This window comes from Tachyglossus aculeatus, chromosome 21 (assembly GCF_015852505.1).
Source record: "Tachyglossus aculeatus isolate mTacAcu1 chromosome 21, mTacAcu1.pri, whole genome shotgun sequence".
NCBI lineage: Eukaryota > Metazoa > Chordata > Mammalia > Monotremata > Tachyglossidae > Tachyglossus > Tachyglossus aculeatus.
The window spans coordinates 55,084,093-55,155,765 of record NC_052086.1 but is presented as its reverse complement, the minus strand read 5'-3'; the positions used below and the strand labels follow the sequence as shown (position 1 = coordinate 55,155,765).

General features: G+C 47.2%; 2 protein-coding genes across 3 annotated transcripts; one reads left to right on the top strand and one right to left on the bottom strand.

Moving 5' to 3' along the window:
• Positions 1 to 21,859: 21,859 nt before the first annotated feature.
• MED9 (mediator complex subunit 9) lies at positions 21,860 to 60,880 on the top strand. The gene is made up of 4 exons (XM_038762791.1): positions 21,860 to 21,897; positions 26,424 to 26,440; positions 46,422 to 46,641; positions 60,382 to 60,880. Exons 1-4 carry the CDS (start codon positions 21,860 to 21,862, stop codon positions 60,596 to 60,598), a joined length of 492 nt encoding a protein of 163 aa, XP_038618719.1. The 3' UTR covers positions 60,599 to 60,880.
• Positions 60,881 to 66,106: 5,226 nt separating this feature from the next.
• On the bottom strand, positions 66,107 to 69,598 carry RASD1 (ras related dexamethasone induced 1). 2 transcript variants are annotated; one of them, XM_038763473.1, is made up of 2 exons: positions 69,214 to 69,598; positions 66,107 to 66,838 (listed from the first exon to the last, which is right to left on the bottom strand). In XM_038763473.1, exons 1-2 carry the CDS (start codon positions 69,497 to 69,499, stop codon positions 66,288 to 66,290), a joined length of 837 nt encoding a protein of 278 aa, XP_038619401.1. In that variant the 5' UTR covers positions 69,500 to 69,598; the 3' UTR covers positions 66,107 to 66,287. The 2 variants fall into 2 exon arrangements, with proteins under 2 accessions (XP_038619401.1, XP_038619402.1); XM_038763474.1 differs by having other exon boundaries at positions 66,396 to 66,764.
• Between the last annotated feature and the right edge of the window lie 2,075 nt (positions 69,599 to 71,673).

Below are 71,673 nucleotides of genomic sequence, written 5' to 3'. Positions count from 1 at the left end.
TACGGGGCTCTGAAAAGGGCAACAGGAGAATGGCAGAGAAATTATGGGAAATAAGGGGGAAACAGTAGGCTTGTATTTTAGAATATTTTAATGGTAGAAACTTTCTACTTGCTAGCTTTCTTAAAGCCAGTTAAGAAAACTCCTCTGTCAATGTCCTTTGTCCTTACTGATATTTTAAGCCACATCCTGCTGAAGAGTTTTTTCTGCTTGTATTTGGTGACCCGGGGAGAAATGGCTTTTAGGAAAAGGAGGCCCTTGGCTAGGGGGTCCGAGTGCGGATATATGTAGATTCCCTCAGGCCCGGAGGGAGGTTCCAATTATGACCTTGCTGAGTTATGGGATGCTGTGGGAAGGAAAGGCATCATGAGAATTACTCATTGCACGGGACCAAACTATCTCCCTCTGGAGAGTCACTATTGTTGTCTAATGTTGCCCTGCCGTTGGTTCCGTGGAAAGACCACTGCTCTGGGAATCAGGAGCAGTGGAGAAACTGGGGTTTTTAGCGTTGGGTCTCTTTGCGCTTAGTACAGTGCTCTGCACATAGTAAGCGCTCAATAAATACGATTGATTGATTGATTGATTTGCCGGGGCAATCAATGACTGAAGAATGTTCTGTGAGGTGGCCCGGCCCATCGAGGACAATGAAAAACAATCGGCCTCTGTGGGCAGCAAAGACCACACAGTGAATACTAAGGCCACTGCCTTCTGGGTCACGGTCCCCTGGTACAGTATCTTCACTTATGCTGTGGTCACTTTGGCGGCGATTGAGTCCTTGGCACGCACACTTCTCAATGTGCTGCACTCTTGCCCTTGTTGCCCAGTGAGACTGTGACTGGCAGAGAAAAGAGAGTGTGGGTGCCCTGTGCAAAATCACTAGCACTAAAATCAATTCCTTTAATAATATTTATTAAGTGCTTCCTAGGTACTACAGGCTGAGTGGTTATAAAATAATCAGATTAGACCAGTCTTACCCTACCTGGGACTCAGTTTAGGAGGTCAAACAGGCATACGGCAGAGCTGGGATTAGAACCAGGGTCTCCCGCCCCCGTTGTCTTTGCACATAGTAAGCGCTTAACAAATACCAACATTATTATTATTATTATTGTCGTTTCTTCTTCCCACTGGACGGCGACTCCTTCCCAAGGTCTCAGAAAAGAGGCTCAGCTGTCATCCCTAATGGCAAACTCCGTTTTCAGTGCCAAATGTCACTAAGTGTAGTAGGGAGAAAGCCTCAGAAGAACAGAGATCCTGATTATGCTCTTCTCCCTGGATTTATCTCTCTTAATGATCCAAAGTACCTGGCCTTTGAAGGTGAAAGTCCCCAAAGGCACCAGGAGGAGTTTTCCCTGCAGCACTCTCCATTTATTTCTTGGAGTTGACAGTTGAGAGAAGACCCCTAGGAAAAGATCATTTGCAGTACTTTGTGAAGAATGTAAATCTGGCTATAGATTTCCTATCTTTTTTTTTCTTCTTCCCCTCCAGAGGCCCCCTGGACTAGAGCTGCCAGGTTTCAGCTTTGTGCACTGGGATGCATGTTTACTGGGATTTTCCTGCTGTGTTCCTTGTTGAGGGGTTAGGACATGAAATATTAGTGAATATGAGGTTAACTCTGTGGATCCTCACAGCCTTTCTGCAAAAAACGGAACAAGATAATGAAATCTAACGAGAAGCAGGACGGCTTGCTGAATAGAGCCCGGGCCTAGGAGTCAAAAGGTCATGGGTTCTAATCCCACCTGCTCCACTTGACAACTGTGTGACCTTGGGCAACTCACTTCACGTCTCTGGGCCTCAGAGGCTCAGCTCAGAGGCCTCAGTTACCTCACGTGTAAAATGGGGATTGAGACTGTGAGCCCCAAGTGGGACAAGGGACTGTGTCTGACCCGATTTGCCTGGACACATCCCAGCGCTTAGTACAGTACCTGGCACATAGTAAGGGCTCAATAAATACCATAATTATTAATAAATATCACAAGTAATAAATGCCGTAATTATTCCATTACTATTATTAAGTCACAGACAGGCCCTTATACCTAGGCTCCCTATTAAGAATGAAATCTCTGCAGTATGGCCTCTTGTATGGAACAAGTGCCCCTGCTTAGATATGGGCGCTTTTTTTAGGATAAGTAGCCCCAGGGGTGGAAGGGAGAACACTTCCAGCCCTGGAGGAAACTCTCGGTTTACATAAACAGATAGGCCTTCTGACCTCCTCCCATTCCCATTTTCCAGTTCCCACAGATACGGGCTACTCCAGCTTGGCTTGGCTCTATATTCCAAGGCTCCAGTACAGACTGTGGTTTGAGGGCATGGCCCCATCCTAGGTTTGACAAACCCTATCTGGGGTGGTGTCATCCAGGCTCCGTCACAGGACCCGGTGCTGACGTCCCTGCGCTCCAAACCGCATTCCTTACTCCCCAGTCAGCCAGTTAACAATGCGTTATGGAGTCCCAGAGAGTGCAGAGGAGGAAACGCTTTTTAGGCGGCGAGAGGTTTCTGGTCTCCAGGCAGACCCCTTCCCTTCCCGTCAGCACCACATCTTCGCCCAAGAGGCCGGAAACATGGAGAGCCCAGTTTTACAGAAAGGAAATTGAAATAGAGGGTTTTCCTGATCAGAGGCCAATGAGCTGTTGGGCCAGAAAAGAACTCTATTCCCTTGCCTCCTTGTCCTTCTATTAGACCTGCAGTTCCCTCGGTCTATGGTCACAAATTGGGAAGTGAAGCGAAATCACACGTCACAAAACTTCCTGATCCCCAATTACACATACCCCAACACCTCTCCTCATTAAACTGAGATGGGGAAACTGAGGCACAGAGAAGTTATGCCCACGGTCACACAGCAAGCAAGAAACCCAGGGCTACAGAAGTGGTAAATGTCTTGGCGGTAGGAACTCGAGTCGGTCAGGTCCAGGTTGAACTTTCAATAAGGAGTACTTCTCAAGGGAATGGATCTTGCTCCAAGATGTAGGGGTTTCTTTGGAGAGAACCACATCCCGTAAGCTCCCTGTGGGCAGGGATCATGTCTACCACCTCTATTGTATTGTGCTGTCCTAAGTGCTTAGTACAGTGCTCGGCACACAGTAAGTGCCCCCCAGATGGCCCTGATGGGGGTCCTGGGCTGCATCTTTGTCGATCACTAAACGACCTACCTTCACCCGGTGCTGCTTTCAGTACAGGAAACTTACAGTTCTAGATGTTCGGTGAATATGATGATGGTGCTGGGGCCTCCCACTGAGGACACCAGATGAACCTCCATCTTGCGATTTCAGGGCGGAGAACTGAAAAGTGAAGGAATTGATTCTAGTGCTAGCGGTTTATGCAGTGCCTCTTGCACTCTCTCGTCTCTGCCTGGGGCACAAAGTGCAAGGAGCAAATAGGCAGAAAGGGGTACAACTCTTTGTAGAACTGCCAGGCTAGAAAACTGCAAAGTAAGTCAAGAAAGATTTACTCTTCAAAGCATACCTACTCCAGGATTTAGCACAATGTTTTGGCGTATAGGAAACAATGATGAGGAGAGTAATAATGGTTACCAGCCCAACAGCCCAGATCCTCCATCCTTTTTACTATCACCTTGGACAACTAGTTTCCCAGAAAAGAGCACAAAAAACAGGGAGGAAAATCCATGTAGACCGGAACTAAACATGCGAATGTCTCCGATGCCCTGGGGATTGCTCTGGGAACATGGGTCAGTGGTGCTGGAAGTTCCCACTCATTTCTGAGCAGCTCTAGAGGAGGAGGCTGAACTTGATTGGTTCCCACTTCTGATTAAAGCCAAATGCTTAAAGAAACCAAAGAGGGAGAGAAAATGCAACTTGCAAAGAGCGTATGAATTTTTTTGAACACAAGGGACCAGTTGACGACAGAAGTGATCGCAGCGTAGATATCAAGGTGGGGTGCTGGGACCCAGAGGGCAATAGCCTGGGTTGTCCTGTGGTCTTTTCTACCAATGTTGACCAGCTATTTTTCAGGATTCCTGCTGGGCCTGTCGCCTTTAGGGATTATACCCTGAGCGGTTTTTCGATCAGAAATCTCCACCACGTAAGGCCCCAGCAGGCCCAACGGGGACTACGGTGTGTCGCATAAATACAATCGACCGAGTGCCCCTGCAAAATTAACTGGGTGGCTTCTCCCTGAGCTCAGGGCTGGAGCAGAGGAAGACAGACGGGTGACCCTTTCCTCTCTGGCTGATATTGGACCACCCTGGCTGCCTCAAGTGCATGCCCCCCTGCATTAGGGTAGGAACAGCTGAGGTTGTTCTGTGCCCCTAAGCAATGGCCAGAGCAGAGCCGAGAGCAGGAGGGAGAAGCAGCCTGTCGGAGTGGACCTAGGGTCCTTTTGAGGGTTGGTGTGGCCAAAGTCTAACACCCTTTATGAACAAGCATGTTTGATCCCTTAAAGGCTCTGAATTCTTAGCCAGTTCCTGGCTTGACTGTTCGCTCGTACCTTCGGCCAGCTGCATCCGCTGTCTTTGGAGTCAGCTGTGACTGAGGTCCGGACAAAAGCCATCTCTTATTCCTCCCCCTGTGACCTGCAGAGAGCTGTGCCTGAGTCATCTACTGCCCTGTGCAGTCTACAGCCAGATAATAAGGATATTTAGTAAGTGCTCACTATGTGCCAAGCAGTGGGCCAAGTGCTATTGTATCTGAGCAACAGCTTTGATCGAGCGTTTATGGAATCCCTGAGGCTACCTCTGTCTAACTCCTTTGCAAATGAGCTTTGTCCAACCCCAACGATCAACAATGTCGATCGATTCTTCTTTGACATTCGCAAAAGCAAACCCTGTGCGCTATCCCTTCAGTCACCCACCTATTGTGAGAACATCTGCTTTGAAGATACCTACGGCAGTACTGGAGGGTGATTCTGGGAAAGTCAGTGCCAGATAATCACCCGCTGCTCATTTTTCCTCCCCAAGAAGGCTCATCCCATCCCTTCTCTGCTTAACCCTCGCCTGATTTTCTTTTCTTTCCTCCAGTGTTGGGTTGAGATGGAGGCCGCTCCGGCTCAACTGAGATGTTGATCCTGGGCCTGGGAGTTCATGGAACAGCAAGCAGCCTCTCTCTTTTTGTGCTCGCTCTCCTGTGTTCTCTTGGAGGTGGCTTGGCCCTATTGGAAATGGCTCCTTTGGCCTGCGGTTGGAGCTCCCAGGGGAGCAGTAGGTGCCAAGAAGGGATTCGTGATGTTTTGGGTGCTGTTCCTGAGGGCTGGACTGGAGATGTATCTGGAGTTAGGCTGCTCCTATGGCTCCCCTTACCCCCTAAAAAGCATCCCGATTTGACTTCAGCCTTCCCCCCCCAGGATACTGTGAATCATCCACAATAATCTGTGTGGGGAGCAGAGCCAGAGCATTCAGGAAGAGGGAGATTAACTATGCCCTTGCAATCCTTCACAGTCTGGATGTCTTGTGTTCTGGCCCCTCACTGAGCCCTGGCTGTTTTGGAGCAGGGGAGGTGAAGAAAGCAATGACGAAAGGATAGGGAGAAGCACTTAAACATTTTTTTTTTTTAAACTTGGCAAGTTTTCTACTGGAGAGAGAGGTCATTTTGGAGACTCTACTGGGCAGCTTTCTAAGGATACCACATTAGGTGGTCTCCATCATTTGGCCTAGCCTCGGTGATTTGGCAAAGACGGTTCCCCTAGGGGCTTCATCATACTGCACCTCCCCTTGCAGGACAGATGGGAGGCTGATGACTTTGTACCCTCCCCTCGCCCCCAGGCCTGGTTGAGTGGGAATCAGTGCAGTTCAGACTGAGACTCTCCCACAGCTACACTAGAGGAGGTAGTAGTGTTCGAGGGTGGAAACCACAGCCCCTGTGACTCTCCCGGGAGGCCCGTGCCCTTGCCCATTTGATTCCCAAAGTTAGACGCCACTCCTTGCCCATACTGAATTTCTTTGTTCCTGTATCCTATCAGATTCTGAAGGGTCACGAATAGCTCAGCCATTTAGGCGCAAGGCAGCTGGGAGGAGTGGAGAGCAAAGGATCCCATCCTGCATTTTTCCACATGGTCTTCCTGCCTTCAGGCTTGTCAGCACTGACACCTGCTTCACTGAGGCACCAAAGGAGAGTTTTCCCAGTAGCTTCCTTTATTTTCTGCTCATCAGGAAGACACTCCTGAAAGTTCCTTCCCTCCTTTCTGGCCTGCCCTGTAGTAACCCTCCTCCACCTCCCTTAACACGCACACATCTCTGGTCCTGGAGGGAGTCTCCCAGAAATGCTTTCCAAAATCCAGGAGAGAAATGGAAATGGGACACCTGATCCAACTCCATGTTTCCCACTCCCTTTCTCTCCCCCAAAACACATCATCTATTTTGGCCAAGCTGGGCCTGGGGTTTCCAAAACCTGTTCAGTGAGCTGAAGGTGTGATTTCCAAGGCCAGATCATCCCCTTCCTTGGAAGCTCCCAGGTCTCCAGGCGCCACCCGGAAAGTCAAAGCATATCTTCTGGGGAGTTCTTATTGATGGCCGGCCAAGCGACTGCATTCAGGGAGACATCGGTGATCTCCGAGAAGCTGCCTGGGCTCAATGGTCCCGGGTGGAGAGTGTTTCCTCTGCTTTCTCTGATGAAAACAACTTTGTTTCGGGCTGGGATTATCACCATCAATAGAGTCTGGGTTTCATCAGTAGTCTGGATCCACCACACCGTGCCTCCTCTTGTGTGAACTCCTTGGGATGCTGGCGGCTTCACACTGGCCTGGTTGGGTGGGAACCAGAGGAGCAGCCCTATGTGTTCATCGGCCTCCAACCTGGCTGTTGGTCTCTCCCAGCCAGCTGACTCAGGCCTCACTTGTGTACTGAAGGGTTAACGGCCAGGTTAGAGGGAGACTACGGCCCCTCCGGAAGGAGCTGAAATGGATCCGTGGCTTGTCATCCCAGTCGGCTTGTCGAGCCTCTCACTCACTTGTTCTTTCGTGACCCTTGCCCCCAATTCTGGGGGTTCTGCATCATTGCCCATCCGGTACCCAGAACTAGCCCCTGCCCCTTTCCCATGTGGAATCTCTTAATTCTTGTCCCGCTCAGACCATGATGGGTCAGGAATATCTGCCAGGAACCGCAGTTTGTTTATTCAGGGACAGTACAGCTGGGTTGGGGCGAGAAGAGAAGAGAGCAGGCCTAAAGGGCGGCACCATTGTCCCTTAACCTTGTTTCCATCACTGTCTCTGTCAAAGCTGTGACTCAGTTCACTCAAACCCTTAGCAGGAGTTCTTCCTCCAGTTTATCCTCCCTACTGCTCTGGTCTTCAGGAAGCAGGTCCCCCAAATTTCCCCCTTCCTTCCATCCCTTGTCTGTTGGGATCCTCTTCACCTTGGAATGCCTCTCCCAGAAATGCTTCCTAGAATCCAGGAGAGAGTCTGAGGCACGAAACCAGAACCCAAAGGCAGCTCCACGGCACCCACTCTCATCCTCTTCCCACCCACACTCCACACCAGTTCTGGATCCTCTCAATAATAATACGTTGGTTTTTGTATGACTTTTTTATTCCCCTTTGACAACCCCGTGAGAGAGGCAGAAAGGCAGGTATTTACCTCCATTTTGCAGACGAGAACACGGAGGTGCAGAGAGGTTAAGTGACTTACGGAAAGTCGCCCAGCCAGACCCGCGGCAGAGCTCGGACTCCGACCCGGGTCACCCAACTTCCAGACCGCTAAGCCAATTGAAGATACGGCTGCTGCTTGTGAGGATGTACATGCGTGTGTGCCAATTTGTAGCTCCACCAAAGCACCCTGAAAGCCCGTTAAGCCCAACAGTGAGCCTGTGCGATTAGCGGGCACATGAAAGTTGGCAGTGTGGGCCTATTTGGGTTGATGGCTCCATGTTTCATTTTTGGAACTCCCGAGCCACAGAGGCATTGCCCTGCTTTGTCACTGTCATCTTCTAAGGGGAAAAAGGGTGGGCACACCTACCGAGAGAAGCGAATCACAATCATCACCTGCCTCTAGAGTTGGCGTTTCCTAGAGTGAGCCGATCAGCCTCGCTGCCCCGACAGAAGACAGAGGACACGCTGGTTTTGATATAAAGCATCCCGTCCATCTTCTTGGTCACGACCGGCCGAGTGGGTTTCTCCGTGAGAAATGAAACGGCCCCTCTGGGGAGGGGGATATGTTTGCATGGTCACTGTGCCATGGAAATGGCCCAGGGGTTCTGTGAGGCCATCCAGGAACAGCGGGAGAGATACAGTCTTGATAGCAAGGTAGGCCCGAGAGCCTCAGGAGGGGACTTGGTGCTTGCGGGAGGTTTCAACGATTCCCTCAGTCCTACCCAACACCCTGTCTCTGTGCTGAGTGATTGAACTCCATCTGTCCAGGTGGCTTCCCCTCTCCTCAAATGCTCTGAAATGTCCGGTAGGATCTGCCCCACGGCAGCGTCCCGATCCCAGGAGCACAGGGAGGCCTCCTAAAATGAGTACCGGCAACTGCTCCAGGATTTAGTGCTCCAAAGGGGTTGCCCCCCAGGTCAAAGGGGACCCCACCCTGAGCACAGATCGTGACTCCCACCATTACTTTCTTCCTTGCTTTTTCCCTGTTTCACGATCTTAAGGATCAGAGACATCCTTAGACTGCATTGCGGAGGAGAGGCGGCCTACTCAACGGGGTAATAACTGGTTTCGTATCAACTTGATGAGTTGGAAGAAAGAGTTTGTGGCTGCCTGTCTGCTCTACCTACTATTCCCAGGTTTCTGGTCACATGGAGAGTACTGAGTTCCCTTGGCATAGAAGGGCCCAGTCATTGAAATGGAAACCAATGACAGAAACACTCGAAAGAAGCCACTTCTGTTTCTGCACATTTTCCTTCCCACGGTCCCAGGAATTCATTCTTCAATTCCATTTCCAGTGGGCAGAAAGAGCTAGAGTTTCTTCAGTGCCTTGTCCCTCAGAAGCCTTACAGGAGAGACATTTGGAACAATGCCACAGAGGTGGGCTGAATTTCTGGTTCCCAAATGCTTTTGCTCTGGAGGCCACTGAATTTGGAATTTGCCCGGTGACCTTCTCCCGCAGTGTCCATCCAACTTCAGATTCTGACTGATGGACCAATTCTGAATCTGAATTATTGCTACAGATTCCTACTGATTTTAACGAGACAGCAAAACATAGCGAAGCACTTTTCTGGTTGCCACAGAACGTTTTCAAAATGAAATTTGAATATAAAGTATTTAAACCCAAACCCAGCACCCCAAAAGCACTGATTACGAAGTCGATGTAGCAGGAACCGCTGAAAACTGGGTCTGACTTTTTTCGGTTCTTCACTGGATCATATCCTGCTCCAAAAAGAGGTCTACATGGGCCAAACTTTTAGGACCCAAAGGTTAATGGTTTTTTGGCTGCAGCCCAGCGGAGGCATCTAAGTTATCCATGCCAAGGGGTAGATTTCCCAATAGGCTCTCAAGAGCCTGACTTAGAGTGGGCAATCTTTTTTGGCTGGTGTGTGAGAAATGAGGTTTTCTGTTCCTCAGGGGTGGGGGGAAACCTATTTCTCCTTTCTTATTAATAATACAATTCATTCTTGTACATCTTCACTCATCTACTAGCTCTCTTCCTCCCTTCAAAGCCCTACTGAGAGCTCACCTCCTCCAAGAGGCCTTCCCCGACTGAGCCCCCTTTTTCCTCTCCTCCTCCCCATTCCCCCTGCCCTACCTCCTTCCCCTCCCCACAGCACCTGTATATATGTTTGTACAGATTTATTATTCTATTTATTTTACTTGTACATATTTACTATTCTATTTACTGTGTTAATGATGCGCATTTAGCTTTAATTCTATTTATTCTGACGACTTGACACCTGTCCACGTGTTTTGTTTTGTTGTATGTCTCCCCCTTCTAGACTGTGAGCCCGTTGTTGGGTAGGGACCGTCTCTATATGTCGCCAACTTGTACTTCCCAAGCGCTTAGTCCAGTGCTCTGCACACAGTAAACGCTCAATAAATATGATTGAATGAGTGAGTGAATGAATGAATGAATCTGCAGCTCTGAGCACTCTGCAGTAAAGACAACTTTACCCTGGCTGTAAAGCTATTAGGGTGATCAAGTGTCATAACTTCTCAGAGCCTCAGTTTCTCTCTCTGGCAAACTGCATTCACCCTACTTCTGTGGCACTCGACGTCCGTTTTCCAATTTCAAGGTTTTAGGGTGACCCCGCCGTGCTTTGGGAGCTGGCTCAGCTTACTCCAATCCAAACTGGTATTAGGAACCTTGTCTGAGGACTGAACTGAATTGCAAGTGAGAGCCAGGCAAAATGAAAAATGGACTCTGGTAGGTCCGAGCTATCATGCGTGCTTGCATGTGTGCGTGTGACCTTTTCACCCTTGAGCTGCTGGGACAGTTGTGCGGTTGCGAAAAGCGGCACCGGCCCAGGAAAACCCTTGGGAAGACATTGCGAAGACTAGATTGTCCCAACGATTCCAGGCCCCTCCCAGGGCCGAGGGCCCAGATAGAGATTGAACTCTGTTTCCTACCTCCTCCGGCTCCCTCACTGCTGGAACTTCCCTCTAAAACCCAAAATAAAAGAAGACAACACGTATTAATTGCGTGAGACACCCGAAATATACGGTCCGTATGTATTTTACTGAAGCAGGGTAAAAAAAAGACAGCACTGACTGATTGAAACGAGACCACTAAATCTCATAGCTGAATATGGAATACTTTTCTCCATTGCTGCTGGAATGATACCTTTTTTTTTTCCCACACCGTGCGCACACGCACACCCCACAGTCTGCTTGCCTAACGCCTTGACCTCGTGAAAGGGGAAATTGCCCGGCAAGGACAAAGGTTTGGGCGACAAGTGGAAGCTCGGTGTCTGCACCGGTCTTTCGATACGAGGCTAGCACCGGCATGACGGAAGCCCTCTGTCCTGCTCCTAAACCCTACCTTCAGTCTGACCCCGATCCCCAGCCGAATCAATCAGCCCAGCCTGTTTGGTGGAAGTGACCTGAGCCTGCTTCTAAGTCCCTGTTTTGAGAGCTGAGATGGACATTATTGTCCACTATTCCCCCGATAGGAGCAAGAAAGCCCCATCTAAGTGGAGTGGACCACTTCCCAGCAGTTGCGTTACAGGGCTGTACACCAAAGCAAAGCAGTTTGGTCACAGAGTCCCTACTTCCCTCTACTCTGTCCTTCCTCTCCTCTGCCAGATCACGGGCTATGGCTTCGGCCCTGCCTCAGCCTGCTAATGGTTTCCTGCCTAATCCTGATCTCAAACGGGTCAGATTGAGTTTGGAACTTCCATGATCCTCCCCCCCTCCCCTTAACAGTTGGTTCAAAGCTTGGGGCCAAGAAGGGGGTGGTCACAGTCCCAACTCTGCCATCTAGCAGTTTTGGGGATTTGGGATGAAGCGGGGTGGAAGGGAACAGTGTGATGGGGAAAGGGAGGGAGGGCAAGGATGGGAAGTGGTTCAGGGGAACCACCGGGACAGAGGTTTAAAAGGCTATGGGGTGAGAGGGAATGGGAAAGCAGGGTTGGAGTGGAACAATGGGTAAAGAAAAAATGATTTCAATGGCTTCCTTCCAGGGCGACAGGGTGACTGTTGTTGGACTGGGCAGCGACAGCTAGCTAAGATACCCCTCTGCAACAGTCTTTTTCTAATTTGTCATCTAGGGTGGGATGAATGTGCTGCCTTGCCCATGTCGGTGACAAACTCAAAGGGATGGGACAGCGCTGCTACTTGGAAACATTTTTATTTGAGTCTCAGGATCGCCCCGTCTGCCCTATTATTCAAAATTGTGGTTTCCCGCCACCGGAGTATGTCATGAGAAGCAGCATGATGGCCACGCCTCGCCCTCTCACAACCCCTTTTTTCCCCCGGCCACACTTCCAGCCAACAGTAGCCCTCAGGGCCCCGTACAGCCCCCGGAAGGAGCGAGTTCCTTCTCCCACAAGGGTTGGGACTTGGGCTAGGGGGGATATCAAGTGTTGCAGGCGGCAGACTCAGTGGGAATATCTGCTAGCCACAGCCTAGGAGATATCCACTCACCAGCTCACCGGGGGCGATGAGGAAAGTCTTCTGATGTCGTTCATTCGACCCCCACATCCCTTCCCTGGGGAGAGCAGACAGAAGAGAAAGTTAGGGATGGTTTGTCAGTTTCACGCGCTTATTCCCGCTGCGTGGCCTAAAGGGTACAGGCTTGGGAATTAGCGGATCTGGATTCTGATCTCAGCTCTGACATTTGCTTGCTGTGGGACCTTGGGCAAGTTACTTAACTTGTCTGGGTCTCAGTCTCCTCATCTTCTAAAATGAAACTAAGATACGTGTTCCCTCTCCCCCATAGACTTAGTGGAGAGAGCCAGAAGGACTTGGATTCTAATCCCGCTCCACCACGTATCTATTGTGTGATGTTGGGCGAGCCACTTCCCTTCCCTGGGCCTCAGTTACCTCATCTGTAAAATGGGGAATAAGGGTAGGAGAGGGACTGTGTCCAACCCGATTAACTTGTATCTACCCCAGTGCTTAGAACAGTGCTTGGCACATAGTAAGCACTTAATAAGTACCATAATTAATTGTTATTATGTGGAGCAGAGACGGTGCTCAATCTCTACTTATATTGTTTCTACCCCAGCAATTAGCAGTCTGCTTGGCACGTAAGAAAGCGGTCAATAAATGCCACACTTATTATTGCTATTATGAGTGCATGTATGTAGGTGACATTCTTACGGAAAGAATTTACTGTTTTTGAGAAAACAGCATTAGGAAGAATGACTTGAACTTTTGAACTTGAAAAATGTAAGCTCCATGTGGGCATGAAATGTGACTCCCAACTCTACTGTACTCTCCCAAGAGCTCAGTGCAGTGCTCTGCACACAGTAAGAGCTCAATAGATATCACTGATGGACTGAAGGAGAGGGAAACCAAATTTTGGACCGTACAGTCTTCAACAAAAGGTTATCCACCGCAAAGCAGGTAGCACAAAGCCTTGTCAGCTGTATATATAGTGAGGATAACAGGGACTGAATCAGAGCTTTGTTCTGGTGGAACAGTGGATGACTCAGAGAAAGCCACATATTTTGCTGTACTGGGAGACTGTGTTCTGCTCAGACTGTTGATCACCCAAGAGACTGGTGAAATTTAGACAGCAAAAAGCAAGAACAAAAAGTTTTATATAAGTGAATATAAGCACTTGGGATTCACCAAGCCATCTATCTCCACTTCTGAAGTCCTGGAGCTCACTGTTCTCTGCCCTCAGTATGTCTTCCACAATAAACCTTCAGCAAGATTTTATTTTTGTAGACGAGAGGGCTAAAGCAATTCAGTGCAATGTGTTTATTCAGTGGTGTTCATTTTAATCTAATGAAGAGAGAATCTAGAGAGGCGCAGTTCCCCAAAGATCTCGTTTGCTGCCATCAAATTTCCGAACTCTTGGAATTGATAATGCTGGTTTATATATGTTGGGATGGACTACAAGGGTATTGCTAGTCATATTACTAAAAAAAAGGGGTTGTTTCCTGATCTTTCAATACGTGTGCGCACGTATGTGTGTGATAGAGGTAAAAGTTGGGGTGTGGACTAAGGGTTGTGAAGAATGGTTAACTCATGATACGCACTGGTTTGAGAGAAAAGGCCTGGTCTCGTGGAAAGAGTCTAGTCAGGAGATCTGGGTTCTAATCCCAGCATCGCCACTGGCCTGCTGTGTGTCCTTGGCCCAGTCACTTAACCGCTCCAGGACTCAGTTTCCTCATCTGAAAATGGGAATGAGATAACTGCTCTCCCAACCTCTGAAGATTGTGAGCCCCAGTTGAGTCAGGGACTGTGAGCAATCCAATAATCTTGTATCTACCTCAGGCTTAGCACCTAATAAATAAGATAAAAAAGGATAACTGTAGAGGCCCTAAGATAAAAAAAAAAAGGTCACCAAATGTTACTGCCTCTAAAAAAATCAAAACATTTAATCAGAGCCTAAGGAGTCATTTTAACCACAGTCCGACTGGGTTCCAGCTACTGGGCCATGGGGGACAAGTCTGTACCGGCTGGCCAGAGGACACGAGTGAGATGGGGATTGATGATAACTTGGCAGTTCATGTGTATTTTCAGTTATTCAAGTTCCCAAGCGACTGAAAAACCGTATCTGATGGTGGAGTTTGTTTTTGTTGTGAGTAGCTGGCACGTGACACTGTTATCCCCTCTCCACCATGGTCAAGCGAAGTAACCCGTAACTGCCACCTTCCCTCCATCATCATCATCATCATCAATCGTATTTATTGAGCGCTTACTATGTGCAGAGCACTGTACTGAGCGCTTGGGAAGTACAAATTGGCAACATATAGAGACAGTCCCCACCCAACAGTGGGCTCACAGTCTAAAAGGGGGAGACAGAGAACGAAATCAAACATACTAACAAAATAAAATAAATGGAATAGATAGGTACAAGTAAAATAAATAAATAGAGTAATAGATATGTACCTATAAATATGTAATAAATATGCCATCCAGTCCCCTGTGCCCAACCTCCTCTGTGCATAATGGGCCAAGGGGATTTAAAGTGGAGCTGAACATCCGTGGCGTCCCCCCCAAACCATACCAGACAGCCCGCCATGCTGCTTTCTCGGAAACCCAACCCCGGCTCTCCTCCGCACCTTCAAAGAGACTCGCCCGCATCCTGTCTCTAGCTTGGAGCACCCTCCCTCTTCCTATCCGACACACAATTACTCTCCCCCCTCTTCAAAGTCTTATTGAAGGCACGTCTCCTCCAAGAGGGCTTCCCTGATTCAGCCCTTTTCCTTTTCTTCCACTCCCTTCTGCGTCAGCCTGCCTTACCCCTTTTAGACTGTGAGCCCACTATTGGGTAGGGACCGTCTCTATATGTTGCCAACTTGTACTTCCCAAGCGCTTAGTACAGTGCTCTGCACACAGTAAGCGCTCAATAAATACGATTGATGATGATGATTCATCCCCCCCCTCCCAGCCCCAGAGCACCTTATGTACGGATCCATCATTTATGGATAATTTACTTAGACTGCAAGCTCGTTGTGGTCAGAGAATGCCTGTTGTTATATGGCTCTGTAAGTTTGGGAGTACAGTTCTGGTGAATTAGAGGGGACCAAGACAGAAGACTGTGAGCCCGTTGTTGGGTAGGGATTGTCTCTGTTGCCGAATTGTACTTTCCAAGTGCTTAGTACAGTGCTCTGCACACAGTAAGCACTCAATAAATGCGATTGAATGAATGAACGAATGAATGAATGAATTGTACTCTTGGCTGAGCCCACTGTTGTGTAGGGACTGTCTCTATATATTGCCAGCTTGTACTTTCCAAGTGCTTAGTACAGTGTTCTGCACACAGTAAGCACTCAATAAATGCGATTGAATGAATGAATGAATGAATGAATGAATTGTACTCTCGGCTGAGCCCACTGTTGGGTAGGGACTGTCTCTATATGTTGCCAGCTTGTACTTCCCAAGCGCTCAGTACAGTGCTCTGCACACAGTAAGCGCTCAATAAATACGATTGATTGATTAGTACAGCGCTCTGCACACAGTAAATGCTCAGTAAATTACAATTGATTGATTAATCGATTGGCCCCATTCCGGCCTACCTTCCGCCTTCCCCACCGTGGGAAAGGGAAAAGCAGCTTCAGCATGAGGCTGTTTCCATACCCGAACAAGTGAATGTTCAACAGGAGGGCAATCTGAGGAGCAACACTTTAAAGAATTGCCAGCAACTAGTCTTGAATGCAAAAAGTACCCAGAAATACTCTAAAGCATCAGGATTTGAACCCTCAACCCATCAATCGATCTATTGTAATTAGTGAGAGTTTATTGTTTGCAGAGCCACTGAACCAGGCACCCGGGAGGTACAGTAGAGTAAGGACTTTGGGCAAGTCACTTAACTTCTCTGTGCCTCAGTTCCCTCATCTGTAAAATGGGGATTAAGACTGTGAGCCCCACGTGGGACACCCTGATCATCTTGTATCCCCCCCAAGGCTTAGAACAGTGCTTTGCACATAGTGAGCGCTTAACAAATCCTATCGTTATTATTAAGGAGACACGATGCCTGCCCTCAAAGAGCTTACCCAGGGAGATAGACATTAAAATCAATTTTACAGGTAGGGGAAGCAACTGAGCGTAAGGGGGTGTCTGGGGTCATTCATTCATTCATTCAATCGTATTTATTGAGCGCTTACTGTGTGCAGAGCACTGGACTAAGCGCTTGGGAAGTACAAGTTGGCAACATATAAAGACGGTCCCTACCCAACAGCGGGCTCACAGTCTAGAAGGGGGATATGGGGATATGGACTCCAGTGACATGGGAGGGAGGGAAAATAGGGTAGGGGGATAAAATTGGTTAGGGAGGCCTTCTTGGAGGAGATGTGATTTTAGTAAGGCTCTGGGAGTCGGGAGAGTGCCGGTCTGTTAGATATGAGGGAAGGATTTCCAGCCAGGAAGGAGGGCGTAAGCAGGCAGTCGATGGTAAGAGGGAAGAGAGAGGGGCACAGTGGTTTTGGTACTGAAGGAACAAAGTGTGTGGACTGAGTTGTGGTTTTGGAGAAGCAGCGTGGCTCCGTGGCTAGAGCACGGGCCCCGGAGGGGCAGAAGGACCACCGCATGACTGCTGCGTGACCTTGGGCAAGTCACTCAAGTTTCTCTGGGCCTCAGTTACCTCATCTGTAAAACGGGGATTAAGAGAATGAGCCCCATGTGGGATAGGGACTGTGTCCAAACTGATTAACCATCATCATCATCAATCGTATTTATTGAGCGCTTACTGTGTGCAGGGCACTGTACTAAGCTCTTGGGAAGTACAAGTTGGCAACATATAGAGGCGGTCCCTACCCAACAGTGGGCTCACAGTCTAAAAGGGGGAGACAGAGAACAAAACCAAACATACTAACAAAATAAAATAAATAGAATAGATGTGTACAAGTAAAATAAATAGAGTAACAAATATGTACAAACATATACATCTATACAGGTGCTGTGGGGAAGGGAAGGAGGTAAGATGGGGGGGATGGAGAGGGGGACGAGGGGGAGAGGAAGGAAGGGGCTCAGTCTGGGAAGGCCTCCTGGAGGCCTTGTGTCTTCCCCAGCGTTTAGAACAGTGTCTGGCAACTATTAAGCACTTAACAAGTACCGTTATTATTAGTAGGAGAGGAGTGAAGATAAGTATGGGGTGCGGGCAGGGGATAGACCTAGATGTAGAATACACTTTTCTGAATCCTGCTCTAACCCTCCCCGTAAGCTTCCCTATAAAACCATTAGTCCATCTCTTTCCTTTGGACAGTGGATGTTGCTCGTGGTTAACACTGTGGGCAGGGAATATGTCTGTTGTTATATTGTACTCTTGCGCTTAGTACAGTGTTCCGCACACAGGAAACGCTCAGTGGATGTTGCTAGTGTTTAACATTGCATGTGTGGCCCACCTAATTTTCTGGCTGTACTGATTCCTGGTTGGTTTGCTGATTGCGCCGATTTGTTGGGAGACAACTTGAGCCCATTTCCCCCAAAATTTCAAAATGTGACCATGTAATGAGGAAGAGCCCAGTGCTTAATTCAGTGCCTGGCACACAGTAGACACTTGAATGAATGCCAGTCTCTAGGGGAAAACGATTCATCTATCTGCAAAAAGACAAATTTAACAACTCAGGGACTCTTGAAAACCTCCCCCTGGGACAGGAAAAGTGAAAAATAACAATTGAAAAATTGGTGTTATTGTATCTCGAGGAACTGAAGAACTAAGAGAGATTGACCCTTCTACAGATATTTCTTCCCCTTGGTCAGAGTCCTAGGTGATAAGGAAAAATGGGCGAATACTACATCTTCTGTAGAAAGTAAGACTCTGCAAAGTGCAACCCCCTTTAAATTTAAATAATTTTAGAGTCTGTCTCCCCCACAGACTGTAAACTCCTTGCAGGCAGGGATTGTGTCTTCCAACTCTGTGTACTGTACTTTCCCAAGCACTTAGGAGCAGCGTGGCTCAGTGGAAACAGTACGGGCTTTGGAGTCAGAGATCATGGGTTTGAATCCCAACTCTGCCACATGTCTGCTGTGTGACCTTGGGCAAGTCACTTAACTTCTCTGAGCCTCAGTTACCTCATCTGTAAAATGGGGATTAAGACTGTGAGCCCCACATGGGGCAACTTGATCACCTTGTATCCCCCCCAGCGCTTAGAACAGTGCTCTGCACATAGTAAGCCCTTCCCCAAAGCACCTGTATATATGTTTGTACATATTTTTTACTCTATTTATTTATTTATTTTATTTGTACATATCTATTCTATTTTATTTTGTTAGTATGTTTGGTTTTGTTCTCTGTCTCCCCCTTTTAGACTGTGAGCCCACTGTTGGGTAAGGACTGTCTCTATATGTTGCCAATTTGTACTTCCCAAGCGCTTAGTACAGTGCTCTGCACATAGTAAGTGCTCAATAAATACGATTGATGATGATGATGATAGTAAGCGCTTAACAAATGCCATTATTATTATTATTATTACTTAGTACAGTGCTCTGCACATAGTAAGTGCTCAGCAAATACCATTGATTGACCAATTGATTAAAGAATTCACTCACTATGCATTTCCCTAACAGAAACCTGCAGCATTCAGCTCTCCAAAATAACATCTTGAATAATGCTCTCACGAGCTCCTGGTAAACACGCAAAACTCTCATGTCATAGGGAACACAATTAGACATGCACAAGTGACCTGTGAAATACCATTTGGTCCGGTGAGCAGCCGGGCCTTTGACAATCTCCCTAACAGGTTTCAGGAAAACATTGTTTGAGCTCATTAAGAGTCCTAATGGCTAATAGCGTAGTTAAGGTACATGGTGTTGGATACAGCCTCTTTGGGGCCCAGTCAAAGTGTGTTTTTTAGTTTTTCCAAGAAAAAAGCTCCAGTGTATACAGAACAAAGCCCTGCCGGAGGTCTGCCTCTTATCAGCACCTCAGTTTCCTCATCTGAGAAGCAGCGTGGCTCAGTGGAAAGAGCCCGGGCTTTGGAGTCAGAGGTCACGGGTTCAAATCCTGGCTTCGCCAATTGTCAGCTGGGTGACTTTGGGCAAATCACTTCACTTCTCTGGGCCTCAGTTACCTCATCTGTAAAATGGGGAGTAAGACTGTGAGCCCCCCGTGGGACAACCTGATCACCTTGTAACCTCCCCAGCGCTTAGAACAGTGCTTGGCACATAGTAAGTGCTTAATAAATGCCATTATTATTATTATAGTAAGTGCTTAATAAATGCTATCATTATTATTATTATTGTCATTATCTGCAAAATGGGGGCTTCAGTGCCTGTTTTCCCTCCCCATTAGACTCTGAGCCCCAGGTAGAACAGGGACTGGTACTGATCTGATTATCTTGCATCAGTTCCAGTGCTTAGCACAGTGTTTGGCAGCTAGTATACAAAATGAGATTTCTGGTGGAAGAATCAAGAAGAAACAGACATGGCTTTTCAGAACAATTCAAGAGATAGCTTCACTGCTCTCAGAGGCAGAACTGGGGGTGATTATAGGGCTCTCAGGCCTTCAGTGCTAATCCCTTTTTTTGCCCTAACAAGAATAATAATTGTGATATTTGTTGTTTCTTCTTGACTCTTCCACCAGAAATCTCATTTTGTCATCAATGATCAAGGCAGGGTACATACGGAGCCTTGTGGTTCGGGTTACTCAAGCAGACCCCTTGTCCACCCGAATCCAAGATGCACGGAGCTCTCAAGCCGCCCACAAGGGCAACGGTGGTGTGGCCTAGTAGAAAGGGCACAGCCTGGAGAGTCAGAGGACCTGGGTTCTAATTCTGGTTTCGCCACTTGTCTACTCTGTGACCGTGGGCATGTCACCTCTCTGTGTCTCAGTTACCTCATCTGTAAAATGGGGATTAAGACTAAGTCCTGTGTGGGACAGGGACTAGTCTTGTATCTTAGTGCAGTGCTTGGCACATAGTAAGCGCTTAACAAATTCCATAAAAAGAACATCGCAGCCTCAGTTTCACGTTCCCTGAAATAGCCTTTTCTGCTCATCTGGAAGCAACGTCAGACCTGAAGGGCTGAGGGAGCAGAGAGAATTGCGGTTAGCCCTCCCGAGAGCCTTCTATGGGATATTTTCCTGGAAAAGTTGGCTATTACCTGAGATTGGGGTTTAGAAATGAACTTAAAATGTCACACTCACATCCTATTGGTCATCTAACTCTAAGTAGGACTTTGAAAAAGGAAGGGGAGACCAAAATCAGAACATTTCAGCATCATGAGTAAATCTACTGCTTGCGGGCTATGGCTTTCCCTCCAGGAATTTACATAGCAGTGCTATGATTTAGGATGATGGAGGTGGGGTTTTGGGGGGAGGCCTTTGGTTAGCCAAAGCAGTTAAGCTAAGACCGAGGGAAGCAGTGGTGGTTGGATAGACCGAGGCGAGAAGCAGATAATTAGGCAAGTGATTTGGGCCAAAGAGAGGGAAAGATAGACGGCCACAAATCTCCCAGGTTGGAAAACTGATCGGGTGGATCTTAACTGGATAAGCTTGAACCCTTTTCCGGCTCTATGATTCTGTGACAGTCTGTGAATTCTATGATTCAAAGACCATCACCACTGTCCCCAATGCTCTCCTTTAGCATCTGTTAAAGCACAGTCTTTTAGACCGTGAGCCCACTGTTGGGTAGGGACTGTCTCTATATGTTGCCAATTTGTACTTCCCAAGTGCTTAGTACAGTGCTCTGCACATAGTAAGCGGTCAATAAATACGATTGACGATGTTAAAGCTTAGTTGAAAAGATAAATTCATATAAATAAAAAGTAAAACGACCCATTTTGCCCCGTTTGGATACAAATTCTTTCAGGATGGGGGCTTGTTTTATTGAAGATCTTCAGGTACAGTGTCTAACATACTAAGTGAGAAGCCACAGGACACAGTCAAATAATTGAAAACAATTTTAAAAACGCTTTCAGACTCCCAAGTTAGACTGAAGTATGAGGGAAGTTCAACTGCATTTTCCGTTCTGCTTGAAACAGGCCACTGGAAATAACCAAGTAAGCCTGTTTTCCCCTTTCCCTACCAGGAAGTTCAGCTGCTAGAGTGTGGAAGGGGGAAAGTCGATTCAAAATGTCAACTCATTTCTTTGGCTATTTAGAGACCTTCTCACCACTGAATTTGGATGTTTTAGAAGAGGACCGTTAGATGAAGAGGAAAAACTGTTGGTTTTCTACTAGGTGGAGAAGAGAGCGGGGCTGGACCATTAGAGGTGTTGTTTATATAACAGCTGTTCACACAATAGCAATGGTGGTGGAATTGTTACACACTACGTGCCAAGCATTGTGATAAGCACTGGGGTAGCTACAATACAATGAGATGAGACTCAGTGACCGTTCCACATCCAGTGGATTGCAAACCACAACAGGAAACAAGAGGCGAGAAACCAAGACAAGTAATGTGAACAGTTCTCGGAAGGAAGCATCCTCAAGATTCCCCACCGATCCAGGCAAGCAGTCCTTGTTTCACAATCCACCATTCTTCCCTAGGTTCTAAAGGTTGCAAAGGTCAAAATAAGATTTCCAGTGTGTGATGTCCTGTGGTACCGGGGAAAGCTAGTCCAGGCTTGGGGTGAAGGAGAGCTATCCAGACAGAGCTCATTCAGGGGGATGAGAATCCCCATTTTCAGAGAGACTGTCCATGAAGCTTAGATTTCCACAGAAAGATCTATTCTCACACTTCACATTCAGATGGGTCACCCTATTGCTGTGCATCCAGCCCGTCCCTTCTTGGTTCGCAACTCCGACGGCTCATTCTCAGCCCGGGCACACAAGGCCCTTCACAGCCTCCCTTACTGTCTGCAAACCCCAAACTGGAGAGATGGGATTCGCAGCTGCCCCCCTCTTTACAAGGGGATCACGCCAAGGTTCGGGCGAACTCGGGGTACTTCCACAATAGGGCACGTACGACATTATTGCATTATGTTGGGCCCCGCATGTATAATCTGATCCAGACGTTGGCCGATACTCTCAGGTGCGCTCTTCTGCGGGATCTACTGATTCCACTACAGCCATCCTGAAACCTTTAATACAAGTCCTGAAAATCCAAGTTGAAGCCAAAGTTGTTTTACTGAGTTGACGCAAGAATCCCCCTTGCATAAATACGTGGATACGCCCACCATTTCTCCTGCACTTCTCAGCCAAAGTCACATTCAAGGCACTTTTCACTTGTTCACGCGACCCTGTCGGGTTCCAGGAACGGTTCTGAGACACTACTCACTTTGTGGTAGAATACCTGCTCTTTGTTCCTAATGTTTGGATTGCAAACGTCCTCATTTTGCTGAACTGGGTCAGCCAAAATGGACAATGAACCTCTGTTTGTTTTGGCAGGTTTACCCCGTGAAGTGTTACAGACAAAAGTAGGCCCAGAAATCCAATTTAAGAGAAACCTTGACGCGGGGGTTCTGATTGGACAGGGATGAGCAGCCCTGACTCAAACTTGTACAGTCCATTGTTGAACTCCAGAGCACATAATAGTTGAACAGAAAGTAGAAGCACGTAAAGGCTCTCTGAGCCCTGGTGAATGTCTGTGAACGTTCTGTTGTAATTGTCCTAATTACGGAAAATAGGTCCATTTTATGGGATTTTCACAAAGTGACCCAAAATCCTTGGAAGCTATTCCTCGTGTTTTATTTTTACTCAAGTAGAAGGGCTCCCAGAGGTGAACTGGCTCTATGTTTAGGCAGATCTTCACAGCCTCTGCTAAAGCAACCAATTCTGGCTAAATTCCCAATATCCAATAATGCCTTTGATAAGATTCGTTCATTTATCCACCAGTCAATCCATCAGTGGTATTTATTGAGTGCGTATTGTGTGCAGAGCCCTGTACGAAGCGCTAAAGATCGGCAAAACAAAATCGGCAGACATTGTCCCTGCCCACAAAGAACTTACAGACTACAGAGGAAGCCTGACATTAAACTAAATTACAGTTAGGGGAACCAGGAGAGTGTAAGGATATTTACAGAAGTTCTTTGGGGTTGTTGGTGAACCCTGTAATACTCTTTGCTTTCTTTCTCCTTTTTCAGATGTTAACTTAGATTAAAATACCTATCTGGTTCCTGTCACTTCAAGTTAATTTAGTGCAGACAATGAGTAAAGAATGTCAATTTTCTATGTTTTACGATCCATGCCAGCGTAGGGTCCATAGCCTGGAGGCTATTTTTAGTAGATTGTATTTTATAATTGCAACTGTTTGCATCTTCAATAACTCTGTATTCAAATTCCCGTTACTGAAATAGCAAGTTTCTTCCCCTTTAGAAGTGCTTGGTTTTAGGTCAAAAACAATCATTGCCCACTTTTCTTCTCGGGACTCTGTTTTTCCGGCTGCAACGAGAGGGAGTGTGGAGGGATTTTAAAACCCTCTTCAGAAAGGGTCTGCTGGAGTTTCCAAATCTTATGGGGGGAGCAAATGGAGGCGCATCTGATGTCCAACGTCAATTCAAATTAACCCTCATCTTCCCAGACCTGTGACTGAACCCTGAACCCGCTCCTTGGGGGATGTCTGACCAAGGAAAACGTTGAAGATTCCACCTTCAAACAGAACCGTAAAAGCCTGTCGCAAACACATGCCAGCTGGGTGACACTTTTTCAAGGCCGCTCTATTTGAAGACAAGCTGGACATTAGTAACGGGAGGAGTCTGAAATGGGGTTAGTGTACAGTTTTACTCCGCTCCAGCTCCCTTGGATCTGGATTGAGGTGAGGCTTTTCGAGAGTGGCCTGGGAAGCAGCATGGGGTAGCATAGAGCACGAGCCTGGGACTCAGAAGGTTCCAATCTTGTCTGCTGTGTGACCTTGGGCAACTCACGTCACTTCTCTGGGCCCCAGCTACCTCATCTGTAAAATGAGGATTGAGATCGTGAGCCCCACATGGGTTAGGGACTGGGTCCAACCCAATTTGCTTGTATCCACCCCAGTGCTTGGTACAGTGCCTGGCACGTAGTGAGTGCTTAACACACACCGTAATTATTGTTAGTCATCCAGTTATATCCTTGACAGTCTATTAAATAGTTTCTCCTCTGATGATACATCTTCTTATTGGTTAGTGTACTACAATGTTGGACACTGATTTGCTCAGGATTTTTATTTTCATCCAGTCTCCCTTTGCCTTGACTCCATCTGCTTATTCCCGTGGCTTGGAAGCAGACTTGTGTTAACACGGAGAGGGGCGCAGCCTGGATTTAGGACCCACCCAGCGACAGATTCAGCAGCTTCTAGGTTCTGCAAGCTTCCTCTGAGAAACTAGCTATGTGAGTCATCATCATCATCATCATCAATTGTATTTATTGAGCGCTTACTATGTGCAGAGCATTGTACTAAGCGCTTGGGAAGTACAAATTGGCAACAAATAGAGACAGTCCCTACCCGACAGTGGGCTCACAGTCTAAAGGGGGGAGACAGAGAACAAAACCAAACATACTAACAAAATAAAATAAATAGAATAGATATGTACAAATAAAATAAATAAATAAATAGAGTAAAAAATATGTACAAACATATATACATATATACGGGTCCTTATTGCACCCTTCCTTACACCAATAATGTCGCCTGTGAACTGCAGATCAATATTCGTTTCAAACAAAAGAACATAATTGTCCCCAGGAATGGACAGAAGTACATTAGAGAAGCAGCAGGGCCTGGTGGAAAGAGCGCAGGCCTGGAAATCAGAGGACCCGGATTCGAATCGCGGCTCTGCCGCTTTGCCCGTGTGTGACCTTGGGTAAATTGCTTAGATTCTCTGTATCTCAGTTTCCTCATCTGTAAAATGGGGATTAAATACCTGTTCTCCCACTTACTTAGACCTTGAGCCCCACGTGGGTCTGGGACTGTGTCCGACCTGATTATCTGGTATCTACCCCAGCACTTGATACAGTGCTTGGCCCATAGTAAGGGTATTAATGAACGTGTCAATTATCATTAGTATTCCAAGCCACTAGTCACTCCCATGGGATATGAACCCACTGCTTTTTAGAGTTTTTGTTTTTATCCAAGTAAAATGGGGGTGAGATTAGGAAAGGGGTGTTCTGAATTTATTAATACTATCTGTGGCCACCCTAGGTTTTACTCGCCTCAATGAAGGAGAGTGTCATACAGTCGAAACCCTGATTTAAACTAGTATGGCCTATTGCTTGCCTCAGGATCAGGGGGCCAGAGGGCAGAAAGAAGGAAAAACCCCTCTCCCTTTAGGTTTGTACTAACCCTGGAAAAATGGAGGGGCTTCAGGGGACGTGAGGTTCTTCTATCTCAGGTCTCCAGACTAAACCTGGGGTAGTACAGGAACACTTTAAATTCAATTTATACCTTCCCACTCTCTAACTGCCTGCAATCATTACCTCTATGACCAAACCCCCAGCAGCTGCGAAAAGTATACAAACTGGATCCAGGCAACAGGAGGGCTATCAGCAAGCCATTTCCGTATTTATATGACCATCCACTGACCCAGATAATGGGGTTTCTGGGGAGTCAGGGGTCCCCGGCACCTAATTTCTTAGCCAATATTGGTCTTATTCACTATGGTCCCACGGACCCATAGAACTGTTGCTGCCTTGCTGGCTCAGCGCCCAGAGGGAGGGAAGTGCATTCGCAGTTACTTTGGGTAGGCATGGAGGGTTTTTGATGGGTAAGAGGGTCACCCGTGGCCTGTGATTGCTAACATCAAAACTTGGAGCCACGAGGAGCGGGCCTGGTGCCTGTTTGGCTGTGGTAAAGATGCTCGCGACGGGCTCAGAGACCACAACTGCACCGGACCCAATGTAACAGAGTGGCCCTTCCCACCCACAAGCCAAAACATTCACTCAATCATATTTATTAAGCGCTTACTGTGTGCAGAGCACTGTACTAATTGCTTGGGAAGTACAATTCAGCAACAAAGACGGGCAATCCCTGCCCACAGGGGCTCACAGTCTAGAAACCACTGGTCATTGTCTTGTAGGTGTCCTGTGAAAAAACAAGTCCCATGAAGGGAGCTGCAGAAAGGCTAGAGTAGGGGCCTGCAGCCTTGGATTGTGCCACATCAGGCTCTTGGAGCTAAATATGGCTTTTGGACAATGGTCGGGGAAAGGAGGTGGACAAGGCATTTAAAACCAAGAGGTTCACAATGAAGTAAGCTAGGTTAATGTGAGTGTAAATTGTGCGATGGGCTCATTGTGTGCCACCTGCTCAAAGATTTCATATTTGTATGGCTTGAAAACTGCCAAAATCATGTTGGTAGTAGGATGCAGTTTTCCCCTATTAACAATCAGGACCTGAGAGGGACCAGAACCAGGGACCAGAAAAGGGACATTACTGTATTTCCCCAGGACAATGTGTGCAGGAGACCCTCTCTCAAAGAGATTCACAACCGAGGGTCAATAGTATTCGAGCACTTACTGTGTGCAGAGTATCGTACTAAGCTTTTGGGGGGAGTACAGTGGAATAGTGAACAGACATTCCCTGCCCACAGTGAGTTTACGGTCTTAGTGAGGGCAGCCTCACTCTTGACAGCACCATCTTTGAACCAGTGAACAACTCTCCAATAGTGAGAAACCTTTTAAAGTAAGAGGTTAGAGGGTAGTATTGTTGTACTAATTTAGTAAGTTTTGGGGAATTGTATAAACGTATTGTAGGAAGATCATTTGTGCTTTTCTGAGCATTGACTTTTTTTATGGTGTCTGTTAAGCATTTACTATGTGCCAGGCACTGTTCTAAGCGCTGGGGGAGATACAAGCTAATCGGGTTGAAACTCAGTCCATGTGAAGCAGCGTGGCTTAGTGGATAGAGCAAGGGCTTGGGAGTCAATGGTCATGTTATTCTAATCCTGGCTCTGCCACTTATCAACTGTGTGACTTTGAGCAAGACATTTAACTTCTCTGCACCTCAGTTCCCTCATCTGTAAAATGGGGATGAAGACTGTGAGCCACACGTGGGATAACCTGATTACCTTGCATCTCCCCCAGTGCTTAGAACAGTGCTTGGTACATAGTAAGCGCTTACCATCATTATTATTATTATTATTATGTCCCACATGGGGCTCACAGTCTCCATCCCCACCTTACAGATGAGGTAACTGAGGCACCGAAGTTAAGTGGCGTAATAATAATAATAGCAATAATACGATGTGCCAAGCACTGTTCTACGTGCTGGGGTAGATACAAAGTAATCAGGTTGGGCACAGTCCCTAGCGCTCATGGGGCTCACAGTCTTAATCCCTATTTTGCAGATGAGGTAACTGAGGCACAGAGAAGTGAAGTGACTTGCCCAAGGTCACACTGCAGACAAGTAGCAGACCCGCAATTAGAACCATTCATTTATTCATTCAATCGTATTTATTGAGCGCTTACTGTGTGCAGAGCACTGTACTAAGCGCTTGGGAAGTACAAGTTGGCGACATATAGAGACGATCCCTACCCAACAGTGGGCTCACAGTCTAGAAATGAAGGATCTTCCGAGTCCCAGGCCAGCGTGCTGTCCACTACGCCATGCTGCTTCTCTCGTCCAACGTCACACAGCCGGCAAGCAGCAGAGCCAGGATTAGAACCCACGTCCTGAACATTATGAACCATTTTGCTCCTCTGGAGTGGAAAACAAGCCAATGGATCTCCTGAGTGGAGGTTTTGAAACCTGTAGAGTTTCCAGCGAGGCCCTGGCAGATATAGGCTACGTGGATGGTCTGTCTGGCTTGGTTACTTTTGGGAACAGCAGGTCACCGCGCGGCCCAAGGGTCGCAGGAGATCCCAGGAGATCGCTGCTGGGTGATTGTACTTCCCAAGCGCTTAGTACAGTGCTCTGCACACAGTAAGCGCTCAATAAATACGATTGATTGATTACGGCAGAGTGAGGCGAGGGTTTGTACCCATGATTGGGTCAGGAATGACTCGAAGACAGTGAGTCACAGATCGGCGAAAGGCGGAAAGGTGGCTGTCTGCCGGGATCAGGTACGAGTGACAAACAGCCCCGAGCTTCGCTCACTTTCGGGCTTTATTAGAGGCAAGGAGCACCGAGCAGCCGATGAAATGGCATTGTGAGGTAATTTCCCCTTCTTTGGTCCTCCCTAGCCCCCATGAGAGCCACATAATGGAGTCCCTTATGTCCGCCGTGCAGCGGCTCAGCCGGATCTTGTCCAACAGTTACCATTTCATTGAATGGCGTTGGGCCGATCACCGATGCTCTGTTTGTCGTAACTTCTTTGTCTGAGGAATGGAAGGCTGTTTGGGGCAGTCCTAGCCCTGTGCTGTTAGATGGCTATCTCCCAAAGTGGAATAGGCGAATAAATCAGGTACCGCACTGCATTTTCTAAGTCTGGCCCAGGCCTTCTGAGGATTTAGAGGTGAACAAAGTAATAATAATAAGATTTTAGGACATTTACGCAGACGTGGAGGTTCTTAATCATTAACCGACCTTTACAACCTCTCAGAGGCTCTTATCGCCAGCGCTTTTATTGGCACAGAAACTTCTGCACTGGATGGGAAGAAATCAGCACAGAAGCCAACCAAGCCAAGGGTTGGGTAGAAATTCAACGGTCCCATTTCTAGTAATAGGAAGGCAAACCGTAGCCTTTCTAATGAGCCGTCTGGAAACAGTGGGGCACTGGCTCTCTCCCCTCCACCCCTTCATGTTCAGAAATGGTATCAGTCAAATGGCCTTATTTCTCTGACCTTGGGCGTCCGGCCTTTTGGTCCTAAGCAATTATTTAGCTGCAAATCATGGACTGTGGCTGATCAGGTATTCCACAACCTAGGGCCTGGATCCTTTCCACTTCCACCTTGGACTTAATTATCTCTATCTCCAAGGTTTATTTCTACCATCTCACTTTGTTTTGCAGGGCCTCTGACCTCAGAGCAACCCCAAAGCCAACCGGTTGCAGCCGCTCACTACAAACGATGCTAGGAAAGTGTGTCTGGCCAGAAAAAGTCTCGACTTCCATATCTAATGTTTTCTGCTCCAACTACAAGTCATTTCACTCTCATAAGCATTCCAAAATCATAAACATGCCAACAAGTGGCACAGGGGCAGGGCTGTTCTTCTGAACCTACAGCCTGCCACCACCAAACAATCACAGCTCCATGGGTGCGGCCTGACCGTGGCAAAGCTATATTTGATCATATTTCCCATTTTGGCAGCTGAATTACTCCACTGCTACCTATCAGCTTGTGCTTTCCCTTGTCATAGCTCTGTCAATTTATTTTTCCTGGACAGCTGGTTGGGTTAAAAAAAAATCAATCTTTAATATTTTTAATTTTCATTTTTTTTTCCTGTGTTACAAACTTGGGATGAATATTCATTCATTCATTCATTCAATCACATTTATTGAACGCTTACTGTGTGCAGAACACTGTACTAAGCGCTTAGGAAGTACAAGCTGGCAACATCTAGAGGCGGTCCCTACCCAACAGCGGGCTCACAGTCTAGAAGGGGGAGACAGACAACAAAACATATTAACAAAATAAAATAAATAGAATAAATATGTACAAGTACAATCAATAAATAGAGTAATACATATGTACAAACATATATACAGGGGCTGTGGGGAGGGGAGTGCTGTATCTACCCCAGCGCTGGGACAGATACAAGGTGATCAGGTTGTCCCATGTGGGGCTCACAGTCTTATTCCCCATTTTCAGATGAATATTCACTGTTATTTATTATGACGGCATTTATGAAGCGCTTACTATGTGCAAAGCACTGTTCTAAGCGCAGGGGAGGTTGCAAGGCGATCAAGTTGTCCCACGGGGGGGCTCACAGTCTTAATCCCCATTTTACAGATGAGGTAACTGAGACCCAGAGAAGTTAAGTGACTTGCCCAAAGTCACACAGCTGACAATTGGCGGAGCCGGAATTTGAACCATCAGTCAAATGGCCTTATTTCTCTGACCTTGGGCATCTGGCCTTTTGGTCCTAAGCAATTATTTAGCTGCAAATCATGGACTGTGGCTGATCAGCAACAGAGTTGCTAGACACATATCCTGCCCACAAGGAGCTTATAGTCTAGAGGGGGAGAATCTGAGCCACGCTGCTTCCCCACTGTTGTTATTTGTAAGGGCCAACAATCAGATCTTGACCTGGGGAATCCTAAAGAGGTCTAATTATTACTGTCAAAAGGAAAGACTGGTTCACCCCACAATGAAGCAAGCCCACCCCCTCCATGGAGAGGAACTGAAACTGTAAACTGCTCTAAATCCATCAGACTCTCGCCCCCTCCTTCTGACCTCACTACAACTCAGCCACACGCTTCGCTCCTCAATCACCAACCTACTCACTGTACCTCAGTCTTGCCTTGCCTCCCTCCTGCCCACCCTCTGGCTTAGAACTCCCTCCCCATTCATTTCCGAAAGACTGCCACCCTCCCCATCTTCAAAGCCTTACTAAAAAAATCATACCTCCTCCAAGAGGCCTTCCCTGACTAAACCCTCATTTCCGCACACCGTGCTCCTTCCTTTTTGCGACACCTATGCTCTTGGATCTGTTCCCCCTTCAGCGCTTTATTACTCATGTACTTATTCTTTCATTCTGTCACATCCCCTATCTGTAATTTTTTTAAAAAATGGCTGCCTCTCCCACTAGATTATAAACTTCCTGGGATCAATCAATCAATCAATCAATCGTATTTATTGAGCGCTTACTATGTGCAGAGCACTGTACTAAGCACTTGGGAAGCACAAATTGGCAACAATTTGGCAATTTGGCAACAAAGTGATTGGGATCAGGGATTATGTCTACCGACTCTGCTGTATCTCCCAATCAGTACAGTGCTTAGTACAAGTTCAAGTGCTTAGTACAGTGCTCTGCACACAGTAAGCGCTCAATAAATATGATTGATGATACAGTGCTCTGCACACAGTAAGAGTTCCATAAATACAATTGATTGATTGACTGAATGAGGGAGGACCAGCAAAGATTCCAGGCCCCCACTTTTTCCTCCACCGCCCCCACTCCCCTGCCTCCTTATATATTCATTCTCTCTCTCCCTCTCCCTCCATAACTAAAAACCGGGAAAAATTTCTCTTCAGCTGAAGCGAGAATTGTCGCTACATCTTAAATCATCCTGTGACTCATCATAACGTTATTATTAACGGAACTGAAGACAACACAAGCATGGAGCTTCTAGCAGTCCAGCTTGGGTAATACTAATGATGGTATTTGTTACGCGCTTACTATGTGCCAAGCATTGCTTTAAGCCCTGGTGTAGCTACAACACAAATCAGACCCAATTCCTCCCCTTCACTGGGCTCACCACCTGAGGGAGAGGGAGAACGAGCATTCTGTCCCCATTTTACAGATGAGGAAACTGAGGTATAGAGAAAGAAGTGACTTACCCAAGGCCGCAGATCGATCAGGCAAGGGGCAGAGTCAGGCTTAGAACCTAGGTCTCTTGATTCCAGTCCTGTGCTCTTTCCATTAGGCTAAACAATTTATCCTAAAAGAGGGAAGCTAACTGGTGCACCGACCGGAGAAAAAGAAAAGGGAAATAGCCGGCTGGATCTATTAGACACCTCGCATCCGCCTCAGCTCAGAGAGTCTTGACGCTACCGTTCTGGCCGTTGCTTTCCACAGCCCAAGAGCAGGAGATAAGGCAATGTCCTCATCTTTTTTAGCCGCCGTTTGACACAGGTTGCCAAATGCAAGCCCCTCTACCTTTCGTGATGCTGCCACTTGTCTGCTCTGTGACCTCGAGCAAACCACTTCACTTCTCAGTGCCTCAGTTTCCTCATCTGTAAAATGGGGATTAAGACTGTGAGCCCTGTGGGGGACAGGGACTGTGTTCAACCCAGTTATCTCGTATCTACCCCAGCATTTAGAACAGTACCCGGCACGTAGTAAGTACTTAAATACTATTTATTATTATTCATTCATTCAGTTGCATTTATTGAGCGCTTACTGTGTGCAGAGCACTGTACTAAGCGCTTGGGAAGTACAAGTAAATATTATCTTATTTATTCTACACTGAGACCCAATTCTGCCATTTCTGCTCAAAGGCTTATTCTGATAAATTTGTTTCTCTAGACCATAAGCTCCTGATGGACAGAGAACGAGTCCACCAACTCTGTTCATTGTACTCCCCCAAGCACTTAGTACAGTGTTCTGTACACAGTGAATGTCATTGATTAAACTTAGACTGTGAGACCCATGCAGGACAGAGACTGTGTCTAACCTGATTGACTGGTATCTAGATTAAATGTGATAATGAGGATAATAAAACAACTCTAAAGAGGTAGTAATTGTGTCACTGCTGTTTCTGCCTCTCGCTAGTTACTTCAGGCAGCTCCCCTAAATTATTCCATTTCCCTTTCACCCGTGGTATTGGAATACAGTGCTCTGAACATAGTAAGGTCTTAATAATAATAATAATAATAATGATGGCATTTATTAAGCGCTTACTATGTTATTATTATAATAATAATATAATAATAATATATATTATAATATAATATTATAATAATGATGGCATTTATTAAGCGCTTACTATGTGCAAAGCACTGTTCTAAGCGCTAGGGAGGTTATAAGGTGATCAGGTTGTCCCTCGGTGGGCTCACAGTATTAATCCCCATTTTACAGATGAGGTAACTGAGGCCCAGAGAAGTTAAGTGACTTGCCCAAGGTCACACAGCTGACAATTGGCGGAGCCGGGGTTTGAGCCAATGACCTCCGACTCCAAAGCCCGGGCTCTTTCCACTGAGCCACGCTGCTTCCCTATAAATACAAATGATTAGTTGAGAGGGGGCTAGCTTGAGGTTTCTATGAAAATCACAATTGGCCAGTGACACTGCAAGAGGCGATCAATCCGTCATTTTTATTGAGTGTTAACTATGTGCAGAGCACTGTACTAAGAACATGAGAGAGTACAACCAGACACATTCCCTGCCCACAACAAGCTTACAGTCTAGAGGGAGAGACAGCCATTAATACGTAAATTCTGCGGGAATAAAGGGAGCAAATCAGGGTGATGCAGAAGGGAGTGGGAGAAAAGGAAATGAGGGCTTAGTCAGGGAAGGTTTCTTGAAGGAGATGTGCCTTCAATAAGGCTTTGAAGGTGGGGAGGGTAATCGTTGGATATGAAGAGGAGGGTGTTCAGAGGTAGGATGAAGGTGAAAGGTCAGTGGAGAGATAGAAAAGATTGAGGTCCTTTAAATGGGTTTGCGTTAGAGGAGTGACATGTGCGGGCTGGGTTGTAGGAGGAGAGCAGAGAGAGGGCAGGGTGATTGAATGCTTTAAAGTCAATGGTAAAGAATTTATTGCAGAGGTGGATGGGCAACCACTGGAGGTTCCTGAGGAGTGGGGAAACAGACAATATTTTTGTAGAAAAAGTTTACTGGGTAACAGAGTGAAGTATGGACTGGAGTGGGGAGAGAGGAGAGGCAGGGAGGCCAGCAAGGAGCCTGATACTGTAATCAAGGCGAGATAGGTGAGTGCTTGGACTGAGTACAGTGCTTTGCACATAGTAAGCGCTTAACAAATGCTATTATTATTATATTATTATTATGGGCAACCACTGGAGGTTCTTGAGGAGTGGGGAAACAGACAATACTTTTGTAGAAAAAGTTTACTGGGTAACAGAGTGAAGTATGGACTGGAGTGGGGAGAGAGGAGAGGCAGGGAGGCCAGCAAGGGGCCTGATACAGTAATCAAGGCGAGATAGGTGTGTGCTTGGACTGAGTACAGTGCTTTGCACATAGTAAGCGCTTAACGAATGCTATTATTATTATTATTGTTATTATGGGCAACCACTGGAGGTTCTTGAGGAGTGGGGAAACAGACAATATTTTTGTAGAAAAAGTTTACTGGGTAACAGAGTGAAGTAAGGACTGGAGTGGGGAGAGAGGAGAGGCAGGGAGGCCAGCAAGGAGCCTGATACAGTAATCAAGGCGAGATAGGTGAGTGCTTGGACTGAGTACAGTGCTTTGCACATAGTAAGCGCTTAACAAATGCTATTATTATTATTATTATTATTATTATTATTATGGGCAACCACTGGAGGTTCTTGAGGAGTGGGGAAACAGACAATATTTTTGTAGGAAAAGTTTACTGGGTAACAGAGTGAAGTATGGACTGGAGTGGGGAGAGAGGAGAGGCAGGGAGGTCAGCAAGGAGCCTGATGCAGTAATCAAGGCGAGATAGGTGAGTGCTTGGACTGAGTACAGTGCTTTGCACACAGTAAGCGCTCGATAAATACAACTGACTTGTCACAGGGCTTGGCCAATGGTGACGCTTATGTGCCCCAGGTTTCCAGGCACAATTAGAGAAGCAGCATGGCTCAGTGGAAAGAGCCTGGGCTTTGGAGTCATCATCATCATCAATCGTATTTATTGAGCGCTTACTGTGTGCAGAGCACTGTAGTAAGCGCTTGGGAAGTACAAATTGGCAACATATAGAGACAGTCCCTACCCAATTGTGGGCTCACGCGTTCGAATTCTGGCTCTGCCACATGTCTGCTGTGTGACCTTGGGCAAGTCACTTCACTTCTCTGAGCCTCAGTGACCTCATCTGTAAAATGGGGATGAAGACTGTGAGCCCCCCTTGGGACAACCTGATCACCTTGTATCTCCCCCCCCCAGCACTTAGAACAGTGCTTTGCACATAGTAAACGCTTAACAAATGCCATTATAATTATTATTATCCTGGGTGGGATGTAGGGTGTAGGGTAGACAAAAAAGATGATGATTTTAAGGCCCTGAGTTGGAAATTAAAAAAATAATTAGTAGAGGTTAAGGCCTTTTTGAGCACCTGGTAAACCAAAGAGGAAAAAAAAACCCAATCAAAACCAAAAACAGGCTACCAAATAATTTGAACAAAAATTACTTAGGGTGGAGATTGAAAGGAATAAAGTATCGGGCAGCACTGAACCATCTTAAACAAAAAACCAGTTCCTAGAACTGATTGCCTTCTATTTGGATTGTATTAAGACGCATCCGGTAATTTTTAAGGGCACCAGGTTGAAGTTGACCTGAAAATAATAAAAAGGAAGGGAAATGAATAAGGAGAAAGTTGGCTAAGCCTGAAAAAAAAATAGACCCTCAAAATGAGATTCTGAGAAATGAAAATGGAAAAACAAATTAAGACGCTGGACCTAACCTTACCGTGAAAAAGGTGGAAGGAGTATTTTCGTTTTGTTTTCATGGTATTTGTTAAGTGCTTACTAGGTGCCAGGCACTGTACAAAGTGCTGGTATAGATCAATCAATCAATCAATCAATCGTATTTATTGAGCGCTTACTGTGTGCAGAGCACTGTACTAAGCGCTTGGGAAGTACAAGTTGGCAACATATAGAGACAGTCCCTACCCAACAGTGGGCAGATAGGTAATCAGTTTGGATTCAGTCCGTTACCCAAATACTACTACTACTACTACTACTACTACTACTACTACTACTAATGGCATTTGTTAAGCACTTACTATGTACAGAGCACTGTTCTAAGCGCTGGGGGGGATACAAGGTGATCAACTTGTCCCATGTGGGGCTCACAGTCTTAATCCCCATTTTACAGATGAAATGGGGTTCACAATCTGAATCCCCACTTTACAGGTGAGGTAACTGAAGTATAGAGCAGTTAAGTGACTCGCCTGAGGTCGCAGAGCAGACAAGGGCTGGAGCCAGAATTAGAACTCAGGTCCTTCGGATTTCCAGGCCCGTGCTCTATCTATTAGGCCACAGTGCTTCTCAACGGACACACGGCTGCTAAAAAAAGAGAGGAGACCACGAAAGTAGGGAAGGAGAGTAGTGTGGCTTCCCGAGGAAGATTTTTTTTTTGGCCTGGAGATTTAACAAAGGGGTTTAGTGCTTTAATGAACTGTTACCGCGCTATGTTACACCCAGGTTTATTTTGGATGATGATCAATCAATACCTATTTTTCAAAAATCCAGAATAGCCAAGTGACTAGTAGATTCCTCAAGTCATCTGCCAATCATGAGCCCGCTGTTGGGTAGGGACCGTCTCTTTATGTTGCCAACTTGTACTTCCCAAGCGCTTAGTACAGTGCTCTGCACACAGTAAGCCCTCAAAAAATACAATTGAATGAATGGTTACTTGCCCAAAGTCACACAGATGACAAGTGGCGGAGTGGGGATTTGAACCCATGACCTCCAACTCCAAAGCCCGGGCTCTTTCCATTGAGCCACGCTGCTTCTCTTACAAATGAGGGAACGGAGGCACAGAGTGAAGTGACTCGCCCAAGGTCTCCCTGCAGACAAGTGGCTGAGCCAAGATTAGAACCCATGACCTTCTAACTCCCAAGCCCGTGCTCTATCTATTATGCCATCCATGCTTCTTCTTCTTCCCCTTCCTTCCTCTCCCCCTCGTCCCTCTCTCCTTCCCCATCTTACTTCCCTTCCCCACAGCACCTGTATATATGTATATATGTTCGTGCATATTTATTACTCTATTTATTTATTTATTTATATTACTTGTACCTATCTATTCTATTTATTTTATTTTGTTAGTATGTTTGGTTTTGTTCTCTGCCTCCCCCTTCTAGACTGTGAGCCCACTGTTGGGTAGGGACTGTCTCTATATGTTGCCAGCTTGTACTTCCCAAGCGCTTAGTACAGTGCTCTGCACACGGTAAGCGCTCAATAAATACGATTGATTGATTGATTGATTCTAGACCGGCTAGCCTTTAAGGACTGTCCCCACTTCCGAAGTCTTCCCCAAAAAATCCATGCCCCCCAACCGCCGGCCTGCACTCAAAATGGAAAGTTGCTGCCACCGACATGCCCTCGAATGCCTTAAGCACTTAGTACAGTGCTCTGCACACAGTAAGCGCTCAATAAATACGATCGATTGATTAAGAACAGCAACAGGACAAACAGCTTGTCGGTGGCGAGGCTCAATCACCCAGAATTGCTACTATGCCATCCATGCTCCTTCTTCTAGACCGGCTAGCCTTTAATCAATCAATCGTATTTATTGAACGCTTACTGTGTGCAGAGCACTGTACGAAGCACTTGGGAAGTACAAGTTGGCAACATATAGAGACAGTCCCTACCCAACAGTGGCCTTCCCCATAAAATCCATGCCCCCCTAACCGCCGGCCTGCACGCGAAATGGAAAGTTGCTGCCACCGACATGCCCTCGAACGCCTTAAGCGCTTAGTACAGTGCTCTGCACACAGTAAGCGCTCAATAAATACGATTGATTAAGAACAGCAACAGGACAAACAGCTTGTCGGTGGCGAGGGTCAATCACCCAGAATTTCTACTATGCCATCCATGCTCCTTCTTCTAGACCGGCTAGCCTTTAATCAATCAATCGTATTTATTGAACGCTTACTGTGTGCAGAGCACTGTACTAAGCACTTGGGAAGTACAAGTTGGCAAAATATAGAGACAGTCCCTACCCAACAGTGGCCTTCCCCATAAAATCCATGCCCCCCTAACCGCCGGCCTGCACTCGTAATGGAAAGTTGCGGCCACCGACATGCCCTCGAATGCTTTAAGTGCTTAGTACAGTGCTCTGCACACAGTAAGTGCTCAATAAATACGATTGATTGATTAAGAACAGCAACAGGACAAACAGCTTGTCAGTGGTGAGGGTCAATCACCCAGAATTTCTACTATGTCATCCATGCTCCTTCTTCTAGACTGGCTAGCCTTTAAGGCCTGTCCCCACTTCCGAAGTCTTCCCCAAAAAATCCATGCCCCCCAACCGCCGGCCTGCACTCGAAATGGAAAGTTGCTTCCACTGACATGCCCTCGAATGCCTTAAGCGCCTAGTACAGTGCTCTGCACACAGTAAGCGCTCAATAAATACGATTGATTGATTAAGAACAGCAACAGGACAAACAGCTTGTCAGTGGGGAAGGTCAGTTACCCAGAATTTCTACTATGCCATCCATGCTCCTTCTTCTAGACTGGCTAGCCTTTAATCAAACAATTGTATTTATTGAACCCTTACTGTGTGCAGAGCACTGTACTAAGCGCTTGGGAAGTACAAGTTGGCAACATATAGAGACGGTCCCTACCCAACAGTGGCCTTCCCCATAAAATCCATGCCCCCCTAACTGCTGGCCTGCACTCGAAATGGAAAGTTGCTGCCACCGACATGCCTTCGAATGCCTTAAGCGCTTAGTACAGTGCTCTGCACACAGTAAGCGCTCAATAAATACGATTGATTGATTAAGAACAGCAACAGGACAAACATCTTGTCGGTGGCGAGGCTCAATCACCCAGAATTGCTACTATGCCATCCATGCTCCTTATTCTAGACCGGTTAGGCTTTAAGGCCTGTTCCCACTTCCGAAGTCTTCCGCATAAAATCCATGCCCCCCTAACCACCGGCCTGCACTCGAAATGGAAAGTTGCTGCCACCGACATGCCCTTGAATGCCTTAAGCGCTTAGTACAGTGCTCTGCACACAGTAAGCACTCAATAAATACGATTGATTGATTAAGAACAGCAACAGGACAAACAGTTTGTCAGTGGGGAAGGTCAGTTACCCAGAATTTCTACTAAGCCATCCATGCTCCTTCTTCTAGACTGGCTAGCCTTTAATCAAACAATTGTATTTATTGAATGCTTACTATGTGCAGAGCACTGTACTAAGCGCTTGGGAAGTAAAAGTTGGCAACATATAGAGACAGTCCCTACCCAACAGTGGCCTTCCCCATAAAATCCATGCCCCCCTAACCTCCGGCCTGCACTCGAAATGGAAAGTTGCTGCCACTGACATGCCCTCAAATGCTTTAAGCGCCTAGTACAGTGCTCTGCACACAGTAAGCGCTCAATAAATACGATTGATTGATTAAGAACAGCAACAGGACAAACAGCTTGTCAGTGGGGAGGGTCAATCACCCAGAATTTCTACTATGCCATCCATGCTCCTTCTTCTAGACTGGCTAGCCTTTAATCAATCAATCGTATTTATTGAACGCTTACTATGTGCAGAGCACTGTACTAAGGGCTTGGGAAGTAAAAGTTGGCAACATATAGAGACAGTCCCTACCCAACAGTGGCCTTCCCCGTAAAATCCACGCCCCCCTAACCTCCGGCCTGCACTCGAAATGGAAAGTTGCTGCCACCGACATGCCCTCGAATGCCTTAAGTGCTTGATTGATTGATTGATTGATTGATTAACAGCAACAGGACAAACAGCTTGTTGGTGGGGAGGGTCAATCACCCAGAATTCGGTTTTCTTATGCAGGTCAGCAAGGAAATGAAGAAACCTCCGTCCACCCGGCAGCCCGATCGAAGTTAATTGCAAGTTGGCATCCGCATGTGTGGCTACGCGCCAATCCTACCCCTCTTCACGCAGGGCCTTCTGTCAGTCCTTACATAACCTCAGGTGTTATTGCGTGTGCTACATTTACAGCCACACACCTTAAATTACCCTAAACGTTGGGCACCAACTTCCTCAATGCATTGCACAGTGAGCCTCGGGCTCTATTAGAGAAGCAGCGTGGCTCAGGAGAAAGAGCCTGGGCTTTGGAGTCAGAGGTCATGGGTTCAAATCCCAGCTCCGCCACTTAGCTGTGTGACTTTGGGCAAGTCACTTTGCATCTCTGGGCCTCAGTGCCCTCGTCTGGAAAATGGGGATTAAGAGTGTGAGCCCCCCAGGGGACAACCTCATTACCTTGTAACCTCCCCAGTGCTTAGAACAGTGCTTTGTGCATAGTAAGCGCTTAATAAATGCCATTATTATTATTATTATTATTATTATAGGTTATCTTAATTCTTCTCTAGCTCTGCATTCCTCTAATTGGAAAGTCCCTCTCAATCCTGGAGTTCCAGGACCCAGCGTTCATCTTGAACTCAGATGCCCCGCTGTTTTCTAATCTGGGTTGCCACTCCAGGTTGCAATGTGAATATAGTTTGAGACCCTTTTGATAGCAGCTGAATGATAATAATAATCATAATGATGGCATTTGTTAAGTGCTTACTATGTGCAGAGCACAGTTCTAAGCGCTGTGGGGGATACAAGGTGATCAAGTTGTCCCCCGTGGGGCTCACAGTCTTAATCCCCATTTTACAGATGAGGGAACTGAGGCTCAGAGAAGTGAAGTGACTTGTCTAAAGTCACACAGCTGACAGTCGGCGGAGCCGGGATTTGAACCCATGACCTCTGACTCCAAAGCCCGGGCTCTTTCCACTGAGCCACACTGCTTCTCCGAATACAACAGAAGCAGCATGGCCTAGTTGCTAGAGCATTCATTTTCATTCATTCATTCATTCAATCATATTTCATCAATCAATCAATCAATCATATTTATTGAGCACTTACTGTGTGCAGAGCCCTGTACTAAGCGCTTAGGGAAGTACAAGTCGGCAACACTTAGAGACAGTCCCTACCCAACAGTGGGCTCACAGTCTAGAAGGGGGAGACAGAGAACAAAACCAAACATACTAACAAAATAAAATAAATAGATTAGATATGTACAAGTAAGATAAATAAATTGAGTAATAAATGTGTACAAATTTATTGAGCGCTTACTGTGTACAAAGCACTGTACTAAGCGCTTGGGAAGTACAAGTTGGCAACATATAGAGACGGTCCCTACCCAACCGTGGGCTCACAGTCTAGAAGAATAGCTAAACTAGCAAAGGCCCAGGAGTCAGAAGGACCTGGGTTCTAATCCCGAAGCAGCGTGGCTCAGTGGAAAGAGCCCGGGCTTTGGAGTCAGAGGTCATGGGTTCAAATCCCAGCTCCACCAACTGTCAGCTGTGTGACTTTGGGCAAGTCACTTCACTTCTCTGGGCCTCAGTGACCTCATCTGTAAAATGGGGATTAAGAGTGTGAGCCCCCGTGGGACAACCTGATCACCTTGTAACCTCCCCAGCGCTTAGAACACTGCTTTGCACATAGTAAGCGCTTAATAAATGCTATCATTATTATTATTATTGTCTGCTGGGTGACCTTGGCCAAGTCACTTAACTTCTCTTTACCTCAGTTGCCTCATCTGTAAAATGGGATTATGACTGTGAGCCCCATGTGGGACGGGGACTGCGTCCAATCTGATTGGATTGTATCTATCCCAGCACTGGACACATAGCAAGTGTTTAGTAAATAACATTATTATTATTGCTATTATTATTATTATGTTATTATTGTTATTATTATTATCCGAGAAGCAGCGTGGCTCAGTGGAAAGAGCCCGGGCTTTGGAGTCAGAGGTCATGGGTTCAAATTCCGGCTCCCCCAACTGTCAGCTGTGTGACTTTGGGCAAGTCACTTCACTTCTCTGGGCCTCAGTTACCTCATCTGGAAAATGAGGATTAAGACTGTAAGCCCCACGAGGGACAACCTGATCACCTTGTAACCTCCCCAGCGCTTAGAACAGTGCTTTGCACATAGTAAGTGCTTAATAAATACCATAATTAATAATTAATAACAGCATTGTTCTATTTCTCTGGTTTAGCTATTCCAAGCTATATAATGTAGCTCCCAAGGGCTTACTACACTGCTCTGCACACAGTAAGCACTCAATAAATACCATTGATTATCACATTCATTCATTCAACTGTATTTATTGAGTGCTTACTGTGTGCAGAGCACTGTACTAAGCGCTTGGGAAGTCCAAGTCGGCAACATCTAGAGCCGGTCCCTACCCAACAACGGGCTCACAGTCTAGAAGGGGGAGACGGACAGCAAAACAACTATTCAACTATTTTCCAACTGTAAAATCTGAATCGTAATAAGAATGGAAGGAAAAATGAAAAAGCGATTGCAACACATAAACTTTGTGACGTGCATGGCGTTTTTATAATAATAATAATAATAATAATAATGGCATTTATTAAGCGCTTACTACATGCTAAGCACTGTTCTAAGCGGTGGCACTGTTCTAAGCGCGTTTTTATGTATCCATTGGGTATCAGCGTTGTTGTCTATTTATCAAATTGAGTGTGAAGTGGTTATATTCAGAATATTTGTTGTGGCTATTTCAGATTTCGCCAAACAATGATGGCATTTAGCAGGCGCCATTTGTAGTGTTATGAAGTCAGCCTTCACCCCATCATCATCATCATCATCATCATCAATCGTATTTATTGAGCGCTTACTCTGTGCAGAGCACTGTACTAAGCGCTTGGGAAGTACAAGTTGGCGACACATAGAGACAGTCCCTACCCAACAGTGGGCTCACAGTCTAAAAGGGGGAGACAGAGACATACTAACAAAATAAAATAAATAGAATAGATATTTACAAGTAAAATGAGTAATAAATATGTGCAAACATAGATACATATATATAGGTGCTGTGGGGAAGGGAAGGAATTACTTTATTTTTAGACTAAATGGATATATTTTCATTTTATGTTACTTGTTTGAATTCGCTCATATCTACTTTTATGATAAACTGAAACAAAAAAATATATTTTTCAGGTATTTACTGAGAAGGATTAGTCACTTGTCGCTTGTCAGCTGTGTGACTTTGGGCAAGTCACTTCACTTCTCTGTGCCTCAGTTACCTCATCTGTAAAATGGGGATGGAGCCTGTGAGCCCTCCGTAGGACAACCTGATCCTCGAGATGAAATGACTGCATACCTTAAGTACAAGAAGGAAAAGATGATACTCTTGTTTTTGGAAACATTATCTCTAACAAGCCAGCTTTCGGAGGTCATGGGTTCAAATCCCAGCTTCGCCACTTGTCAGCTGTGTGACCTTGGGCAAGTCACTGAACTTCTCTGGGCCTCAGTTACCTCATCTGTAAAATGGAGATTGACTGTGAGCCCCCCGTGGGACAACCTGATCACCTTGTAGCCTCCCCAACGCTTAGAACAGTGAGAAGCAGCATGGCTCAGTGGAAAGAGCCCGGGTTTTGGAGTCAGGAGTCATGGGTTCAAATCCCGGCTCCGCCAATTGTCAGCTGGGTGACTTTGGGCAAGTCACTTCACTTCTCTGGGCCTCAGTTACTTCATCTGTAAAATGGGGATTAAGACTGTGAGCCCCATGTGGGACAACCTGATCACCTTGTAACCACCCCAGCACTTAGAACAGTGCTTTGCACATAGTAAGTGCTTAATAAATGCCATCATCATTGTTATTATTATTATTATTATTATTAGACAGTGCTTTGCACATAGTAAGCGCTTAATAAATGCCACCATTATTATTATCATATCCTGCACAGATACTGTATCGGCCTTTCTAGACTGTGAACCCGCTCTCGGGTGGGGACCCTCTCTATATGTTGCCACCTTGTTGTGGGCTCATCACAGAGTTGCTGATTGTCAGATAGGAAAAGAGAGGGTGGAAATCAATCAATCAATCAATCATATTTATTGAGTGCTTACTGTGTGCAGAGCACTGTACTAGGCGCTTGGGAAGTCCAAGTTGGCAACATCTAGAGCCGGTCCCTACCCAACAGCGGGCTCACAGTCTAGAATGGGGAGACAGACAACAAAACAAAACAGATTAACAACATAAAATAAATAGAATAGTAAATAATAATAATAATGGCATTTGTTAAGCGCTTACTATGTGCAAAGCACTGTTCTAAGCGCTGGGGGGGATACAAGGTGATCAGGTTGTCCCACGGGGGGCTCACAGTCATAATCCCCATTTTCCAGATGAGGTAACTGAGGCTCAGAGAAGTGAAGTGACTTGCCCAAGGTCACACAGCAGACCTGTGGCGGAGCCGGGATTCGAACCCATGACCTCTGACTCCAAAGCCCGGGCTCTTTCCACTGAGCCACGCTGCTTCTCTAAATACGTACAATGATGCCCTCTGAGCATAAATCAAGCAAAATCCAACAGCCTGTCAATCATTTCAAATCAGGTACTTAAAGACCCCAAGGAAAAAAGCAAAAGAGCCCGGGTTTGGGAGTCAGAGGTCATGGGTTCTAATTCCGCTCCGCCACGTCTGCTGTGTGACTTTGGGCAACTCAGTACGTCCCAAGCGCTTAGTACAGTGTACACAGTAAGTGCTCAATAAATACGGGACTGTGAGCCCACTGTTGGATAGGGACCGTCTCCATATGTTGCCAACTTGTACTTCCCAAGCGCTTAGTCCAGTGCTCTGCGTAAGCGCTCAATAAATACGATTGAATGAATGAATTGAATGAATGAATGAATGAATGAATGAACTTCTCTGGACCTCAGTGACCCCATCTGTCAAATGGGGATTATGACTGTGAGCCCCAGGTGGGACAATCTGATTACCTTGCATCTAAGCAGCGTGGCTCAGTGGAAAGAGCCCGGGCTTTGGAGTCCGAGGTCATGGGTTCGAATCCCAGCTCTGCCAATTGTCAGCTGGGTGACTTGGGGCAAGTCACTTCACTTCTCTGGGCCTCAGTTACCACATCTGTAAAATGGGGATGAAGACTGTGAGCCCCCCGTGGGACAACCTGATCACCTTGTAACCTCCCCAGCGCTTAGAACAGTGCTTTGCACATAGTAAGCGCTTAATAAATGCCATCATTATTATAATTATTACCAGCGCTTAGAACAGTGCTTGGCACATAGTAAGCGCTTAACAAATGCCATCATTATTATAATTATTAGAGGCAGGAGCTCGTTGTGGGCAGGGAATGTAGCGACCAACTGCAGATCTAAAGCGGCTGGCCTTATAGAGAAGCAGTGTGGCCCAGTGGAAAGAGCCCGGGCTTGGGAGTCAAAGGACACAGAGTCCTAATTCCGCCTCTGCCACTTGCCTGCTGTGTGACCTTGGCCAAGTCACTTCACTTCCCCTCCCCGTAGCACCTGTATATGTGTTTGTACAGATTTATTACTCTATTTTGGAAGCAGCGCGGCTCAGTGGAAAAGAGCCCGGGCTTTGGAGTCAGAGGTCATGGGTTCAAATCCCGGCTCCGCCAACTGTCAGCTGTGTGACTTTGGGCAAGTCACTTCACTTCTCTGGGCCTCAGTTACCTCATCTGGAAAATGGGGGTGAAGACTGTGAGCCCCCGGTGGGACAACCTGATCACCTTGTAACCTCCCCAGCGCTTAGAACAGTTCTTTGCACATAGTAAGCGCTTAATAAATGCCATTATTATTATTATTATTATTTTACTTGTACATATTTACTATTTATTTTGTCAATGATGTGCATCTAGCTTTACTTTTATTTATTCTGATGACTTGACACCTGTCCACATGTTTCGTTTTGTTGTCTGTGTCCCCCTTCTAAACTGTGAGCCCGTTGTTGGGTAGGGACCGTCTCCACATGTTGCCAACTTGGACTTCCCAAGCGCTTAGTACAGTGCTCTGCACACAGTAAGCGCTCAATAAATACGATTGAATGAACGAATATATACAGGTGCTGTGGGGAGGGGAAGGAGGTAAGGCTTGAGGGGTGGGGGAGGACTTCCCAAGCGCTTAGTCTACTGCTCTGCACACAGGAAGCGCTCAATAAATACAATTGAATGAATGAATATATACAGAGGAGCAGCGTGGCTCAGTGGAAAGAGCCCGGACTTTGGAGTCAGAGGTCATGGGTTCGAATCCCGACTCCCCCACATGTCTGCCGTGTGACCTTGGGCGAGTCACTTAACTTCTCTGAGCCTCAGTTACCTCATCTGTAAAATGGGGATTAAGACTGTGCGCCCCACATGGGACAACTTGATCACCTTGTAACCTCCCCAGCGCTTAGAACAGTGCTCTGCACATAGTAAGCGCTTAACAAATACCATTACTATTACTATTATTATTATTATTACAGGTGCTGTGGGGAGGGGAAGGAGGTAAGGTGTGGGGGGGGCTTCCCAAGCGCTTAGTCCAGTGCTCTGCACACAGTAGGTGCTCAATCAATCAATCAATCGTATTTATTGAGCACTTACTGTGTGCAGAGCACTGTACTAAGCGCTTGGGAAGTACAAGGTGGCAACATATAGATGCGCTCCCTACCCAACAGTGGGCTCACAGTCTAGAAGAACAATATGAACGAACGAGTGAAATACAATTGAATGAATGAATTCATTCATATATGTTCGCAGTTTATTACTCTATTTATTTATTTTATTTGTACATATTTATTCTATTTATTTTATTTTGTTAATATGTTTTGTTTTGTTCTCCGTCTCCCCCTTCTAGACTATGAGCCCGCTGTTGGGTAGGGACCGTCTCTAGATAATAGTAATAATGATGGCATTTGTTAAGCGCTTACTCTGTGCAAAGCACTGTTCTAAGCGCTGGGGAGGTTACAGGGTGATCAGGTTGTCCCTCGGGGGGGCTCACAGTCTTCACCCCCATTTTACAGATGAGGGAACTGAGGCCCAGAGAAGTGAAGTGACTTGCTCTCGATGTTACCGACTCGGATTTCCCAAGCGCTTAGTACAGTGCTCTACATGTTGCCAACTTGTACTTCCCAAGCGCTTAGTCCAGTGCTCTGCACACAGTAAGCGCTCAATAAATACGATTGATTGATTGCTCTGCACACAGTAAGCGCTCAATGAATGAATGAATGAGCGAATGAATGAATGGAACCAACGCCATTTTGGCAAGCTACTACCAGGAGGCGCGGGCCTCCCTCGTTGCCCAGCAACGGCCAGGGCCGGCGGGGCCTTCGCGTGACGTCAAAGGGGCGCGCCGGCCAGGGCGGGGGGGTGTGCGCATGCGCGCGCCTTTGTGCGCAGGCGCGGGTGCTTTGTGCGCAGGCGCGACGCGCGACGACGTCAGCAGTGTGCGACCGTTCGGGGCGGACGGGAAGGCAATGGCGGCCGCGGGAGGGGAAGGGCCGCCTCAGCCGCCGCCTCAGCCGCCTCAGGAGCCGCCCGACCCCAAGCCCCCGCCGCCCCCGCCGCCGCCCCCGGGCCTGAAGGAGGACGACGAGGACAGCTACTCCTTTTTGCCCCTCGTCCACGCCATCATCAAATGGTAAAGAATAATAATAACTGTGACGACGGCATGTGTGAAGCGCTTACTACGTGCCAATCAATCAATCAATCGTATTTATTGAGCGCTTACTATGTGCAGAGCACTGTACTAAGCGCTTGGGAAGTACAAATTGGCAACACATAGGGACAGTCCCTACCCAGCAGTGGGCTCACAGTCTAAAAGGGGGAGACAGAGAACAGAACCAAACATACTAATAAAATAAATAGGATAGAAATGTACAAGTAAAATAAATAGAGTAATAAATATGTACAACCATATATACAGGATACATACATATATACAGGGCACTGTGCTAAGCGCTGGGGAGGTTCCAAGGTGATCAAGCTGTCCCACACAGTTTTAATCCCCATTTGACAGATGAGGGAACTGAGGCCTGGAGAATAATAATAATAATAATAATAACAATAGCATTTATTAAGCGTTTACTATGTGCCAAGCACTGTTCTAAGCGCTGGGGAGGTTCCGAGATGATCAAGTTGTCTCACGGGGGGCTCACATAATCTTAATCCCCATTTGACAGATGAGGGAACTGAGGCCCAGAGAATAATAATAATAATAATGATGTTGTTTATGAAGCGTTTACTACGTGCCAACCACTGTGCTAAGCGCTGTGGAGGTTCCAAGGTGATCAATCAATCAATCAATCAATCGTATTTATTGAGCGCTTACTATGTGCAGAGCACTGTACTAAGCGCTTGGGAAGTACAAATTGGGAACACATAGACACAGTCCCTACCCAACAGTGGGCTCACAGTCTAAAAGGGGGAGACAGGGAACAGAACCAAACATACCAACAAAATAAAATAAATAGGATAGAAATGTACAAGTAAAATAAATAAATAAATAGAGTAATAAATACGTACAACCATATATACATATATACAGGATATATACATATATACAGGGCACTGTGCTAAGCGCTGGGGAGGTTCCAAGGTGATCAAGCTGTCCCACACAGTTTTAATCCCCATTTGACAGATGAGGGAACTGAGGCCCGGAGAATAATAATAATAATAATAATAATAACAATAGCATTTATTAAGCATTTACTATGTGCCAAGCACTGTTCTAAGCGCTGGGGAGGTTCCGAGATGATCAAGTTGTCTCACGGGGGGCTCACATAATCTTAATCCCCATTTGACGGATGAGGGAACTGAGGCCCAGAGAATAATAATAATAATAGCATTTATTAAGCACTTACTATGTGCCAAGCACTGTTCTAAGCGCTGGGGAGGTTCCAAGGTGATGAGGCTGTCCCACGGGGGGCTCCCACTATTTTAATCCCCATTTGACAGATGAGGGAACTGAGGCCCAGAGAATAAGAATAATAATGATGGCATTTATGAAGTGTTTACTCTGTGCCAAGCACTGTTCTAAGCGCTGGGGAGGTTCCAAGATGATCAAGTTGTCTCACGGGGGGCTCCCACTATTTTAATCCCCATTTGACAGATGAGGGAACTGAGGCCCAGAGAATAATAATAATAATAGCATTTATTAAGCACTTACTATATGCCAAGCACTGTTCTAAGCGCTGGGGAGGTTCCAAGATGATCAAATTGTCTCACGGGGGGCTCACATTATTTTAATCCCCATTTGACAGATGAGGGAACTGAGGCCCAGAGAATAATAATAATAACGTTATTTATTAAGCACTTACTATGTGCCAAGCACTGTTCTAAGCGCTGGGGTGGTTACAAGGTGATGAGGCTGTCCCACGGGGGGCTCCCACTATTTTAATCCCCATTTGACAGATGAGGGAACTGAGGCCCAGAGAATAATAATAATAATAGCATTTATTAAGCACTTACTACGTGCCAGGCACTGTTCTAAGCACTGGGGAGGTTCCAAGATGATCAAGTTGTCTCAGGAGGGGCTCCCACAATTTTAATCCCCATTTGACAGATGAGGGAACTGAGGCCCAGAGAGTAATAATAATAATAATAATAATGTTATTTATTAAGCACTGGTCTAAGCGCTGGGGTGGTTCCAAGGTGATGAGGTTGTCCCACGGGGGGCTCACACAATTTTAATCCCCATTTGACAGATGAGGGAACTGAGGCCCAGAGAATAATAGTAATAATGGCATTTATGAAGCGCTTACTACGTGCCAAGCACTGTTCTAAGCGCTGGGGAGGTTCCAAGATGATCAAATTGTCTCACGGGGGGCTCACATTATTTTAATCCCCATTTGACAGATGAGGGAATTGAGGCCCGGAGAATAATAGTAATAATGGCATTTATGAAGCGCTTACTATGTGCCAAGCACTGTTCTAAGCACTGGGGAGGTTCCAAGATGATCAAATTGTCTCACAGGGGGCTCACATTATTTTAATCCCCATTTGACAGATGAGGGAACTGAGGCCCAGAGAATAATAATAATAATAATATCATTTATTAAGCACTTACTACGTGCCAAGCACTGTTCTAAGCACTGGGGAGGTTCCAAGATGATCAAGTTGTCTCAGGAGGGGCTCCCACAATTTTAATCCCCATTTGACAGATGAGGGAACTGAGGCCCAGAGAATAATAATAATAATAGCATTTATTAAGCACTTACTACATGCCAAGCACTGTTCTAAGCGCTGGGGAGGTTACAAAGTGATGAGGTTGTCCCACAGGGGGCTCCCACTATTTTAATCCCCATTTGACAGATGAGGGAACTGAGGCCCAGAGAACAATAGTAATAATAGTGGCATTTATGAAGCACTTATTACGTGCAAAGCACTGTTCTGAGTGCTGGGGAGGTTCCAAGGTGATGAGGTTGTCCCACGGGGGGTTCCCACAATTTTAATCCCCATTTGACAGATGAGGGAACTGAGGCCCAGAGAATAATAATAATAATAATGATGGCATTTATGAAGTGCTTACTATGTGCCAAGCACTGTTCCAAGCGCTGGGGAGGTTCCAAGGTGATGAGGTTGTCCCACATGGGGCTCCCACAATTTTAATCCCCATTTGACAGATGAGGGAACTGAGGCCCAGAGAATAATAGTAATAATAACAATAATGGCACTTATGAAGGGCTTACTATGTGCAAAGCACTGTTCTAAGCGCTGAGGAGATTACAAGGTGATCAGGGTGTCCCATGGGGGGCTCACAATCTTAATCCCCACTTCACAGATGAGGTAACTGAGGCACAGAGAAGTGAAGTGACTTGCCCAGGGTCACAGAGCTGACAAGTGGCGGAGCCGGGATATGAACCCATGACACGGACTCCAAAGCCCAGGCTCTTTCCACTGAGCCGTATTGCTTCCCTAAGTGAAGTGACTTGCCCAAAGTCACCCAGCTGACAACTGGCAGAGTTGGGATTTGAACCCATGACCTCTGACTCCAAAGCCCGGGCTCTTTTCCCTGAGCCACGCTGACTGTGAGCCCACCGTGGGACAACCTGATCACCTTGTAACCTCCCCAGCGCTTAAAACAGTGCTTTGCACATTTTCATTCGTTTATTCATTCAGTCGTACTTATTGAGCACTTACTGTGTGCTGAGCACTGGACGAAGCGCTCGGGTCTAGAAGTCTAGAAGGGGGAAATGCTTTTATTATTATGATACTATTTGGTAAGCCGCGTGACTCAGTGGAAAGAGCCCGGGCTTGGGAGTCAGAGGTCATGGGTTCTAATCCCGTCTCCACCACTTGTCATCTGGGTGACATTGGGCAAGTCACTTCACTTCTCTGGGCCTCAGTACCCTCATCTGTAAAATGGGGATGAAGACTGTGAGCCCCACGTGAGCCAACCTAATCACCTTGTATCCCCCCCAGTTCTTAGAACAGTGCTTTGCACCTAGTAAGTGCTTAATAAATGCCATCGTTATTATCATTATGATAGTATTTGGTAAGCATCGTGGCTCAATGACAAGAGCCCAGACTTGGGAATCAGAGGTTGTGGGTTCTAATCCCGACCCCGCCACTTGTCAGCTGGGTGACTTTGGGCAAGTCGCTTCTCTGGGCCTCAGTGCCCTCATCTGTAAAATGGGGATGAAGACTGTGAGCCCCCTGTGGGACACCTTGGACACCTTGTAACCTCCCCAGCACCTAGAACAATGCCTTGCACATAGTAAGCGCTTAATAAATGCCATCATTGTTATTATTATTACAAGGGGATCACGTTGTCCCCCATGGGGTTCACAGTCTTAATCCCCATTTTACAGATGAGGGAACTGAGGCTCAGAGAAGTTAAGTGACTTGCCCAAGATCACACAGCAGACATGTGGGGGAGCCGGGATTAGAACCCATGACCTCTGACTCCCGAGCCCGTGCTCTTTCCATTGAGCCACGCAGTAAGCGCTTAACAAATACCATCATCGTCGTCATTTAGCGCTTACTATGTGCCAAGCACTGTTCTAAGCGCTGGGGGAGATACAAGGTCATCAGGTTGTCCCACGTGGGGCTCCTAGTCTTCACCCCCATTTTCCAGGTGAGGTAACTGAGGCCCAGAGAAGTGAAGTGACTTGCCCAAAAGCGGACAAGTGGCGGAGCCGGGATTAGAACCCACAATCTCCGACTCCCAAGCCCACTCTCTTGCCACTGAGCCACGCTGCTTGGCTACAGCACGGTAATAATAGGAATAATAATGTTTTTTGTTGAGCGCTTACTATGTGCCAAGCACTGTTCTAAGCGCTGGGGTAGGTACAAGGTCATTTGAGGTGAGGTTGTAGGGAAACTTCAGCCAAGAATTGTAAAGAATAGTGAACTATCCTGCAGGGTGGGAACGTCCTCAAGTGAGCTGGACTTGGGATTTGTATATAATTTGAGCCGATTTTCACATTTTTCGGGTAGGCGGAGAATATGAAGTCCTGTTAAGACATTTCCTCCATATAATCTCATAATTCTGTGGCCCTCAGTGTCCTGGAGAAGCAGTTTGAAGCCTGTCAAGAGCCTAGAGCATGTCTGATTCCAGTAAATCCAAATGCAAATCACACCCGAAAGTGGCCTCAAAATACACGAGCGCATGTCTCCCAGCCATGCCGCCTCTTTCCCCAGAATACCTGAGATATGAAAGTCATCACCTGTCTACTTGTTTTTGTCACCTGTCTACTTGTTTTGTTGTCTGTCTCCCCCTTCTAGACCGTGAGTCCGTTGTTGGGTAGGGTCCGTCTCTATATGTTGTCGATTTGTACTTCCCAAGTGCTTAGTACAGTGCTCTGCACACAGTAAGCGCTCAGTAAGTATGATTGAATGAATTGTCCCCTGTGGGGCTTCCAGTCTTCACCCGTATTTGACAGATGAGGTCACTGAGGCCCAGAGAAGTGAAGTGACTTGCCCAAAGTCACACAGCTGACAGCTGGCGGAGCCGGGATTCGAACCCATGACTTCTGACTCCTAAGCTTGGGCTCTTTCCACTAAGCCACGCTGCTTCTCTCACGGTACTGAAAGCTCACCTCCTCCGGAAGGCCTTCCCAGACTAGGCCCCCACCACAGCGTGGCTTAGTTGGAAGAGCCCGGGCTTGGGAGTCCGGGGTCGTGGGTTCGAATCCCAGCTCCGCCACTTGTCAGCTGTGTGACTTTGGGCAAGTCGCTTCACTTCTCTGGGCCTCAGTTCCCTCATCTGGAAAATGGGGATGAAGACTGTGAGCCCCCCCCGTGGGACAACCCGATCACCTTGTAACCTCCCCAGCACTTAGAACAGTGCTTTGCACATAGTAAGCGCTTAATAAATGCCATTATTATTATGTGGGACGGGGACTGTGTCCAACACAATTTGCTTGTATCCACCCCAGCGCTTAGAACAATGCCTGGCATATTCATTCAGTCGTATTTTTTGAGTGCTTACTGTGTGCAGAGCACTGTACTAAGCCCTTGGGAAGTACAAGTTGGGCATAGTTAGTGCTTAACAAGTACCATTAAAAAAAATTGAGGAAAACCTGGAGGAGGTAGAATATTAGAAACATTTTAAAGATAGGGAGTGCTGTGATATGGTTTTGAAGGGGGAGAGAGTCGCAGGCCCGGGAAGAATGTGATCAAGAGGGTCACAGAGGGTCACGAGGCCCGGTGAGGTTAACTTGGGTGGAAGGCAGAGTTTGAGCTGGGGTGCTGTAGATGAGGAAAAATTGATAAGAAGGAGAGTGAGCTGATTGCCTTAAAGCCATTGGGAATTTATGCTTGATGCGGAGAGAACAATGTAACCATGGAGGATTTTTAAGGAGTGGATGACCCCTTTAGGAAAATGATCTGGGCAGCAGAGGGAAGAGAGGTGGGAGGCAGAGAGACCAGTGAGGGAGCTGTTATTTTAGTGTAGCCAGATTGCCAAGGGAACCCAGACTGGGGAGATCGTGTTTGGTTGGAGAGAAAGGAGCAGAAATTTGTGGAAATGGCAGGATTCACATGACAAGAATGAATATGGGAGTTGGTTCAGGGCAGATTTGAGACCCTTTCTTCGTTCCGTGACTGACCTCTAGGTTTATCATCATCATCATCATCAATCCTATTTATTGAGCGCTTACTATGTGCAGAGCACTGTACTAAGCGCTTGGGAAGTACAAATTGGCAGCATATAGAGACAGTCCCTACCCAACAGTGGGCTCACAGTCTAAAAGGGGGAGACAGACAACAAAACCAAACATACTAACAAAATAAAATAGAATAGATATGTAGAAATAAATTAAATAAATAAATAAATAGAGTAAAAAAATATGTACGAACATATATACATATATACAGGTGCAGACAGCTGTGCCTAAGTGGTTGGTGAAAGGTCAGTCAGTGGCATCTGCAAAGTGTCCACTAAAGGGATGGAGAAACCGAGGACATGCAACTGTCCTGAGGGTCCTACGTGCTCACAGTTTTTTCCAGCCAGTGGTCACTCTACTTGGCACCCTCTACTTTGTGTATTGTCTCTCTTTTGCCCTCCCTTCACTCCACTACCGCATCTTCACAATCCAAGAGGTACGGGGAACAGGTACCCTCTCCCCATTTTAAAAGCGAGAAACCGGGATCAGAGTTGTGATTTTTTTTTCCCTCTTTTTTTCCCCACCCACCAAGTTCACCCAGAGCTGGATCTAGAATCTGGGTATCCTGATTCGTAATCAGTCAATCAATGGTACTTACTGTGTGCAGAGCACTGTACTAAACACTTGGGAGATTATATCAGAGTAGTGGTCACCTTCCCTTAAAGTCCCATTCTCTTTTGCCAGATTCCAACAAAAGATGACTTTTGGCAGACACCATAGTCTTTTCATCTTCCTGATAATAATAATAATGATGATGGCATTTGTTAAGCGCTTACTATGTGCAAAGCATTGTTCTAAGCGCTAGGGAGGATTCAAGGTGATCAGGTTGTCCCACGTGGGGCTCACAGTCTTAATCCCCATTTTACAGATGAGGTTACTGAGGCCCAGAGAAGTTAAGTGACTTTCCCAAAGTCACACAGCTGACAATAGGAGGAGCCGGGATGCTGATGCTACCTCCAGAGCAAACTTTGAATTTCCAGTAGGGGAAAGGAGAAAGAAAAAAGACGGACTTGACCAGAAACTATCTGGGGCATAAGGCTGGGCTTTTGAGATTCCCATTGGATTTGGGCTCGACCGTAATATTTTGGTTTGTGACGGCGGCTTCGGCTGGGTCTGCGGTGACCGCGGTGACCCCGATACTCTCCGTGTGGACCCTCCTGGCTCTGATGTCATGTGGGGGTCAAAGAAATCCAGGCACGGCGGGTTAGTCTGTGCATGCACTAAACTGTTTTAATAATTACAGCATCTGTTAAGCGCTGACTATGCGTCAAGCACTGTTCTAAGCGCTGGGGCGGGTACAAGCATATCAGTTTGGACACAATCCCTATCCTACGTGGGGCTCACAGTCTCAATCCCCATTCTGCAGATGAGGGAACTGAAACCCGGAGAAGTGAAGTGACTTGCCCAGGGTCACACAGCAGGCGAGAGGCAGAGCCGGGATTAGAACCCAGGCCCGGGCTGTATCCACTAGGCAAGGCGGCTCATCCCCAGCTTCCTGCAGCCTGGGCAGGAAAGGGGGTGGCTGAGGAGTGGAGGAATTGGGAATTGGAATCCCTCTTCCTTGCTACAGTAAGAGGAGGAGGAAGAGGAGTCTTCCGTCTAGACTGTCAGCTCGTTCGGGGCAGGGAATGTGGTCTACCAACTGTTTTGTAGTCTCCCACATGCTTAGTACAGTGCTCAATAAATACGATCGAACGAGCCAAGTCTTGGTGGTAGAATGGTATTTATTGAGCACCCCGGGCGCGTGTACTATACTAAGCACCAGGAAAGTACGACGACAAAAATGAGCGACTTGTTTCCAGCCCGAAAGGACCTTAGGGGAGACAAACGTAAAAATATTTACGTATTCATGCAGTATTCAGTGTCGTAGGGACCGTCTCTATATGTTGCTAAATTGTACTTCCCAAGCGCTTAGTCCAGTGCTCTGCACGCGGTAAGCGCTCAATAAATACGATTGAATTGAATGAATGAATAGCATTCGGGGACCTTTGAGGCCGAGCTACCTTGGGACCGACTTGGCAACCTCCAGCCAACCTGTGGTTCGGCAGTGCTGGGCTGTCAGCCACGGCCGGGTTCTCATCCCGTGGTCGACCCCGTCGCATCCTGCTCATCCTCCTCCGAAGGTAGGAGGGCGGCTCGCATTCAACACAAAACCCGGGCTCTTCGGGAGGCCTTTTCCTTTGTTCACGTGAGATTCTGGGCCGGCTCAAGAACGGGTCCTTTCTGTTGTGTTATTTCAAAGCGGTTCTGGCCCAGCGTCATACTGAGCGTAAGGCCGTTGTTGAATAAAGTGTCCCCCGCTCCCCGAGAACCCTGGCCCGTTTCCCGACAATGGAGGTTGACTTTGAAATCGCAAGTGTCCTTCTCTGTGTGCTAACTGGCCTCCTTTTCAAGTATAAAAACTTCAGGAGCTGCTGTTATTTAAGTTTTCTTCCTTTCCCGACTCCTGCTCAGGGAAGGGACGTGGCTTCAGACGAGCAGCCTTTGACCGAACGGTTAACAACTTGGCCGATTTTTATTTTCAGACCTAGTTGAAGTTTGTTGTGGTCGGTGTAAGGTGAATTGCCCAAAGAGGGACATTTTTATTCAGCTTTTCCGTGGGCGCTAGTGTGGTTCTTCTGTCTCGTTTCTGCGGCTTTATTAAAGAAGCAGCAGCGTGAAAAGAGCATGGGCTGGGAGTCATCAGGGGACCCGGGTTCTTATCCTGGATCCGCCAGCTGTCTGCTGTGTGATCTCGGGCAAGTCCCTTAACTTCTCTGTGCCTCAGTTTCCTCAACTGTAAAATGGAGATTCAATATCTGTTCTCCCTTACACTTAAACTGAGTCCCATGTGGAACTCAGTAAAATACCATATTAAATAAATAAAATAAAAGATCAACAGGATCCTCTCTGACCTGGACTGGATTCTTCCCAAGCACTTAGTACATTGCTCTGCACACAGTAAGCGCTCAATAAATACGATTGATTGATTCAGTGTGTATCACATTCTGCTCACATAATGAAATGATCTTTGGATTTATTGTGGAGCTGGGCTTAGGTTTTCCTTCTCTTTCCTGTCCACTTTGGAAAGAAAAAAAAAATCCAAATTTATTCCCTTTCTGCCTTCTCACCGCCCCACGCCCAAGCAGCATATCAATTTGGAAATTGCAGTTTTCCTTAACTAAATTCATTATCCATTCATTCAGTCTATATATTGAGCGTCTACTGTATGCAGAGCACTGTTCTAAGTGCTTAAATTCATTAAAAACACTTAAAAATAAAATTTAAAAATAAAATAAAACAAAAAAATAAAAACACTTCATTATGAAGTGTTCCATTTCAATTGGGAAGTGTCTTAGGATTAGATGATGAGGCGGTTCATGAATCCTAAGATAAATTCTCTATTTCATGCTAATAGGATTTATTGAGTGTTTTCTGTGCATAGTTCACTACACAGGCATACTTCAAAATACAAGCAGGTTACCTGCTTTAGAAGTGTGGTTGTGTCATGAAAATTGTCCCCTGGGGCATGTTGGCCTATTTGATTTACCATGCAATTAATTGGTTGCATTTCAGAACCAGGCCCAACAGGGTTGTCAGCCATCTCAGATGGAGAAAATTTCACTATAATCCCTTCCTCCCCCCACCTCCCATTCATGTTCACCTTCAATCGTATTTATTGAGCACTTACTGTGTGCAGAGCACTGTACTAAGCGCTTGGGAAGGACAAGTTGGCAACGTAGTCCATGTTCCCAGAAGCTTTTCTGCCACCCCCTCTTGCCATGCAGCTGTTAGCATTAGCATGGTAATTTAAAAAGTACTGGAGTAAGACAGGGAGACTGGGCAGTGAATTGGGGATGTGGGGGAAAGACAGGAAAATATCCGGGAAAAGGGAAGTGCACGGGGAGGGAATTGACTGCCTTAAAATTATTGTAATTGTTAAGCACCGCTTCTGTGCCAGGCAGTGGACTGAGTGTTGTGGTAAAAACAAGATAATCAGGTTGGACACTGTCCCTGTCCCACATAGGACTCGCAGTCTTAATCCCCATTTTACAGATGAGGTGACTGAGGCCCAGAGAAGTTGCGTGACTTGTCCAAGCTCACACAGACAAGTGGCGGAACTGGAATTCGAACCCAGGTCCTCTTGAGTCCCAGGCCCGTGCTCTATCCGCTAGGCCATGCTACTTCTCTTAATATAAAGGAGATTTGAACTCACACGTAGTAGGGCGGGGAGGCTTTTAGCGAAAATTGTGTTTTAGCAGCTCGAGCTGTGCTTCCTTATTAAGGTCTTCTACAACTGTGAAGATCTTCAACTGCTCTGTAATTTCTAGGTGCCTGCCCACCGATCGGCATTTAACAGCCGTCCGCTATTTTATTTGCAAGGGAGTAATGAATATGTTACTATGAATCCTTGGAAAAAACATTCTGTGCACACAAGATGGGAAATAATGAATGAGAAAATGGATTGGCACCATCTGGTTCAAAGATTCCCGCTAGGGATTGTAATTTATTTTCAAAAATGAAAATGGGCGATTTTTTTCCTTGTTTCTTGCCTCAGTGACTTCGTTTAGAACAGCTCATTGAACTGGCTGCTAGTTCCTTTGAATCAAAGCCATGTTTTTCAGAACCCCATCTACTTGTTAACTTTTAAAAGAGAAGTGCGTGTGAGCAACTGATAAGCCACATGTGATTTTTCAGGAAAGCAAGTGCTGCTAGTTGGAAAATATTTAGCGTGTGAGATGAGCCCAAATGTAAGGGAGCTTAAGTGGCTGCTTTTCTGGCCTTCTCTCTCTGCTTGGGAAGATTCATGGTTTTCACCTGCATCATTCATTCATTCAGTCGTATTTATTGAGCACTTACTGTGTGCAGAGCACTGTACTAAGCGCTTGGGAAGTCCAAGTTGGCGACATATAGAAACGGTCCCTACCCAACAGTGGGCTCACAGTCTGGAAATCTTTCCAGTAGCCAGGGAAACGGGGTGGCCTAGGGGATAGAGCAAGGGCCCAAGAGTCCGAGGACATGCCACTGGTCTGCTGTGTGACCGCGGGGAAGCCACTTAAGTTCTCTGGGCCTCAGTTACCTCATCTGTAAAATGGAGATGAAGACTGAGCCCCCGAGGTGGGACAGGAGCTATGTCCAACCTGGATTAGCTGGAATCCATCCCAGTACTAAGTACAGTGTCTGACACATAGTAAGCACTCAAAAAATACCATTAAAAAAAATAGCACATTTGTAAATGAAGGTTCAGTCGCATTGAATGTGCCTGGGAGCCCCATGAGGGACAGGGACCGTGTCTAATTTCCACTCTGCACACAGCGCTTAATAAAAAGCTGTTACTACTACTACTGAAATCTGGGACCCTAGTGCTAAGAGGGTAGCTTAATCAGAATTATTTTATGTCTTGTAATCTTTTGGGGGTTTTGGGTTTTTTTTTTCAACTACCGAGTTTAGAGACATTAATGGAAAACAGGTTTTCAGCAACTCGAATGAAGCAGACCAGTGTTCAGGACACTTGTGTCTAAGAGCGTAATGTCCTTTCCCTCCCAGAGATCTTGAGTTGGGTAGCTCTGGTTCTAATCGTCCCATTAGTGGTAATTGCCGTGATGAAGCAGCGTGGCTCAGTGGAAAGGGCATGGGCTTTGGAGTCAGAGGTCATGGGTTCAAGTCCCAGCTCCACCAGCTGTCAGCTGTGTGACTTTGGGCAAGTCACTTAACTTCTCTGTGCCTCAGTTACCTCATTTGAAAAATGGGGATTAAGACTGAGCCCCCCCCATAGGACAATCTGATCACCTTGTAACCTCCCCAGCGCTTAGAACAGTGCTTTGCACATAGTAAGCGCTTAATAAATGCCATTATTATTATTATGAAGCATCTTGGCAGATAGAAACCTCTGTGGTAACCGTTCAGTTCTGGGTCCCCTTCTATTTCTCCATCTTCACCCACTCCCTCGGAGAACTCATCCACTCCCATGGCTTCAACTACCACCGCTATGCAGATAATTCCCAAATCTACATCTCCAGCCCTGATCTCTCACCCTCTCTGCCGTCTTGCATTTCCATCTGCCTTCAAGACATCTCTATTTGGGTGACCTGCCGTCCAACTTAACATGTCTAAAACTGAGCTCCTTATATTCCCACCCAAGCCCTGTCCTCTGACTTTCCCATCGCTATAGACAGCACCATCCTTCCTGTCTCATTAGCCCGCAAACTTGACACCATCCTTGACTCCGCTCTCTCATTTAACCTACATAATAATAATAACAATAACAATGTCAGAATACCCTCCCTTTTCCTATCCGACAGACAATGACTCTCCCCTCCTTCAAAGCCTTATTGAAGGCCCGTCTCCTCCAAGAAGATTTCCGTAACTAAGCCCTCATTTCCTTTTCTCCCAATCCCTTCTGCATCTCCCCGATTTGCTCCCTTTATTCACCACCTCTCCACCTCAGCCCCACACACCTATGTAATAATAATAATAAAGATGGCATTTCTTAAGCGCTTACTATGTGCAAAGCACTGTTCTAAGCCCTGGGGAGGATACAAGGTGATCAGGTTGTCCCATGTGGGGCTCACAATCTTAATCCCCATTTTACAGATGAGGTAACTGAGTCCCAGAGAAGTTAAGTGGCTTGCCCAAGATCACGCTGCAGACAAGTGGGGGAGCAGGGATTAGAACCCATGACTCAAGTCATGTCAGCTCATGTCAACTCATGTCAGCTGTGTGACTTTGGGCAAATAATAATAATAATGATGGCATTTGTTAAGCACTTACTATGTGCAGAGCACTGTTTTAAGCGCTGGGGGGGTACAGGGTGATCAAGTTGTCCCACGTGGGGCTCACAGTCTTAATCCCCATTTTGCAGATGAGGTAACTGAAGCTCAGAGAAGTTAAGTGACTTGCCCAAGGTCACACAGCAGACGTGGCGGAGCTGGGATTTGAACCTATGACCTCTGACTTCAAAGCCCGTGCTCTTTCCACTGAGCCAAATCACTTCCCTTCTCTGTGCCTCGGTCACCTCATCTGTAAAATGGGAATTAAGACTGTGAGCCCCCCGTGGGACGACCTGATCACCTTGTAACCTCCCCAGCGCTTAGAACAGTACTTAGCGCTTCATAAATGCCATTATTATTATTATTATGACCTTCTAACTCCCAGGACCGGGCTCTGTCCGCTACGCCCACTCTTTGGGCCTCAACTTGCCCGTTTCTGCTCGCTGTACTTGGAGGGAAAGCCCACGTACGTCCTTAACCCGAGAGAGCAATGCTAACGTTTGGTTTCTGCCTTCCACACAGCATGGACAAGGACAGTCCTGATATCCACCAGGAGCTGAGCGCCCTGAAGACCAAGTTCCAGGAAATGCGAAAAGTCATCAGCACGATGCCCGGCATCGGCTTGAGCCCGGAGCAGCAACAGCAGCAACTCCAGAGTTTAAGGGAGCAAGTCCGAACCAAAAATGAACTCTTGCAGAAATACAAGAGCCTCTGCATGTTCGAAATCCCCAAAGAGTAGAGGGACGGAGACTTCCTCTCGGGACTGAAAGGGACTGGGGAAAAGCAAAATCTCCCCTGTTCTTTTTTTTTCCTCTCCTCACCCGTTACTGTGTTTCAGGTTTGGTCCTGGGTGAATTTCAGTGTGGGTTTGTGCGGGGTGAGGTGGGGGTAGAGTTGTTTTTTTGTTGGTTTTTTTAACTACAGGATAGCTGGACTAAAGTGATTGTGTTATATAACTTTGGGAGGGGAGGGGGTCTTCGAAGGACTATTTGTAGGTGTGGATTAAAAGCCTGCTAATAGAGATAAGTGGACAATGGGTTTTCTGGGGTGAATAGATGCAGTGTGGCCTAGTGGATAGAACACGGGCCTCGGAGGCAGAACCTGGGTTCTGATCCCTGCTCCACCACCTTGCCTGCTGTGTGACCTTGGGCAAGTCACTTCCCTGGGCCTCAGTTCCCTCGTCTGGAAAATGGAGATTAAGACTGGGAGCTCCGTGTGGGACATGGACTGTGTATAGCCGAGATAAGTGGACAATGGGCTTTCTTGGGTCAATAGATGCAGTGTGGCCTAGTGGATAGAGCACGGGCCTCGGAGGCAGAACCTGGGTTCTGATCCCTGCTCCACCACCTTGCCTGCTGTGTGACCTTGGGCAAGTCACTTCTCTGGGCCTCAGTTATCTCATCTGGAAAATGGCGATTAAGACTGGGCGGTCTGTGTGGGACATGGTCTCTGTATAGCCTGATTCATTTGTATCTACCCCAGTGCTTAGCTCAGTGCCTGGCACAAAGCAGGCGCTTAACAAATGTCATTACAAAAAGAAGGGCTACCCTGCCTCCGTAGCGGTCATGGGTTCAAATCCCGGCTCCGCCAACTGTCAGCTGTGTGACTTTGGGCAAGTCACTTCTCTGTGCCTCAGTTCCCTCATCTGTAAAATGGGGATTAAGACCGTGAGCCCCCCGTGGGACAACCTGATCACCTTGTATCCCCCCCAGCGCTTAGAACAGTGCTTTGCACATAGCGCTTAATAAATACCATTATTATTATTATTAGAAAGGACCCTGGCACTCGCCGAATCCGTTTGCTCCAGAATAGAGGGCTGAAGTGCACACTGGGGAAACCGGTCTTCTCTTGGTCGCTGTATTCCTCTCCCCACCCCTCCCGCCCTCCTCCCCTCCCTCAGATACGTTCACCGTGAACCAGGTACATACTGTTCCTGCGCCTGCAGTGGCAGGAAACGTTTGACCAAATCACTCTTGTTTTCCCACGTCTTGGCTTTAATACGGTCAGAGTAGATTTTGAAAGCCTGAAGATGACTAGGCGGCTTTAGTTCTGCTGCAGTACAAAAGCTCTAAGTAGTTTGGTCTTTCTGCGGGAGCAAATGAAGGCAATTCACTGGAGGGGTGTGTCAGGGGCCACCTGACTAGTGGACTGGTTCTCCGGAACACACCTCATCACTTCAGCTCTCAATTAGCTCATGTGGTTGCCCTTTTTGCACTAAGGCAAACAATCCAGAGTGGTTAAAACAGTTCTAACTCCATTAGAGCATCAGAACAACAGGTGGCCCTATCTACCCAAGCAAAATCAATTTTTCGTTTTCTCAGGTGAGAAGAGATGTGGCCGGTTCACGCATTCAGATTTGATTTGTCACAATTTGAAAAAAAAATGAGTACACTGTTTTGCTTCTCCTCTCTGCCCCTACCCTTTTAAGGTTTACACAGAGAATGAGTCTCTGCTGATGCCAACCCCTGTTTACTCCGCTGGAGGGGCCGGGACTGGAGCTCCCACGGCTTCAACGATCATCTCTACGCTGATGACACCCAAATCTACATCTCTGCCCCTGCTCTTTCCCCCTCCCTCCAGGCTCGCATCTCCTCCTGCCTTCAGGACATCTCCATCTGGATGTCCGCCCGCCACCTAAAACTCAACATGTCCAAGACTGAACTCCTTGTCTTCCCTCCCAAACCCTGCCCTCTCCCCGACTTTCCCATCACTGTTGACGGCACTACCATCCTTCCCGTCTCACAGGCCCGCAACCTCGGTGTCATCCTCGACTCCGCTCTCTCATTCACTCCTCACATCCAAGCTGTCACCAAAACCTGCCGGTCTCAGCTCCGCAACATTGCCAAGACCCGCCCTTTCCTCTCCATCCCAACCACTACCCTGCTCGTTCAAGCTCTCATCCTATCCCGTCTGGACTACTGCATCAGCCTCCTCTCTGATCTCCCATCCTCGTGTCTCTCCCCGCTTCAATCCATACTTCACGCCGCTGCCCGGATTGTCTTTGTCCAGAAATGCTCTGGGCATGTCACTCCCCTCCTCAAAAATCTCCAGTGGCTACCAATCAATCTGTGCGTCAGGCAGAAACTCCTCACCCTGGGCTGTCCATCGCCTCGCCCCCTCCTACCTCACCTCCCTTCTGTCCTTCTCCGGCCCAGCCCGCGCCCTCCGCTCCTCTGCCGCTAATCTCCTCACCGTGCCTCGTTCTCGCCCGTCCCGCCGTCGACCCCCGGCCCACGTCATCCCCCGGGCCTGGAATGCCCTCCCTCTGCCCATCTGCCAAGCTAGCTCTCTTCCTCCCTTCAAGGCCCTACTGAGAGCTCAACTCCTCCAGGAGGCCTTCCCACACTCAGCCCCCTCCTTCCTCTCCCCCTTGTCCCCCTCTCCATCCCCCCATCTTACCTCCTTCCCTTCCCCACGGCACCTGTATATATGTATATATGTTTGTGCATATTTATTACTCTATTTATTTTACTTGTACATATCTATTCTATTTATTTCATTTTGTTAGTATGTTTGGTTTTGTTCTCTGTCTCCCCCTTCTAGACTGTGAGCCCACTGTTGGGTAGGGACTGTCTCTATATGTTGCCAACTTGTACTTCCCAAGCGCTTAGTACAGTGCTCTGCACACAGTAAGCGCTCAATAAATACGATTGATTGATTGATCCTGGAGATAGGTGTGGCAACGGATTGGAAATCAGAAGTTGTGGTCTGTTCACTAAATCTTCAAAAGTGCCTCGATAGCCTGTTGGCAAATGTGCAACTAATTTGAGGCCAAACGGGCACTTTACTCTGGGCCAGTGCCCTTATCTGTGAAATGGAGAAGATACCTGCTCTCTACCTACCTCTTAGGGACATTTTGAAGAAGGGGTGAAGACTAAAAGCGATAGTTTGAACTTGTACCATTTCGATCAAATCACACTCTGCACTGGGAAGAGAGGTGGCGGAGGATTTTCCTTTGGATGAAGGGGCTGAATTTGCAGAGCTGAAGTCAGCAGCAGGCTGGGCTAGTCTCTTCTTTGTTTCCTACATCATGATGAGCTGAAATTTCACCCCCAGTAGTTAAGCTGGATAATAATAGAGAGGCAGGGAGAGTTAGGAGCGCATCAGCTTTGTAGAGCACCTTTAGTTGGTCTAAATTTTTAAATGGGCCATCAAGGAGGCAGACACCCTCTGTGCTATTTCTGCCTTGTGACCTCCTAGAAACTAAATCAGGTATTTTTGAGAAATTCTGCCGGCAGATATCTTCTCCATTTCACAGATAAGGGCACTGGCCCAGGGAAGTCAAGTGCCCGTTCGGACTCAAATTAGTTGCAAATTTGCCAACAGGCTATCGAGGCACTTTTGAAGATTTAATGAACTAGACCACAACTTTTGATTTCCAATCCGCTGCCACACCTATCTCCGGGATAGATAGTAAGCGCTTAACAAATGCCAACATTATTATTATTATTATCTAGAACTCTCGTCCCGGCCCCTCCAGCGGAGAAATTGTGCCGGCCGGGCTCGAGGCTCTGACCGAAGCTGTGGAGTGTGGTACGTCTGCGTTTTAATGTGCTCCGTTTGGGGCCTTTATATGATTACTGTGCAAACGTGGGACTGATTGAGGAGAGGGAGATTAGCATCTGGTTTCTCCTCTAGTGGCCTAATGCTTATTTCTGGAGCTGAATAATTAGGCCGTTTTTGTAATTGTAATTTTTTTCAAGTATGTAATTACAGAACTCAGTGTATCTGAGGCAAGTATCCTCACTTGGGGGTACTCTGTGAGCAGGGGAGTTTTTGCAAATAAGGATATCTGAATAGCTGCTTTGTTAGGTAGGGATGGCCGTGGAAAAAGTTCAAGAACTGCTTTAAATGGAAGCAGGTAATGAGGCTTCTTCCCAGTGCCACTCCCCTGAGCAACAACAAAAAAATTAGGATCTTCTTTTAGGGGTAAAATAACCCCGTGGGTTGGAGTGCAGATAAAAACTTGGTCTCTTCGCACTGTGGAAAGACAAAGGTTAACACTGACAAGGGGAAATTAGAAGCAACAGGTATTAAATGTTAGGGATCAACCAGCCCAGTTGGAGCAAATCTGATCCCACAGCCTAGTTGTATCTTCATGAATTTCTCCCCCGTCCCCTCCCCTGTTGTCTTAGTGGTTCCTTCTACGGAGGACCAAGTTCACAAAGCAAAGCTAGACTGCGAAAGCAGGGTGAAGCCTCAGGAAATTGTTAAATGTAGTTTGAAGCGGGGAAACTATTTTGTATCCTCGTGACGTGACTAAGGGCAAGAAAATATTTGTGAAAGAAAAAGGAAGTATATTCCATAGAACTTATGTATCTGTAACGTCTTTGTCTCCCCCTCTAGTCTGTAAGCTCACTGTGGGCAGGGAACATTTCTACCAGCTCTTAGATTGTACCCTCCCAAGCCCCTACTACAGCGCTGTGCATACAGTAAGCACCCAAATAAATACCACAAACTCCAGGTTGAGCCTCTTCCAATTTTCCTTGATGCTCTCTAGGTGTCTCTCCTGTGTCGTTAAAAGCTTACTTCACCGGAGAAAGGCGTGAGCCACTCTCCGAGTCACAATGGAGGGCAACTTTCCTCCCACAACCAGGAAACTTTCACAACACAGCTGTAACGGAGCCCTGGGAAAAAGTCCCCCACCCCACCGGCGGGGTCTGCTTCTTGAGTAATGCCAGTCCATCCCCCCTCCCTCCAATAAAAGCAAAAATGAAGAATGTTTCTATTAAAACTTTATTTTGTAAAAAAATTAAGTTAACAATTAGTCACACGCACACACAGAGCACTTGGAAATTTTGTTCATGTCATGACAGCACAGTAGCTCTACTATAAAGTGCAACTTCTGCAGTTGGACACGCACATGTAAACAAGTCCATTTTTCTACACCTCACCTACACCCTCCCCAGTTGGCCACTGGAAGGGTGAGGCTCCGGCCGGATTTTTGTGGCAGCCTGGGGTCCCTTGTGCAGGAAAAAAAATACCCCTTTGGGACTTTGGCACAAGTCGTCGTTCTTTAGGCTTGGAGGCGATCACTCTGCTGCCTGGCCACTGCTGCCTCAGCCCCCACCCGAGTCTCTGCGTGAAATCCACCCTCGCGCTGGGCATTTCCCCTGCATCATTTAGGGATCGTTAGAGTACAGAGGGGGGCACTAAAGTCCGTAAGCCTGTTCCTTCAAAAGCAGATGACTGTCTCCTCCGTATCAGGCGCCCCAGCAGAAAGGCACCCCACGCCCCGGCCCCACCATCCCCCCCCACCATAGCATGGCAGGGGCAGGTGGAAAGCAACCCCTGGGCAGGGAGGAAGATGCCACCCCGGAGCCCATGCCACTCTGGGCTTCCAGAGTGTCTTTTTTTTTCTTTAAACAAAAAAAAACAACAAACAACCTCTTCGCTTTAGTTACAGGGGAGAAGCTAATCGGTGGCTCCTAGCTGATCACGCAGCGCTCCTTGTCTTTGGCCTGGCCACCCCCGATGGCCTTTTCTCGGATGTACATGAGGTCGCTGTGGACGCTGGGCCGGCGGGCGAAGGGGGCCACGATGCCGTACGCTTCTCCCGGCTCTCCGCCGCCGCCCTCCTTCAGCAGCTTCTTGCTCTTGAGGGCCTTCTTGTGCAACAGGTCACAGTACTGCACGGAGACCTTGCGGTGGAGGTCCGGGCTCATCTCGCTGGGCAGCTTGGCCATGGTGAAGAGGGCCCGGAACATCTGGTCTAAGCTGCTGTTCTTCTTGGCCGAGATCTCGAAGTAGGCGCAGCGCTTGGGGTCGCCGCCCACCAGCTGCTCGATCTCCCGGGCCTCCACCTCCCGGTAGAAGTCCCGGTCGCCCTTGTTGCCGCAGATGACCAGCGGCACTTCCACGTTCTCCTTGGTCTTGTTCTTCAGGCAGGACTTGGTCTCCAGGATCTGCTGCTTGAGGCGCTGCACCTCCTCGAAGGAGTCTCGGTTATCCAGGCTGAACACCAGGATAAAGACGTCTCCTGGAAGAAAGAACAGGACAGAGGGAAGTGTGAATTGTGCGGCGGCGGGGGAGCTGTGAAGGAAGGATCCCGAAGCCACGGGCTTCCCTCTAGACTGTGAGCTCGTTAGGGGCAGGGAATGCGTCTGGTGTTATAATGGACCCTCCCACGTGCTTAGCGCGCAGTAAGCGCTCAATAAATACAATTAATAATATAGGTGCCTTTCAGGCTGCTGAACCTCAATTCGCTTTACTCTGCTCTTAATTCTACTCTTTGCACCGAGGCAGTCAACGAGCCTAGACTGTGAGCCCGCTGTTGGGTACAGACCGTCTCTCTATGTTGCCAACTTGTACTTCCCAAGCGCTTAGTACAGTGCTCTGCACACAGTAAGCACTCCATTCAATCGTATTTATTGAGCGCTTAGTGTGTGCAGAGCACTGTATAAATACTCAATAAATACGATTGAATGAATGAATGAATGGTGAGTTTGGGGAGGGGGGGAAAAAACATTTTTCTTCTATCCCTTTTGCCCCTGGCTGGGTGTCTGAGTTACACACTAATAATAACAATAATAATGATGGCATTTATTAAGCGCTTACTATGTGCAAAGCACTGTTCTAAGCGCTGGGGGGGATTACAAGGTGATCAGGTTGTCCCACGGGGGGGCTCACAGTTTTAATCCCCATTTGACAGATGAGGTCACTGAGGCCCAGAGAAGTGAAGTGACTTGCCCAAAGTCACACAACTGACAATTGGCGGAGTCAGGATTTGAACCCATGATAATTTTATCACCATTTTACAGAAGAGGAAACAGGTTCTGAGAAGGAAAGTGACTTGCCTAAGGTCACACAGCAAGCAAGTGGCAGACCTGGGATTAGAACCCAGTTCTCCTTACTTCTAGGACCGTGCTCTCAGTACAGTGCTCTTCACACGGTAAACTCTCAATCAATCAATGGTATTTATTGAGTACTTACTATAGGCAGAGCACATATAATAATAATAATGATGATGATGGTATTTGTTAAGCGCTTGCTATGTGCCAAGCACAGTTCTAAGCACTGATACGATTCTCACAGTCTCAATATCAATCCAATAACAATAATGATGGCATTTATTAAGCGCTTACTATGTGCGAAGCACTGTACTAAGCACTGGGGAGGTTAGAAGGTGATCAGGTTGTCCCATGGGGGGCTCAGTCTTAATCCCCATTTGACAGAGGAGGTCACTGAGGCCCAGAGAAGTGAAGTGACTTGCCCAAAGTCACACAACTGACAATTGGCAGAGTCAGGATTTGAACCCATGAGCTCTGGACGCCAAAGCCCGGGCTCTTGCCACTGAGCCACGCTGAGATTGGGGGGTGGGGGGAGAAAAAAAAACAAAAACACGTTTTCCCTCTATCCCTTTTCCCGACTCGTGAACAGGTTCTGCTCCTGGCCCCGCCACTTGCCTTTCGTGTGTGCCTTTGGCCAAGTCACTTGACTTCTATCCCTCAATTTCATCATCCGCAAAATGGGGATTAAGCAGCCGTAAACCCTCCCAGCCCCGGGAGGTCTGATCTGATGGTCTCGACCGTGGCTCGGTGCAAAGAGCCCGGGCTTGGGAGTCAGGGGCCGTGGGTTCTAATCCCAACTCTGCCGCTTGTCAGCTGTGTGACTTTGGGCAAGTCACTTCACTTCTCTGGGCCTCAGTTCCCTCATCTATAAAATGGGGATGAAGACCGTGAGCTCCCCCATGGGACAACCCGATCACCTTGTAGCCTCCCCAGCGCTTAGAACGGTGCTTTGCACATAGTAAGTGCTTAATAAATGCCATCATTATTATTATTATGTGACCGTGGGCAAGTCACTTCACTGAGCCTCAGTTCCCTCATCTGGAAAATGGGGATGAAGATTGTGAGCCCCCCACCGTGGGACAACCCGATCACCTTGCAACCTCCCCAGCGCTTAGAACGGTGCTTTGCACATAGTAAGCGCTTAATAAATGCCAGTATTATTATTATTATTATGTGACCGTGGGCAAGTCACTTCGCTGAGCCTCAGTTCCCTCATCTGGAAAATGGGGATGAAGATTGTGAGCCGTGGGACAACCCAATCACCTTGTATCCTCCCTGGCGCTTGGAACAGCGCTTGGCACCTAGTAGGCGCTTAATAAATGCCATTATTACTATTATTGTGTGACCGTGGGCAAGTCACTTCGCTGAGCCTCAGTTCCCTCATCTGGAAAATGGGGATGAAGATTGTGAGCCGTGGGACAACCCAATCACCTTGTCTGCTCCCCGGCGCTTAGAACAGCGCTTGGCACCTAGTAAGCGCTTAATAAATGCCACTATTATTATTATTATTATTAATAATTAATTCTTCTTCTTCTCCCTTAACCTTAGGGGCGGGGCGCCGTACCTGTGAGGATGGACAGGCGCCGCATGGCGGGGAAGGGGTGGTTGCCGGAGGTGTCGAGGATGTCGAGCTGGTAGACCTCCCCGCGGATGGAGTAGAACTTGCGGTGGAAGTCCTCGATGGTGGGCGTGTAGGCGTCGTCGAAGCGGCCCGTGAGGAAGCGCGACACGATGGCCGTCTTGCCCACCTTGGAGGAGCCCAGGATGACCATGCGGTAGCAGTTCTTGGCCGGGATGCTCGGCTCCGACTCGCTGGGACGCATCTTCTTGATCATCGCGGCCAGTTTCATTGGCGAGGCGGGAAGGGGAAGGAAAAAAGGGAAAAGGAAGCGAGCGGCGACGGGCTGTGTGCTCGGGACCGGGGCAACTGCACCCACCGCGCCGACCACCTCAGCTCCGCTCTGAGCGGGAGGCTCCGGCGCCGCCGTCTTATATAGTCGCGCGCGGGGAAGCCACGCCCCCAGACGGACCAGCGTCCAATCACGTTAGGCCACGCCCCCCTACACCGCCTTATATAGCCGCGCGGGGAAGCCACGCCCCCAACCGGACCCGTGTCCAATCACGTCAGGCCACGCCCCCCGCTCCGCCTATACAGCCACGCACGGGGAAACCACGCCCCTTCGTGACAGACCACGCCCCCGACCGGGCCCTCGACCAATCACCTTAGGCCACGCCCACCGCCGCTCTTGGCCACGGCCCCCTGCATCTCCTTATATAGCCGCGCGGGGAAGCCACGCCCCCGTTGGGACACGCACCAATCACGTACAAGGCCACGCCCATTCCCGCACCAGGCCACGCCCCTCGGATCGAGGCCACGCCCTCTTCCCCTCCAAGCCCCGCCCCTCCCCGTTCCGTGTTTGGGGGGGCGGGCAGGGAGGCTTCTCAGCTCATTCGTTCATTCATTCAATCGTACTTATTATCAACATTAATCACTAACATTAATTAATTGTTATTAATTATTTATTAATTACTATTAATAATCGATACTAATTTTAAGTGTATGCTTCATAATATATCATTCATAATATATTAACGTATAATATCATACATCATACATTATATCACATATAATAAAATTAACAATTAATTATTACTTAATTGTTTATTAATATTAATAATAATGATTATTATTATTATTGTAGAGCACTTCTTAAAAAATGGCATTTATTAAGCGCTTACTATGTGCAAAGCACTGTTCTAAGATGAGGTTGTCCCACAGGGGGCTCAGTCTTCATCCCCATTTGACAGATGAGGTCACCGCGGCACAGAGAAGCAATAATAATAATGATGGCATTTATGAAGCGCTTACTATGTGCCAAGCACTGTTCTAAGCGCTGGGGAGATTACAAGGGGATGAGGTGGTCCCACAGGGGGCTCCCAGTCTTCATCCCCATTTTCATCATCATCATCATCAATCGTATTTATTGAGCACTTACTGTGTGCAGAGCACTGTACTAAGCGCTTGGGAAGTACAAGTTGGCAACATATAGAGACAGTCCCTACCCAACAGTGGGCTCACAGTCTAAAATAATGCCATTATTAAGTGCTTACTCTGTGCAAAGCACTGTTCTAAGCGCTGGACTGTGAGCCCATTGTTGGGTAGGGACCGTCTCTATATGTTGCCGACTTGTACTTCCCAAGCGCTTAGTACAGTGCTCTGCACACAGTAAGCGCTCAGTAAACATGATTGAATGAATGAATGACCTCTAGGCTCCCAAGCATGGGCTCTTTCCACCAAGCCACGTTACTGTGTGCAGAGCACTGTACTAAGCGCTTAGCACTGTACTGAGTTGTGTGTCACAGTGTGAGCGTCACTGACCCAGTTGTCAGTGTGGGAGTGAGGGAGGGAAGAGCGGAGCAGAGGCCTGGAAAACTGCAACCCCAACTCATAATTATCAACCAATCAATCAATCAATCGTATTTACTGAGCGCTTGCTATGTGCAGAGCACTGCACTAAGCGCTTGGAAAGCACAATCCAGCATTCATTCCTTCAACTGCATTTATTGAGCGCTTACTGCGAGTGGAGCACTGCGCTAAGCGCTTGGAAAGCTCAATACAGCATTCATTCATTCAATCATTTATTGAGCGCTTACTGCGAGCGGAGCACTGCACTAAGCGCTTGGAAAGCACAATACAGCATCCATTTCTTCACCTGTATTTATTGAGCACTTACTGCGAGCGGAGCACTGCACTAAGCACTTGGAAAGCACAATGCAGCATTCATTCATTCAATTGTATTTATTGAGCGCTTATTGCGAGCGGAGCACTGCACTAAGCGCTTGGAAAGCACAATACAGCACTCATTCATTCAATCGCATTTATTGAGCACTTACTGCGAGCGGAGCACTGCACTAAGCGCTTGGAAAGCACAATACAGCATTCATTCATTCAATCATATTTATTGAGCGCTTACTGAGAGCAGAGCACTGCACTAAGCGCTTGGGGAGTACAATTCAGCAACAA

Bases quoted from the DNA above. Each gene is read 5' to 3' on its own strand.
- MED9 (XM_038762791.1), top strand. From the start codon at position 21,860: ATGTATAATCTGATCCAGACGTTGGCCGATACTCTCAG. The intron at 46,642-60,381 runs GTAAAGAATAAT...CCTTCCACACAG, and splicing joins GTCCACGCCATCATCAAATG to CATGGACAAGGACAGTCCTG.
- RASD1 (XM_038763473.1), bottom strand. From the start codon at position 69,499: ATGAAACTGGCCGCGATGATCAAGAAGATGCGTCCCAGCGAGTCGGAG. The intron at 66,839-69,213 runs GTACGGCGCCCC...TCTTTCTTCCAG, and splicing joins GCGCCTGTCCATCCTCACAG to GAGACGTCTTTATCCTGGTG.